General features: G+C 38.6%; 1 protein-coding gene and 4 long non-coding RNA genes across 5 annotated transcripts; all 5 read left to right on the forward strand.

Annotated features, from left to right (window-relative positions):
- The first annotated feature begins 12109 nt into the window (after positions 1–12109).
- On the forward strand, positions 12110–14586 carry LOC140014954 (uncharacterized). Its single transcript, XR_011821708.1, has 3 exons — positions 12110–12259; positions 13619–13677; positions 14407–14586. It is a non-coding gene; the product is annotated as an uncharacterized lncRNA (long non-coding RNA).
- A 1576-nt stretch (positions 14587–16162) lies between these two features.
- LOC140014956 (uncharacterized) lies at positions 16163–18639 on the forward strand. The gene is made up of 3 exons (XR_011821711.1): positions 16163–16312; positions 17672–17730; positions 18460–18639. It is a non-coding gene; the product is annotated as an uncharacterized lncRNA (long non-coding RNA).
- A 1576-nt stretch (positions 18640–20215) lies between these two features.
- LOC140014955 (uncharacterized) lies at positions 20216–22692 on the forward strand. The gene is made up of 3 exons (XR_011821710.1): positions 20216–20365; positions 21725–21783; positions 22513–22692. It is a non-coding gene; the product is annotated as an uncharacterized lncRNA (long non-coding RNA).
- Positions 22693–24257: 1565 nt separating this feature from the next.
- LOC140014961 (uncharacterized) lies at positions 24258–26745 on the forward strand. The gene is made up of 3 exons (XR_011821713.1): positions 24258–24418; positions 25778–25836; positions 26566–26745. It is a non-coding gene; the product is annotated as an uncharacterized lncRNA (long non-coding RNA).
- A 42637-nt stretch (positions 26746–69382) lies between these two features.
- Positions 69383–69934, forward strand: LOC140015164 (uncharacterized). Its single transcript, XM_072067066.1, has one exon. The coding sequence runs from the start codon at positions 69383–69385 to the stop codon at positions 69932–69934; it is 552 nt and encodes a 183-aa protein (XP_071923167.1).
- Positions 69935–72089: the final 2155 nt, after the last annotated feature.

Below are 72089 nucleotides of genomic sequence, written 5' to 3' on the forward strand. Positions count from 1 at the left end.
CTAAAGAAATTTGGGACAAACTGAAAGAAATTCAGGAAGGTAGCGAAAATGTTAGTGAGCAAAAGAAGTCTATTTTGATTACTAAGTATGAGTCGTTTAAGATGGAACCTCATGAAAATATTGACAAAATGCATTGTAGATTCAATGATCTCATTAAGGATTTAGAAGTGCTAGAAAAGGAATACTCCTTAGGAGAGAAAAACAGAAAAATCTTGAATGCTTTGTCAAAGGATTGGGAGAGTAAGGTGACTGCCATTGAAGAGGCTAAAGATTTGAATTCTATGCCTATTGTGTGAGAGCCCGAAATTTTCCTATTTTCTAGGCATTTATTTTAGTCTTTTGCGTATAATTTCCGTATCTTCTTTCTTATATGAATATTCTGGGAATTTTTATGAGTAAATATAGTTTTTAAATCATTTTTCTAGTATAAGTTAGTTCATGAGATTTTAAAAGTGTACAGTGGATGTGGGACCCACTAGTACGATAAGTGTGGTAAATGTGGTTCATTTGGAGAAGCTTTGTATACATGGATTATATTACATGGTGTTATGAGATAATTAGGGGTTAGCTAGTTAATTAAGTCTTGCAAGACAAAAGAAATGAGATAAGCTTGAAATGGGCATGTGACACCCTGTAATTTTCTCATTTTCTAGGTTTTATTCTATTTAACGGCATGTTTTTCTCCATTTTCTTTATTAGGAAAATTTTCTAGATAATTTTTATGAGTAAATATTGTTTTTAGATGATTTTTCTAGTACCGGTTAGTTTTTGAGAAATTAAGAGCGTATACCGGACGTGGGACCCGCTAGTGCAAAAAGTTCGGAAAAATTCGGCCCGTTAGGTTAGGTTTTGGATACTGGGTTTAATTTACCGGGTGTTATTAGATAATTAGAGGTTGTTGTATGGATGAGAGTGGAGAGACAAAAGGATAACCTAGCATTAAAGAGAGGGACAAATGTCACTTTGCTATTGGACTTGGAAGTTGACCATATGAACATCTTACCACCTTTACCAAATAAATACCAAAAATTGGCCAAAAATCCTCTTATTTGTTTCCTCTCTTGGCCAAGCTTCTTGGAGAGCAAAAGAAAGAAAAGCTATCAAATTTCTTCTACTCAATCTTGCTCAATCTCACAACTTAACCGATAAAACCTCAAATCACTCCATAAAAACCCTTAGCTAGGTGGTAGTGAAGTAATAGGTGAAGTGGTTTGAAAGATAGTGGTGTAAGTTGCTTCCTTTCTTGAGATTTCAACGTGAGTAGTCAAGAAATTCCATCTTTGGCTTTGATAATGATGAATTCATGACTTGTGAAGGTTAGTTAGGTGATTTTGTGGAGGTTTTCATGACTTTTGGTGGTGTTTGATGAATTTTTGATTTTATGCAGAATTTTTCTGTTTTTATATGTTTAATGTTGATTGGCCATGTATGATGGTCTAGTATGGGTTAGAATGAAGCTTTGGTATGATAATTGTAATGATTAGTGGAAAATTTCTGGTTTGAAGCAAAAATTCCAGATTAGGGTTTCTATGAAGCCTGTTCTGCCCGGTACTATTTGACTAGTTTAGAGGCTGAATTAGCCTTGGGTTAAAACATGAAAGTTGTAGAGGATGGTATTTTATAGTTTCCTACAAAATTTCATCTCAATTGGAATAACGTAACCTGTGAAAAGACCGAAATACCCCTTCTGCCCTGTTTCTGTCCGAAACTGAAAATCAGCTTTGGTAATTGGTTAATTTGATTGGGAATAAGACTGATTTAGATGTTGATGTCTTCTTAAAATTTATAGCTTGGTATCTTATCGTTCATATGGCTTTGTAATTACCTGATTTGGAGTTGTGTGTACTGAGCTAAGGGTGAATGAATCAGGACTGCCAGTTGAATTCCGCGGTGAGTTTCGAACTGGAAAATCTGGAGTTGTTTTGGTAAATTTGATCTAGTTAGGGTAAGAACTGGACTGAGTGGCCTTCTTCAACATTGTATCCCTTTTCCTTAGCTTCGAAACGGTGTAAATTACACCTCAATCCGACATGGATAGCTCCAGTTACGTTAATTCCGCTAAGCAACAGCAAACCTGCCTTTTGTTTCCCAACCTAAATTTCGTTTCCGCATATGTCCTAGTTTGATTTTGCATTTATACGTACCATATGATTTTACTCTAGTGATATGTGGATTCGGTTTATGACTAGTATTCGAGCCTTATTGTGGCGCTAATTAAAGGTGTTTGATAGCTTGTGATTTGTGGGTGATGAGGTTTGGTTGGAAAGTAAAGAAAGACAAGGGAAATGCTGTCAAAATTTTCGCAGAGCTTCTGCACAGTCTCGGGAAATTTGCTATATCTTGATGTAGGAATGTCAGAATTGAACTCCGTTTATTGCGTTTTAAACTAGATTCATAGGGCTATAAACCGTGTAAATTTCAGACTCTGTTTATGTCTGTACCATTTATGGTGATTTTTCAAAATTGACTGAAATATTGTACCTGTTCTGTCTTTCACTGGATAAAGCAGCAACTTGAGGCTTGAATTTGATTGACTTGCGTTCTGAATCTTATGAGGGTGTTTTCTGGAAAGTTATAGCCCTTTGAATTTATTTTCCAATGGTATAACTTTTACTAATTTTGGACTTACAAAACTTGAGATACGATTTTTCATATAGGGTTGTGCGAAACTGGAAAATCCTGTTTTCCTAGTATCGATCTTACTTTCATTTTCTACTTCAAATTTGAAGTTGGTCAGTCATTGTAGGTAGGGTTTTGAGGTTGTTCATGCCTTTAGGATTAATCGTTATCTTTTCACTCCAAAGTCACCTTTTCGCTTTACATTAATGGTTCATTTGGATAGGCACCTGACTTGTAATCGAGTTTTACTTGCGAATTCCACTTATTAGGTTTTCGAGTCCAGTCTTAAGTGTTTGCCTTGATTGTTCTAGGAGGTGCCGGCGAGTAAAGCCACACTTGGGAAGGAAACTTTTGAAATTATCCTTGTTTGATCAGGTGAGTGTACCACTCCCCTGAATTATTGCTAAACTGGTTTCCTGTACTTGCAAATTGCTAGTTGAATGTCTTTCCTGACTGTTTATCTTGTATGAGACGAGGGTGTACTTTATCACACTCGTTCTCTTGCCTGTACTGAACAAACTGGAATCCATTACTTGTACTTGTTATGTACTTGAACTTGTTACTTGCACTTGTTATGATGTCGTTTGGAAGAGTATCCAACGACCTTCCTGTTAAACATGAGCTCAACCTCATGGGGAGTTAATTTAATCGAGCCAGCGAGGGCTTGGTCGAGATAATTGACAATCCATGGGTGCATGTTCCTGGGGGAATCTTTGGGTATTGAGACTCTTGATTCCGATATACTCGAGTATTACCATTCCTGTTCCTGTTTGGCGTTCGGGCCCAGTAAGGTGTATGTTTGGTGAACGGGATTTTGGCGTTAAAGTGGTGATCTACTGGGCTGGTTCCTTTATTTGAACGTTGACGGAGGGTCAACAAGGCTGGATCAAGTATTGCAACGGGAATTTGGCTCCTGAGAGCCACCTGTATCCTTTAAATTGTGATGTTCGTTCATTTCTTTTACTTGATGCGGATATGTGTCCTATAAATGTTTTCTCATGATTTCTACTGTTATATTTTTGGTACCTCATTGAGCTTCTAGCTCACCCCGTTTCGTTATCCTTGTTTTCCTTACAGGAAATCACCATTTGAAGACTATGATATATGAAGCATGAGTTGAGCTAGTTTTAGTATTCTTTTGTATAGCTCCTCGATGGTTGGAAAACCTTTAATGTATTTTAACCAAACAATTTCCTTTTGAATTATAAATTTGCAACCATGTGTATCTAAAAGTGTTTAACCATGTTCCTAAGTTGATTTGGTTTGGAAATGTTCTTTTCTAGGGTTATCTAAAGTTGTTGTGCTTGTTTGGGTTTCGGACAGTGAATGTTATCTTCTCGAAGTTCTTTTGAGCGGTTGGTAGGGTTTACGCTCGTTCCGGATCCGTAGTCCCGGCGAGAGTTGGGCAGGCGGTCCGCCGAACCCTTTGATTCGCCTTAGGGGGAGGTGGGGCTGTCACAGGGCACATGTTGCATTGTGATTGGAGGTTGGCATTTGACTAGTCTTTCTTTACCTTTACTAAACTAATTTTGACCAAAAATCATCTTCCATTTCCTCCTTCTTGGCCGAACCACTAGAGAGAAAAGAAGAGAGAAAGCTTCTTCAATTTTCCTTCCTTTCTTGCTTGAATCTCACAAACCAACCGTTTAAATTCCAAATTTCTCCACAAAAGGGAGTTGCTAAGCTAGTTTAAGGTGTTGAGTGGAGCCATTTGTGAAGAACAAGCTCTAGTTGTCTTGCTTCTTGGAGTTACAAAGGTAAGTTGTCAAGGAAATTTTCTTTTGTCCTTAATGATGTGAAATTGGAGGTTTATAAAGGTTGAATATGTTAGTTTGTGGATTATTTCATGACTTATGGTTGAGATGTGCAAATTTTTCTAATTATTGAGGATTTTCTGTTTTAATATATAACTTATTGTTTAGTCATGGATTAATGGTTTGTTATAGTGTAAGATGGAGTTGGTATGTGTTGGAAATGAGTGTTTGTGAAAAATTGTTGGTTTAAAACTAAAATTCCAGATTAGGGTTCCAAACAGGCCTGTTCTGTCCGAATTTATTTGAGCATGATAGAGGCCGAATCAACCTTATACTAAAACATGAAAGTTGTAGGAAATGAAGTTTTATAGTTTCCTACAAAATTTCAGCCCAATCGGAGCAACGTAGCCTGTGAAAAGACAGAAATACCCTGCTGCCCTGTTTTTGTCCGAACCTGATAATCAGCTTCTGTAATTGGCTAGTTTGACCGGGAATACGACTGATTTGGTTGTCGATGTCTTCGTAAGCATTATAGCCTGGTATCTTAGCTTTCAGATGGATTTGGAATCACTTGAATTGGAGTCGTATGTGCTGAGATATGATTGAATGAATCAGGACTGCTCATTGAATTTCACAGTAAGCTGCGAACTGGAAAATCTGGGGTTGTTTTGGTAAATTTGACCTAGATACGTTGCAAACTGGACTGAGTGTCCTTCTTCAACATTGTAGCCCTTTCTCTTAGCTTCGAAACTGTGTAACTTTCACCCCAAACCGATAAGTGTAACTCCAGTTGTGACAGTTCCGCTAAGTAACATCAAAACTGTCTTTTGCTTTTCAATTTAAACTTCATTTCCGCACATGTCCCTAGCTTGACCATGCACTTATACGTTGTTCTGGGCCTTATTTTTTTGGTAGTGTGTGGGTTTGATTTGACTCGTGTTCGAGTCTTAATTGTGATATTCTTGTTGTATAGGTCGTGCCGGTGACCACCTACGTCTGAAGCGAACTTGTGAATTTGCTTACGTACCTTGGTGAGTGTACCATTATATGGTCTACTGCTTAAATGGTTGCTTATACTTGTTATGTGAACTTGAATGGCTTGAATGAGACGAGAGTGTACTTTATCGCTCTCGATCTCTTATCTGTATTACTGTTACTGTCAAAATGTGAAATTGTCTACATGTATGATTTGACATGGTTGAGGGTTTTGCCCGACAACTTAACTGTGCTATCTGAGCTCATACCCCATTGGTCTTTAATCGAATCGAGCCGGCAAAGGCTTGGGCAAATCGATAAGGGACCTTGGGTTCACTGCAGTCGACTGGAGTGTTAACTCCTCGACCTTATGCTATACTCGAGTATTACCCTCTCTGTTACTGTGAGGTGTTCGGGCCCGGTAAGGGGGCGATCGGTGGAAGGGATACGGAGTAAAGTGGGGATCTACGGGATGTTCTTCTCTTCAAAGGTTGACGGAGTGTCAACGGGTTGGAGATCAAGTGCGGCCAGTGGAAAGTGGCTCTTGAGAGCCAATTGTATCCTTTCATTGACTTGTTTTGTTTATGAGTTTTGGAATCACTATGTGATAAAATGTGTTTATTGGTGTGTCTTAATGGTACCTCACGAGCGTAAGCTCACCCTCGTTACTTTGTTTTCCTTACAGGGATATGAATAACTTTTGAGGGAACTATATTGTTTTGAAGCACGAGTTGAGCTAGTTTTCATATAGTTTGAATATATTCTTTTGTAAAGCTCCTCGATGGTTGGAAAAACCCTAAATGTACTTTGATCTAAATTTCTCCCTTTTGATTTGTAAATTACAAACGTATGTGTATAACACTGTTAAACCCTGTTCATGTATCCTATTTTGTTTAGGAATGTTTCTCCGAGGTATATGGTGAGATCTACATATGATTGGATTCTAGTTGGACGGTGACGTGGCAGTCACTATTCATTTGTGATTTTAATTTTCGTTTCCCATTTTATGATTTTAATCGCGTGAGCGCGCTAACATTTTCCGAAACATTTTAGATTATATACAACCGTCTTAGTAGTCTTGGCGAGAGTTGGGCAGGCAGTCTGCTAACCCCTTTGGTACGCCCTAGGGGAAGGTGGGGCTGTCACATATTGAATCTCTAATCTCTTATGAGTTGAAGCTTAAGACTAAGGTGCAAAAGGAAGAGGATGGAATGGTAAGAAGGATCATTGCTCCAAAAGCTTCTCAAGATGAAGATGACTCGACTTCCTTGGATGGAGAAGATGTGGAGGTTGATGACAATGATCTTGCTCTCATCACAAGAAGTTTCAAGAGAATCCTTAACAAAAGAAGATTTAGTAAAGGAGAACTTAGCAATTCAAATTTCAATCAATTCAGTTTTGCAAGAAACAAAGAAAGCAAAAGGCCAATGAAAAGAAAGCTGACAAATGCTATGAATGCGGCCAACTTGGACACTACATGAGTGAGTGTCCAATGAAGAAGAAGAAAGAAAGAAAAAAATCAAGATTCAACAACTTTCAATTCACATGGAATGAGTGCAACTCCAATGGTGAAATTGAAGAGAAGAAGAATCTGCTCAATTGGCTTTTATGGCCATTGAAGATAATGAGTTAACGGCTTCTAACTCTCAATTTGAAAGTGATGATGATCTTGAATCTTTCATTAAAAAGTTGCATGATAGTTTGAAAGAATCTTATGGTAGAAACAAGGAATTAAAACACAAAATTAGTTTTCTTTTTCAGGATAATACACGCCTTTTTCAAGAAAACAAGAAGTTGAAAACTGAAAATGATTTCTTGAAAAAGAATGAGATTGATTTACAAAATAAGCTTGATAGAAAAAAAAGACTTTGTGAAAGCTTTTGCCATGCCCTTTAGTGCAGTTTTTGTGGTCCAATTAACTTGATTTTGATGTAAATATGTTGTGTGGGTTGTGTGGAAAGTTTCCAGCAAAAATCATCCAATTTGGTTGGCCAAAAGTTGAGATTTCGAAAATGTAGCAAAACTGGAAACGTAACCAGAGCCTCTCTGGTAGTGATTTGGTTTCGACCATAACTCTTTATTCCGACATTGAAATCAAGTGCCGTTTGCGGTATTAGAAACTAGACGCTACCGGTTTTCCAACGGTATAAAATGCATACCCTGATTCCACCTGAGTGAGCCGTACCAACCTTGTAAAATTGTTTGTTCTGTTTCTCGTCTGTACTGGAAGCCCTGTTTTGAGCTGCGACTTGATGCTCAAATATGAGCTAGTTGTGGACAGAATTTTAAAATGATTCCTTCTAAGAAATTGTAGCCTTATGAATTTAGCTTTTGTAGACACCAAATTTTTGGTTTCGAACTTTATTTGTTTAATTAATTTAATTTTAGGTTTATTTGTTTCAATTTTAGGTTTTTTATTTTTATGTTGATTTTATTATTTATTTTGTCTTCGGGTCTCTTATTTTTGTTTGATTTAAGGTTAAAAGCATTTTTCTTTTACATACTAAATTTCAGGAAAAAGGAAAAAAAAAAAAGAAAATCAACAAGCAGAAAAATCCTTTGGCATTTTATTTTCTATTCCCGGTTTTGCTCATTTTATTTGATGTTATTTTCATTATAAAAAAAAAGGGGGGGAAAAGCCGCGCATGCAATATAATCACAGAAGGCAGGGAGAAATAACATTTTTCACCACCATTTTTTTTCCACGGAGGATTTTCCTGATGATCATCCGGCGGCTCAAAAGCTTTTAGAAATCCCAACTCTCATCCTCACCTTTGAGGTGAGGGTTGAGAGTGGGTATTTGATATAAATAGAACGGCTAGGGGAGAGCTAAGGGGGGCCAGGGTTGGAAAAGAGGACAGAGGTGGAGAGGTTCCGGGAGGTAGTCGGCGGCTAGGTTTAGCAAAAAGAAACGGAGAAATAGAGAGAGAGCTTTCGTGAAGAGGGGGACAGCTGAGAGGGTGCAACGGGGGCCGAGAGCTAAGAGAGGAGGTAGAGCAGGACGGCTGGGGGCAGCAAGAAACCAAACGAGAGCTGAGGGTTTAAGGGCTAGAAAAAAATCTGAAAGAAACGGCAGAAGAGAGCTTGGGGGGAGAGGAGGAAAGAGCCGAGGAAAAGAAAGAAAGAAGGCGGCTAGGTTTTGAAAAAAAAGGGCTAACGAAAAACAGAGAGCTTGCGGTGGAGGCTACGGAAAAAGGCTAGGAAAAGCAAGGAGTGGCGGCTGGGTAGAGGATAGCCGAGGGAGGAGGAGGCGACTGAGCTTGGAGAGGAAAGAAAGAAGCAGCTTTGGAGAAGAAAAAGGAAAAGCTCACAGGGGAAAATCTGGGCAAAATGGAAACAACCGAGAGAGGGAGCTGGGGTTGACGGGCTTGAGAAAGAGAGTGGCGGCCGGAAAAAGGCAGCAGAAGAGCCCTTAGACGATCTTCACCAGAAATCCGTCACTTTGAAATCTGCATCTGGACGCAATCTTGTGAACCAACTCCCTGTTCAGTAGACTCCGCAAGACGTCAAAGGTAATCTCTTTTGCCTTCTACTTCTCATACAAGCCTAGATCTTCTCTGAATATGCCAAAGATCTTACTACTTTTTGTTATGAACATGCTTTGCTGTTTCGATTCTTATGGCAGCCGAATGGGTTGATTTTTTGTTAAAAATCTGTTGTTTAATCTTGTCCTTAGGAAATAAAATCTAATGGTCAATGTTTTGGTGAAAACTTTTGCTCCAAGTTGTTTGTTTGATCTGATATGCCGCAGATTTGAAAAACCAGAAATTTGTAAGGTTTCATGAACAAATCTGGTTTTTTGCTAGCTTTTTCATCCCACTCAGGTTTTACTCTTGTTTGCATGCTTAGTATTGAATCCTGATGATGTGTTTAAGAGTCATTTTTTTTTAGAGTTTTCCCTTTCTTTTCTGGTGAATCCGTGAAGTATGGATTGCGAAAAAGCTGCAACAAGTTTGGAGCTTTTAGATTGTTGCAGCAATTCTTTCATTTTTCCTTCTGGTTCGCTGAAGCATTTTTTTTTTTCCCTGATGTCGACAAAACTGTCTTGTGTTGTCTTTGTTATGTATGATCTGCTCTAGAAAGCCTAGTTCATCAGGTTTAGCACTTTAGTCAACGTGTGTTTCTGATATGAGATGAATAAAACAATTCGTCTGTGGAAAGTAGCTACTGGAGCCATGTTTTTTTGTATCCTGTTTTCGGCTGTTTGATCCTAAGTGAGTCAGTTTGGGTTTTGGGGCATTAGTTTGAGGTTTCTGCATGCTCCATTGGAGTTTATAAATGTGTCGTGTGTGTGCTGAAATTGTAGAAAGGAAGTTGCGCAAAGTCTGTGTTTTCTTTTAGTTTCTTTCCTTATGCATCTTTGCTGCATTTTGTGCACCTTCAAATCTGTTGGGATATATCGTAAGGTAATGGCGTCAGTGGGTGGAAAATTATTACACTTGGTAGGTTGGATTTAAGTTGATTGTATGAGCATGCTTCATGAGTAAGTTGCAGCAAGACTGAAGTGAATTGGTCTGCATTTTGCTGAATTGTTATTTATTCCTTTGTGAGTTATTTGTCCCTCCTTGTTCCAGAAGTGCATGCTCACCAAAAACTAGGTAATTGGGTTGATGCCTTGGTATGATATTGTTCTCTTACCTCACGAACCATGAGCAGCTTTCGGTTGCTGAAATTGAATAGCATAGGGAAATAAATTGCAGAGACTTGTTTCCTTCATAGTTTGCACCAAATCTGCATGATGTCTTTCTAAGTTTTAGCTTGTTTGTATGCGGAAGTCATGTGTTTCGTTGCTTGGCTTGAAGTTATGATTTTTGGTTGAAAAGCTTTGAATCAAAGTTTGTCTGGAATCCTCATTTGAAATGAAATGGCAGCAGGTTTGAGTTGCAGAAACATAAGCTTCGTAGCTTTGCATGAGTTTGCATGGAAAACTTTCGACAATTGCACTTTAACCCCCCAAGTCTCCCCTTGTTCTATTATGACCCAACCAATTGAATGATTTCCTCAATTTGGTCCTTGGCAACTCTAATTTTACAACTTGTCATTGCTTGTTTGCTTCAATTAACTACCATGCTTTGTTTAAATTGCACTTGATTCATGATTTTAAGAGCTTTATGATCAAGAGAGTTTGTGTTTGCATATTTTCTTTAATTGTTTCAAATTAAATTGGTGCCTTGACCTTTTCTTTATTTTTGGAGGGTAAATAAGTCATTTCACTCCATTAGAGCTCCAACTCGAGGGAGGTACACTCTATCCTTTATTTTTTGACCTTATTTGACCCTACGTGCGTATATGTGCCTTATGTGTGCAATTGCATGACTTTAAGTGTCTCATTTCATTTTCACTTTATTTATCTCTCTAGTTCTTTAATTTCGCTTTAATTTTAGTTCAATTTTTGATCATTTGGGAAGGCGCTTGAATGCCACAATTGTAATAGTTAGATTTATTTTAACTATTTATTTCATTCCATTTCCCCTTTTAGATTGTAGTAGGCCTTCCCCTCTAAAAATGTAATAGTTAGGGCCTTAATTGCCTTATGCGTGTTGCATGCCTATGTGCTATGTGTTACCGCTTTCTTAGGGATTTGGCATTTAGATATGCATGCTTATGTGTTATGTGTTATGTGAATTACGTGCTCACATGTCTACTTGCTTTAATTATGCACATTACTTATATATGTGTGTATGATGGATACAAATGCACGATACCGTGGCTAGTCCAATGCTAGTCATGGTTGTCCCCTCGAGCTCTTGCAAGTCCATGCTTGTGAGAGAGCGTAGATATGGGCTAGTCCAATGCTAGACCCTTAGGAGCCCCTCGCGCGATTAGATCATGATTGCATGATGAAATCACTCCATCTCATGCATATTTTCACTTTTTAGGCCCTCTTATCATTTTGTATGATATTCCCCTTATACGTATAACCTGTAACATCCCGAATATTAGGAGGTTGTTTGTGAAGAAAATATTAAAGTGTATTTCTTTGGGTTGATTTAAAACCTTATTTTGGTTTAAAAGACTAGAAACCCTAATATTGTAGCCAAAAACCCTAGTTTACTTGTGACTAACCGGTTTTCCTAAATGTCTCATATTTTAATTGAAACCCTAATTTTAATTACTGGAATTGGAAAATTCCTCACGTTTTCTTAAAAATTTCTTTTTATTTGAAGATTATCATTTATTAAAGCCCTACTATCCAATTATTCCATGATAAGTGTAAATAAACCTAGAAAGAAAGGTTTTACGCTTCGGTTTCAAGTTTGGAGCAAAATTAGGGTTTTCGCGATTTTTTCGCCGAATGAATTTTCGGTACAGAGTAAGGATTAAATTTGGAGATTAAAAGTGACTTTTAAGTGAAAAATAATATGTGAGTAGTAGCAGTAAAATAAGGTTAGTGAATGGGAAGTAAAAACCCTAGTACGTGAGTTTTTAAGAAAAACGGCGCGAACCGGCGGGTCCCGCGCACTACCGTTTGAACGCACCACTGGACCACCACTTTCTTGCACCACAAGCTTATTGATATTTGAGCCAAAATATCTTCTTATATTACAGCTAAGGGGACCGAAATTTGTGGCTTATAAGCAAGGGGAAGAAAGAGAAAAATTAGTGGCTAAGAATTGTCCAAGTGTTAGCCAAATTGTGGTCTTAATTAACTCTAACCTTCTTACTCCTTATAAGACAAAAATCAGCTTCATTTCTCTTCATTTTCTGCTGCTAAGAGCCGAGAGAGAGAGAGAGTAAGAACAAGAGAGGAAAAACAAAACTCTTCTCCATTTCTTCTTCAATCCACCAACAAAGTGAGAAAACAAACAAAAGAAACCGATTAATCTTGTCTTTGAGTGGTTAGTTAGTGTTTGGTGGTGAAAGTTTGGAAAAGGAAAGCTTGGGGCTGCTTTTAGAGACTTCTAACCAAGGTAAGAGAACTCATCTCTCTAAGTTTTGCTTTTGATTTTGTTAAATTAAGTTAGTAGTTTGATTATAGTGGTGGAATCATGGATGATTAGCATGATTTAGAGGTTTTCCCCAATTTATTTGATGAACTAGGGGTTCTGATTTTCTGCTCAATGTGATGTATGATGTGTAAATGTTGCAATTAAGGTTATATAAGGTTGTTTAGTGGTGATTAGAACCAGAAATTTGAGGAAATTACACTTAGAGCTAAAAATTCCAGATTTCTGGAAAATTTTCCAAGCATTCTGTCCGAAATTTTATCTATATGTTAGAGGCCGATTTGGCCTTTGGTCAAAAAAGGAAAGTTGTAGAGAATGGCATTTTATAGGTGCCTACAAAATTTCAGCTCAATCGGAGCAACGCAGAACATGAAAAGTCCAAAATACCCTTGCTGTTTTAAGAATTTCCCAGCAGTCCGTTTCTTCAGTTCAGTCCAGTTTATCACGATTTTTGATCAGGATCCATTCTGATTTAGCTCTGGGCCAAAACATAAAAGTTGTAGTTCTCTGAAGTAGCTTTAAAATGCCTCAAAGAAAACCTGATTCGGACTTGTGTACACTGAGTTAGGTCCGCTACAGCATAATGCGTTTAAACAGCCGATGAATTGGTTTCTGGTTTAGTAATCTGAGATTTTGACTAAGTTACATTAGGAAATGGACTAAGTGACCTTCATAAATGTTGTAGCTTTGTGTCTTAGATTCGAAACGGCATAGGTTTTGCCTTAATCCGATAAGCGTAGCCTCGGACAAGTTATTTCCGCTTGTATACGTCAAATCTGTCTTGTGCCACATTGAATTTCTGCACTTGTACTTGATGCGGTTCTTGTTGTTATGATATTGTGAGCCTATGGAACGGCTCTTGACATAAATTGCTGATATGTATGTTGTTGGGCTGTTGTTGAAGAAAAATAATGAAGCCTAAATGGCTGGAAAATTAGGTAAACACAAAGGGCATGCTGCCCAAATTTACGCTCGAGGACTATATAAATACACTTGCGACTTGGGTCGAGTTGATATGAATAGTACTTGAACCATCTAGGGTACTTGAGTCTTCTTGTTCGAGGTATATAAGTAAGGACTTGGCCGAACTTGTACCCTTGAGAAATGAAATAATGATTGCTCAAAGTACGTTTTCCCTTGTACTTTCGACTCGCATGACCATTTCAAGTATAAATGTTACAAAGTTTTATCATTTAAAAAGTGAGCGAGTATCTCACGAGTATTCTCCAAGTGAATTTCAATTTCTTGATTCTTATTGAACGAAACGTCTAAGTTTCGAACTCTAGTCATGTTTCAAAGTTCTCAAATTGAGTTTTATCGCAGATTTGGACTCCGAACTCGGAGTATAACCTGAAAGTGACCAGTAGCACTATATCTTTTGGGTGAGTGCTTTCAAATACCGAATTGAACTTGATACTTGAACTTGATACGTGACCAATCTGATTACATGTTATATACGTGAATTGTAAGGGCAAGAGTGTACTTTATCGCACTTGCCCTTACGTGATATACTTGTTTATTGTTGCAATTGACTTGATATACTTGTTTATGGTGCGCGCACTTCCTGGAATTCCAGAAACCCTGTGGCGAGTTACTCTAGTCGAGCCGGCAAGGGCTTGGTCGATTGGGTAACGAACCCTGGGTCTCTTGTATTGTCGAGTGGAGTGATATCTCCTCGACTAATCGGTATACTCGAGTATTACCACCCGTGTTTATTGAGGATTTTGGGCCCAGCTGGGGGTTTGAACGGTGGACGGAGAGTCGTGTAAGTGGTGTTCTACTGGATTGGTTACTTACTTGAAAGTTGACGGAGTGTCAACTACTACGGGATCAAGCTTCTGGTAATGCCATGGGAATTTGGCTCCTGAGAGTCATCCGTATCCTTATACTTTGGAGTGATTATTGTTTATTGGATTATTGTTTCTTTTGAAAAATTTTTACATTCGCCCATTTTAAGATTTCTACTTGACGTGTTACTGTTCACATTTATGAACACTTTATGCTCGTTACTTTGCTATATCGAAAACTCGTACTTATAAATAATGGTCAATTTGCTATTTGGAACCTCACTGGGCTTTTAGCTCATTCCACTCCATTTGTTTTCCTTTCAGGGGTACGAGCGAGGTGTGAGATATGTAAAGTCTAGCATAGACTAGCTGTTTGATTTTGACTTGTACTCACGCTATTTCTCGAATGGAACATGTTGTATTTGGATTGTATTCGTTTTGATCTAGTTTGGTGTATTGAGACTTCGTACTTCGATTTCTATTAATGTAAATTATAAGCTTGAATTGGGAATGTTATTTATGGTTCATGAATGTGTGTACGTGACTCGATTGAGATAGTGAGTGAGTCCTGGCGAGAGCTGGGCAGGCGGTCCGCCGAACCCTTTGGTACGCCTTAGGGGGAGGTGGGGTCGTCACAGATGGTATCAGAGCTCCTATCGAGCTCGTGCCGGGAGAAGGTTCTTGGACTGTGGGGATTGACTTGTTAAGTGTGGAACAATTGTCTATTGTTGGGGACCTTAGATATGTATGCTGGGTAGGAATCTCTAATATGGGTAATTTACTCTTGGGACCGGCCGGCTCGAGTTGTGAATTACCTTATTGTGGATTCTTGTACCTGAACACCCAGGAGTGTTTTCATGGATGAATCGAGTAATAGTTTGGCTAGGGTTCCTATAGAGGATGATGAGGTTGTAGTATATGTCGAGAAAGTCTCGCCAAAGACCGATTTCTTTCTTCTTCCCTTGGTTATGCTTCCTTGATGTCATTTTAAGATATTGCCCCGATTATGTTCTACCCTCCCGTCCGTCTCATTCGATTTTTCAACCAACCGGTATATGGTTAGATTATTACTTGTGTTTAGTTACTTACCCTGATCTGTTGATCTGCCTGACAGGCTATCACTTGAGTTCCAGTGAATCTGTGAGATGGCACAATTGGATGATATATATAAGGAAAATACCCAATGTTATTCGAAGTGCATGTATGAATTTCGAGGACGAAATTCTTTTAAGGAGGGGAGATTGTAACATCCCGAATATTAGGAGGTTGTTTGTGAAGAAAATATTAAAGTGTATTTCTTTGGGTTGATTTAAAACCTTATTTTGGTTTAAAAGACTAGAAACCCTAATATTGTAGCCAAAAACCCTAGTTTACTTGTGACTAACCGGTTTTCCTAAATGTCTCATATTTTAATTGAAACCCTAATTTTAATTACTGGAATTGGAAAATTCCTCACGTTTTCTTAAAAATTTCTTTTTATTTGAAGATTATCATTTATTAAAGCCCTACTATCCAATTATTCCATGATAAGTGTAAATAAACCTAGAAAGAAAGGTTTTACGCTTCGGTTTCAAGTTTGGAGCAAAATTAGGGTTTTCGCGATTTTTTCGCCGAATGAATTTTCGGTACAGAGTAAGGATTAAATTTGGAGATTAAAAGTGACTTTTAAGTGAAAAATAATATGTGAGTAGTAGCAGTAAAATAAGGTTAGTGAATGGGAAGTAAAAACCCTAGTACGTGAGTTTTTAAGAAAAACGGCGCGAACCGGCGGGTCCCGCGCACTACCGTTTGAACGCACCACTGGACCACCACTTTCTTGCACCACAAGCTTATTGATATTTGAGCCAAAATATCTTCTTATATTACAGCTAAGGGGACCGAAATTTGTGGCTTATAAGCAAGGGGAAGAAAGAGAAAAATTAGTGGCTAAGAATTGTCCAAGTGTTAGCCAAATTGTGGTCTTAATTAACTCTAACCTTCTTACTCCTTATAAGACAAAAATCAGCTTCATTTCTCTTCATTTTCTGCTGCTAAGAGCCGAGAGAGAGAGAGAGTAAGAACAAGAGAGGAAAAACAAAACTCTTCTCCATTTCTTCTTCAATCCACCAACAAAGTGAGAAAACAAACAAAAGAAACCGATTAATCTTGTCTTTGAGTGGTTAGTTAGTGTTTGGTGGTGAAAGTTTGGAAAAGGAAAGCTTGGGGCTGCTTTTAGAGACTTCTAACCAAGGTAAGAGAACTCATCTCTCTAAGTTTTGCTTTTGATTTTGTTAAATTAAGTTAGTAGTTTGATTATAGTGGTGGAATCATGGATGATTAGCATGATTTAGAGGTTTTCCCCAATTTATTTGATGAACTAGGGGTTCTGATTTTCTGCTCAATGTGATGTATGATGTGTAAATGTTGCAATTAAGGTTATATAAGGTTGTTTAGTGGTGATTAGAACCAGAAATTTGAGGAAATTACACTTAGAGCTAAAAATTCCAGATTTCTGGAAAATTTTCCAAGCATTCTGTCCGAAATTTTATCTATATGTTAGAGGCCGATTTGGCCTTTGGTCAAAAAAGGAAAGTTGTAGAGAATGGCATTTTATAGGTGCCTACAAAATTTCAGCTCAATCGGAGCAACGCAGAACATGAAAAGTCCAAAATACCCTTGCTGTTTTAAGAATTTCCCAGCAGTCCGTTTCTTCAGTTCAGTCCAGTTTATCACGATTTTTGATCAGGATCCATTCTGATTTAGCTCTGGGCCAAAACATAAAAGTTGTAGTGCTCTGAAGTAGCTTTAAAATGCCTCAAAGAAAACCTGATTCGGACTTGTGTACACTGAGTTAGGTCCGCTACAGCATAATGCGTTTAAACAGCCGATGAATTGGTTTCTGGTTTAGTAATCTGAGATTTTGACTAAGTTACATTAGGAAATGGACTAAGTGACCTTCATAAATGTTGTAGCTTTGTGTCTTAGATTCGAAACGGCATAGGTTTTACCTTAATCCGATAAGCGTAGCCTCGGACAAGTTATTTCCGCTTGTATACGTCAAATCTGTCTTGTGCCACATTGAATTTCTGCACTTGTACTTGATGCGGTTCTTGTTGTTATGATATTGTGAGCCTATGGAACGGCTCTTGACATAAATTGCTGATATGTATGTTGTTGGGCTGTTGTTGAAGAAAAATAATGAAGCCTAAATGGCTGGAAAATTAGGTAAACACAAAGGGCATGCTGCCCAAATTTACGCTCGAGGACTATATAAATACACTTGCGACTTGGGTCGAGTTGATATGAATAGTACTTGAACCATCTAGGGTACTTGAGTCTTCTTGTTCGAGGTATATAAGTAAGGACTTGGCCGAACTTGTACCCTTGAGAAATGAAATAATGATTGCTCAAAGTACGTTTTCCCTTGTACTTTCGACTCGCATGACCATTTCAAGTATAAATGTTACAAAGTTTTATCATTTAAAAAGTGAGCGAGTATCTCACGAGTATTCTCCAAGTGAATTTCAATTTCTTGATTCTTATTGAACGAAACGTCTAAGTTTCGAACTCTAGTCATGTTTCAAAGTTCTCAAATTGAGTTTTATCGCAGATTTGGACTCCGAACTCGGAGTATAACCTGAAAGTGACCAGTAGCACTATATCTTTTGGGTGAGTGCTTTCAAATACCGAATTGAACTTGATACTTGAACTTGATACGTGACCAATCTGATTACATGTTATATACGTGAATTGTAAGGGCAAGAGTGTACTTTATCGCACTTGCCCTTACGTGATATACTTGTTTATTGTTGCAATTGACTTGATATACTTGTTTATGGTGCGCGCACTTCCTGGAATTCCAGAAACCCTGTGGCGAGTTACTCTAGTCGAGCCGGCAAGGGCTTGGTCGATTGGGTAACGAACCCTGGGTCTCTTGTATTGTCGAGTGGAGTGATATCTCCTCGACTAATCGGTATACTCGAGTATTACCACCCGTGTTTATTGAGGATTTTGGGCCCAGCTGGGGGTTTGAACGGTGGACGGAGAGTCGTGTAAGTGGTGTTCTACTGGATTGGTTACTTACTTGAAAGTTGACGGAGTGTCAACTACTACGGGATCAAGCTTCTGGTAATGCCATGGGAATTTGGCTCCTGAGAGTCATCCGTATCCTTATACTTTGGAGTGATTATTGTTTATTGGATTATTGTTTCTTTTGAAAAATTTTTACATTCGCCCATTTTAAGATTTCTACTTGACGTGTTACTGTTCACATTTATGAACACTTTATGCTCGTTACTTTGCTATATCGAAAACTCGTACTTATAAATAATGGTCAATTTGCTATTTGGAACCTCACTGGGCTTTTAGCTCATTCCACTCCATTTGTTTTCCTTTCAGGGGTACGAGCGAGGTGTGAGATATGTAAAGTCTAGCATAGACTAGCTGTTTGATTTTGACTTGTACTCACGCTATTTCTCGAATGGAACATGTTGTATTTGGATTGTATTCGTTTTGATCTAGTTTGGTGTATTGAGACTTCGTACTTCGATTTCTATTAATGTAAATTATAAGCTTGAATTGGGAATGTTATTTATGGTTCATGAATGTGTGTACGTGACTCGATTGAGATAGTGAGTGAGTCCTGGCGAGAGCTGGGCAGGCGGTCCGCCGAACCCTTTGGTACGCCTTAGGGGGAGGTGGGGTCGTCACAGATGGTATCAGAGCTCCTATCGAGCTCGTGCCGGGAGAAGGTTCTTGGACTGTGGGGATTGACTTGTTAAGTGTGGAACAATTGTCTATTGTTGGGGACCTTAGATATGTATGCTGGGTAGGAATCTCTAATATGGGTAATTTACTCTTGGGACCGGCCGGCTCGAGTTGTGAATTACCTTATTGTGGATTCTTGTACCTGAACACCCAGGAGTGTTTTCATGGATGAATCGAGTAATAGTTTGGCTAGGGTTCCTATAGAGGATGATGAGGTTGTAGTATATGTCGAGAAAGTCTCGCCAAAGACCGATTTCTTTCTTCTTCCCTTGGTTATGCTTCCTTGATGTCATTTTAAGATATTGCCCCGATTATGTTCTACCCTCCCGTCCGTCTCATTCGATTTTTCAACCAACCGGTATATGGTTAGATTATTACTTGTGTTTAGTTACTTACCCTGATCTGTTGATCTGCCTGACAGGCTATCACTTGAGTTCCAGTGAATCTGTGAGATGGCACAATTGGATGATATATATAAGGAAAATACCCAATGTTATTCGAAGTGCATGTATGAATTTCGAGGACGAAATTCTTTTAAGGAGGGGAGATTGTAACATCCCGAATATTAGGAGGTTGTTTGTGAAGAAAATATTAAAGTGTATTTCTTTGGGTTGATTTAAAACCTTATTTTGGTTTAAAAGACTAGAAACCCTAATATTGTAGCCAAAAACCCTAGTTTACTTGTGACTAACCGGTTTTCCTAAATGTCTCATATTTTAATTGAAACCCTAATTTTAATTACTGGAATTGGAAAATTCCTCACGTTTTCTTAAAAATTTCTTTTTATTTGAAGATTATCATTTATTAAAGCCCTACTATCCAATTATTCCATGATAAGTGTAAATAAACCTAGAAAGAAAGGTTTTACGCTTCGGTTTCAAGTTTGGAGCAAAATTAGGGTTTTCGCGATTTTTTCGCCGAATGAATTTTCGGTACAGAGTAAGGATTAAATTTGGAGATTAAAAGTGACTTTTAAGTGAAAAATAATATGTGAGTAGTAGCAGTAAAATAAGGTTAGTGAATGGGAAGTAAAAACCCTAGTACGTGAGTTTTTAAGAAAAACGGCGCGAACCGGCGGGTCCCGCGCACTACCGTTTGAACGCACCACTGGACCACCACTTTCTTGCACCACAAGCTTATTGATATTTGAGCCAAAATATCTTCTTATATTACAGCTAAGGGGACCGAAATTTGTGGCTTATAAGCAAGGGGAAGAAAGAGAAAAATTAGTGGCTAAGAATTGTCCAAGTGTTAGCCAAATTGTGGTCTTAATTAACTCTAACCTTCTTACTCCTTATAAGACAAAAATCAGCTTCATTTCTCTTCATTTTCTGCTGCTAAGAGCCGAGAGAGAGAGAGAGTAAGAACAAGAGAGGAAAAACAAAACTCTTCTCCATTTCTTCTTCAATCCACCAACAAAGTGAGAAAACAAACAAAAGAAACCGATTAATCTTGTCTTTGAGTGGTTAGTTAGTGTTTGGTGGTGAAAGTTTGGAAAAGGAAAGCTTGGGGCTGCTTTTAGAGACTTCTAACCAAGGTAAGAGAACTCATCTCTCTAAGTTTTGCTTTTGATTTTGTTAAATTAAGTTAGTAGTTTGATTATAGTGGTGGAATCATGGATGATTAGCATGATTTAGAGGTTTTCCCCAATTTATTTGATGAACTAGGGGTTCTGATTTTCTGCTCAATGTGATGTATGATGTGTAAATGTTGCAATTAAGGTTATATAAGGTTGTTTAGTGGTGATTAGAACCAGAAATTTGAGGAAATTACACTTAGAGCTAAAAATTCCAGATTTCTGGAAAATTTTCCAAGCATTCTGTCCGAAATTTTATCTATATGTTAGAGGCCGATTTGGCCTTTGGTCAAAAAAGGAAAGTTGTAGAGAATGGCATTTTATAGGTGCCTACAAAATTTCAGCTCAATCGGAGCAACGCAGAACATGAAAAGTCCAAAATACCCTTGCTGTTTTAAGAATTTCCCAGCAGTCCGTTTCTTCAGTTCAGTCCAGTTTATCACGATTTTTGATCAGGATCCATTCTGATTTAGCTCTGGGCCAAAACATAAAAGTTGTAGTTCTCTGAAGTAGCTTTAAAATGCCTCAAAGAAAACCTGATTCGGACTTGTGTACACTGAGTTAGGTCCGCTACAGCATAATGCGTTTAAACAGCCGATGAATTGGTTTCTGGTTTAGTAATCTGAGATTTTGACTAAGTTACATTAGGAAATGGACTAAGTGACCTTCATAAATGTTGTAGCTTTGTGTCTTAGATTCGAAACGGCATAGGTTTTGCCTTAATCCGATAAGCGTAGCCTCGGACAAGTTATTTCCGCTTGTATACGTCAAATCTGTCTTGTGCCACATTGAATTTCTGCACTTGTACTTGATGCGGTTCTTGTTGTTATGATATTGTGAGCCTATGGAACGGCTCTTGACATAAATTGCTGATATGTATGTTGTTGGGCTGTTGTTGAAGAAAAATAATGAAGCCTAAATGGCTGGAAAATTAGGTAAACACAAAGGGCATGCTGCCCAAATTTACGCTCGAGGACTATATAAATACACTTGCGACTTGGGTCGAGTTGATATGAATAGTACTTGAACCATCTAGGGTACTTGAGTCTTCTTGTTCGAGGTATATAAGTAAGGACTTGGCCGAACTTGTACCCTTGAGAAATGAAATAATGATTGCTCAAAGTACGTTTTCCCTTGTACTTTCGACTCGCATGACCATTTCAAGTATAAATGTTACAAAGTTTTATCATTTAAAAAGTGAGCGAGTATCTCACGAGTATTCTCCAAGTGAATTTCAATTTCTTGATTCTTATTGAACGAAACGTCTAAGTTTCGAACTCTAGTCATGTTTCAAAGTTCTCAAATTGAGTTTTATCGCAGATTTGGACTCCGAACTCGGAGTATAACCTGAAAGTGACCAGTAGCACTATATCTTTTGGGTGAGTGCTTTCAAATACCGAATTGAACTTGATACTTGAACTTGATACGTGACCAATCTGATTACATGTTATATACGTGAATTGTAAGGGCAAGAGTGTACTTTATCGCACTTGCCCTTACGTGATATACTTGTTTATTGTTGCAATTGACTTGATATACTTGTTTATGGTGCGCGCACTTCCTGGAATTCCAGAAACCCTGTGGCGAGTTACTCTAGTCGAGCCGGCAAGGGCTTGGTCGATTGGGTAACGAACCCTGGGTCTCTTGTATTGTCGAGTGGAGTGATATCTCCTCGACTAATCGGTATACTCGAGTATTACCACCCGTGTTTATTGAGGATTTTGGGCCCAGCTGGGGGTTTGAACGGTGGACGGAGAGTCGTGTAAGTGGTGTTCTACTGGATTGGTTACTTACTTGAAAGTTGACGGAGTGTCAACTACTACGGGATCAAGCTTCTGGTAATGCCATGGGAATTTGGCTCCTGAGAGTCATCCGTATCCTTATACTTTGGAGTGATTATTGTTTATTGGATTATTGTTTCTTTTGAAAAATTTTTACATTCGCCCATTTTAAGATTTCTACTTGACGTGTTACTGTTCACATTTATGAACACTTTATGCTCGTTACTTTGCTATATCGAAAACTCGTACTTATAAATAATGGTCAATTTGCTATTTGGAACCTCACTGGGCTTTTAGCTCATTCCACTCCATTTGTTTTCCTTTCAGGGGTACGAGCGAGGTGTGAGATATGTAAAGTCTAGCATAGACTAGCTGTTTGATTTTGACTTGTACTCACGCTATTTCTCGAATGGAACATGTTGTATTTGGATTGTATTCGTTTTGATCTAGTTTGGTGTATTGAGACTTCGTACTTCGATTTCTATTAATGTAAATTATAAGCTTGAATTGGGAATGTTATTTATGGTTCATGAATGTGTGTACGTGACTCGATTGAGATAGTGAGTGAGTCCTGGCGAGAGCTGGGCAGGCGGTCCGCCGAACCCTTTGGTACGCCTTAGGGGGAGGTGGGGTCGTCACAGATGGTATCAGAGCTCCTATCGAGCTCGTGCCGGGAGAAGGTTCTTGGACTGTGGGGATTGACTTGTTAAGTGTGGAACAATTGTCTATTGTTGGGGACCTTAGATATGTATGCTGGGTAGGAATCTCTAATATGGGTAATTTACTCTTGGGACCGGCCGGCTCGAGTTGTGAATTACCTTATTGTGGATTCTTGTACCTGAACACCCAGGAGTGTTTTCATGGATGAATCGAGTAATAGTTTGGCTAGGGTTCCTATAGAGGATGATGAGGTTGTAGTATATGTCGAGAAAGTCTCGCCAAAGACCGATTTCTTTCTTCTTCCCTTGGTTATGCTTCCTTGATGTCATTTTAAGATATTGCCCCGATTATGTTCTACCCTCCCGTCCGTCTCATTCGATTTTTCAACCAACCGGTATATGGTTAGATTATTACTTGTGTTTAGTTACTTACCCTGATCTGTTGATCTGCCTGACAGGCTATCACTTGAGTTCCAGTGAATCTGTGAGATGGCACAATTGGATGATATATATAAGGAAAATACCCAATGTTATTCGAAGTGCATGTATGAATTTCGAGGACGAAATTCTTTTAAGGAGGGGAGATTGTAACATCCCGAATATTAGGAGGTTGTTTGTGAAGAAAATATTAAAGTGTATTTCTTTGGGTTGATTTAAAACCTTATTTTGGTTTAAAAGACTAGAAACCCTAATATTGTAGCCAAAAACCCTAGTTTACTTGTGACTAACCGGTTTTCCTAAATGTCTCATATTTTAATTGAAACCCTAATTTTAATTACTGGAATTGGAAAATTCCTCACGTTTTCTTAAAAATTTCTTTTTATTTGAAGATTATCATTTATTAAAGCCCTACTATCCAATTATTCCATGATAAGTGTAAATAAACCTAGAAAGAAAGGTTTTACGCTTCGGTTTCAAGTTTGGAGCAAAATTAGGGTTTTCGCGATTTTTTCGCCGAATGAATTTTCGGTACAGAGTAAGGATTAAATTTGGAGATTAAAAGTGACTTTTAAGTGAAAAATAATATGTGAGTAGTAGCAGTAAAATAAGGTTAGTGAATGGGAAGTAAAAACCCTAGTACGTGAGTTTTTAAGAAAAACGGCGCGAACCGGCGGGTCCCGCGCACTACCGTTTGAACGCACCACTGGACCACCACTTTCTTGCACCACAAGCTTATTGATATTTGAGCCAAAATGTCTTCTTATATTACAGCTAAGGGGACCGAAATTTGTGGCTTATAAGCAAGGGGAAGAAAGAGAAAAATTAGTGGCTAAGAATTGTCCAAGTGTTAGCCAAATTGTGGTCTTAATTAACTCTAACCTTCTTACTCCTTATAAGACAAAAATCAGCTTCATTTCTCTTCATTTTCTGCTGCTAAGAGCCGAGAGAGAGAGAGAGTAAGAACAAGAGAGGAAAAACAAAACTCTTCTCCATTTCTTCTTCAATCCACCAACAAAGTGAGAAAACAAACAAAAGAAACCGATTAATCTTGTCTTTGAGTGGTTAGTTAGTGTTTGGTGGTGAAAGTTTGGAAAAGGAAAGCTTGGGGCTGCTTTTAGAGACTTCTAACCAAGGTAAGAGAACTCATCTCTCTAAGTTTTGCTTTTGATTTTGTTAAATTAAGTTAGTAGTTTGATTATAGTGGTGGAATCATGGATGATTAGCATGATTTAGAGGTTTTCCCCAATTTATTTGATGAACTAGGGGTTCTGATTTTCTGCTCAATGTGATGTATGATGTGTAAATGTTGCAATTAAGGTTATATAAGGTTGTTTAGTGGTGATTAGAACCAGAAATTTGAGGAAATTACACTTAGAGCTAAAAATTCCAGATTTCTGGAAAATTTTCCAAGCATTCTGTCCGAAATTTTATCTATATGTTAGAGGCCGATTTGGCCTTTGGTCAAAAAAGGAAAGTTGTAGAGAATGGCATTTTATAGGTGCCTACAAAATTTCAGCTCAATCGGAGCAACGCAGAACATGAAAAGTCCAAAATACCCTTGCTGTTTTAAGAATTTCCCAGCAGTCCGTTTCTTCAGTTCAGTCCAGTTTATCACGATTTTTGATCAGGATCCATTCTGATTTAGCTCTGGGCCAAAACATAAAAGTTGTAGTGCTCTGAAGTAGCTTTAAAATGCCTCAAAGAAAACCTGATTCGGACTTGTGTACACTGAGTTAGGTCCGCTACAGCATAATGCGTTTAAACAGCCGATGAATTGGTTTCTGGTTTAGTAATCTGAGATTTTGACTAAGTTACATTAGGAAATGGACTAAGTGACCTTCATAAATGTTGTAGCTTTGTGTCTTAGATTCGAAACGGCATAGGTTTTGCCTTAATCCGATAAGCGTAGCCTCGGACAAGTTATTTCCGCTTGTATACGTCAAATCTGTCTTGTGCCACATTGAATTTCTGCACTTGTACTTGATGCGGTTCTTGTTGTTATGATATTGTGAGCCTATGGAACGGCTCTTGACATAAATTGCTGATATGTATGTTGTTGGGCTGTTGTTGAAGAAAAATAATGAAGCCTAAATGGCTGGAAAATTAGGTAAACACAAAGGGCATGCTGCCCAAATTTACGCTCGAGGACTATATAAATACACTTGCGACTTGGGTCGAGTTGATATGAATAGTACTTGAACCATCTAGGGTACTTGAGTCTTCTTGTTCGAGGTATATAAGTAAGGACTTGGCCGAACTTGTACCCTTGAGAAATGAAATAATGATTGCTCAAAGTACGTTTTCCCTTGTACTTTCGACTCGCATGACCATTTCAAGTATAAATGTTACAAAGTTTTATCATTTAAAAAGTGAGCGAGTATCTCACGAGTATTCTCCAAGTGAATTTCAATTTCTTGATTCTTATTGAACGAAACGTCTAAGTTTCGAACTCTAGTCATGTTTCAAAGTTCTCAAATTGAGTTTTATCGCAGATTTGGACTCCGAACTCGGAGTATAACCTGAAAGTGACCAGTAGCACTATATCTTTTGGGTGAGTGCTTTCAAATACCGAATTGAACTTGATACTTGAACTTGATACGTGACCAATCTGATTACATGTTATATACGTGAATTGTAAGGGCAAGAGTGTACTTTATCGCACTTGCCCTTACGTGATATACTTGTTTATTGTTGCAATTGACTTGATATACTTGTTTATGGTGCGCGCACTTCCTGGAATTCCAGAAACCCTGTGGCGAGTTACTCTAGTCGAGCCGGCAAGGGCTTGGTCGATTGGGTAACGAACCCTGGGTCTCTTGTATTGTCGAGTGGAGTGATATCTCCTCGACTAATCGGTATACTCGAGTATTACCACCCGTGTTTATTGAGGATTTTGGGCCCAGCTGGGGGTTTGAACGGTGGACGGAGAGTCGTGTAAGTGGTGTTCTACTGGATTGGTTACTTACTTGAAAGTTGACGGAGTGTCAACTACTACGGGATCAAGCTTCTGGTAATGCCATGGGAATTTGGCTCCTGAGAGTCATCCGTATCCTTATACTTTGGAGTGATTATTGTTTATTGGATTATTGTTTCTTTTGAAAAATTTTTACATTCGCCCATTTTAAGATTTCTACTTGACGTGTTACTGTTCACATTTATGAACACTTTATGCTCGTTACTTTGCTATATCGAAAACTCGTACTTATAAATAATGGTCAATTTGCTATTTGGAACCTCACTGGGCTTTTAGCTCATTCCACTCCATTTGTTTTCCTTTCAGGGGTACGAGCGAGGTGTGAGATATGTAAAGTCTAGCATAGACTAGCTGTTTGATTTTGACTTGTACTCACGCTATTTCTCGAATGGAACATGTTGTATTTGGATTGTATTCGTTTTGATCTAGTTTGGTGTATTGAGACTTCGTACTTCGATTTCTATTAATGTAAATTATAAGCTTGAATTGGGAATGTTATTTATGGTTCATGAATGTGTGTACGTGACTCGATTGAGATAGTGAGTGAGTCCTGGCGAGAGCTGGGCAGGCGGTCCGCCGAACCCTTTGGTACGCCTTAGGGGGAGGTGGGGTCGTCACATAACCCTTATCCCTAATTTCCCTATACATATATATACCCCTATGCACGATACATGACATTAGAATTGCATTTCATTCTAGAAATAGGATTAGGGTAGTGCATTTGCATGATTAGATTAGGGAAATTGCCCCTTGGATATGGGATATGGACGAGTTTGGCTTTTCTAGCCTTAGCACGCTCGTAGTCCCTCTATTAAAAGGGAAAATTGAGTCACAAACATTAGTCCCCCGTACCCGACATGATGCATTCCTTTAAGACATGTATATTTCTATAATTATTTTATCCTTTTCTTTTCTTGGAGTCTCATATTTTTTGCATTCTTCGTGACCTCTCCAAAGAGTCATTATTGGGCATCACAATTAATGTGATTGGCACCATTCAAGCTTTGAAGAGAAATTTTGCCCCTCGATGTCCCCCTAGGTCTAGGGTTTGCATTCATATAGTACATCCGAATGTGATAAATCTTTTGGTTAAAAATAAGAAAATCTTTGACTAAATCGCGCAACTAGCCTTGGCTAGGTTGAGAGGGTGCCTTGGACCTCGTCATTGCCTTCCCTCTCATCAAATGTGACTCCCGAACACTTTCTCTAATTTTTGTAGACTTAGGAGTCGTTTAAAAGGGTTTTCTATAATTTTACTCAAAAATTTATTTTTTAGGTGACTTGGTACACCTTAACTCAATACCAAGTGGCGACTCCAATTTTTATTCAAAACCCTTTTAAACTATTATTTTGGGTCGAACCGTCGCATTTCACAATCCCACGGCCTTTTATTTTCATTTTCCCACACGTTCACATACATATCCCACACACTACTTTCACATACTCAAAAAGTGGGGCGCGACAGCTTTCAACGCCACTGACCATGCTCAATTCCAAGTTGAATTGAGTGAGATGTGGCTTGATTTCAGAGCTGTCTTTGTGAAAGAAAACCCTAATTCTGGACTGATTTGTAGCTAATCTTGATTTGGGACTTGTTGTTTCGAAATTCTTGGTGTTAATCACCTACCAAACACATCTTGGATGTTTGTTAGACATTGTCTACACAAATGGACCGTGTTTGAGAAGATTTCATTGGCCAAATGTTTAGAAAAGGAAAATTTACGTACGAGGTAGATTTGCCTTGGAAATTCTTGGAACTTTAGTGGCTTTGTTAACTGACCTTCCGTACGAATTTTTGCATGAAATTTGACAGAGGAATAGCCCTTATATGTTAGGGTGATACTACCAAATTTGGTGCCATTCCAAATCTTTCTCGATACCCAACATATGTCCCAAAGTTTGCTTTTCAAATATGGAAAACTTTTCCTTTTCTCTTGGCCAAATGGTCAAATCTCATTTGGGGAGTTATATTTCAAAAATTGTGATGTCCATTACCTTTAAATTGCTTAGTGGATGTATTTGGACTCTTGGTTTAAAAAATGGAGTGATTTAGAACTGATTTCATTGCACAAAACTTTTGCATGTAAAAGAAAAGTGAGAAAGCAGATTAGCCTTGAAATATTTCTTAAACTTTGGTTGTTTCAATGACTGCCTTCCCGTGCGAATTTTTGCATGAAACTTGGTAGAAATGTTTTTCACACATGGAGGATTTAGTATACCAATTTTGGTGTATTTCTAATGTGAGGACTTGCAAATTCCTTACATATTTCTTGAAAATTTCCTTTTATTTGAAAATTATTTGGGAATTATTATTCTATACCATATTGCTACTTAATCACCCTAGAAAAAGTGCCAATGATCATTGGAAATTAGGATTTTCCTTTTCGATTTCAATTCGAAGTGAAATAGGGTTCTTCGTGTATCCGTCGTGTAATTATCCGGTACGGAGCGATGATCAAATTTGGTGCTTAAGAGTGACTTTTGGGTGAGAAATAATATGTGATTAGAATAAATGATAAAAAGTTAGTGAATAAGAAGTAAAAACCCTAGTACGTGTGATTTAAGAAAAAACGTGTGCGAACCGACGTGAACCGTGCACTACCGATTGAACAAACCGCTTGACCACCACTTTTTTACCGTACAAGCTCATTAATATTTGAGCAAAATATCCTCTCATTTTCCAGCTAGCTTTGACCGAATTTTAGGGCTAAAAATGCAAGAAAGAAAAAGAAAATTTTGGTTGGTATTAGTGATGACAAGTGTCACTCAACCATGGCTACTTAAACAAGCCAAAAGTCCAACCTTCTTATCCTTCATTTTGCTCCATTTCCCTCCATTTTTCTGCTGCTTGGCCGAGACAAGAGAGGAGAGAAAGAGAGCAAGAAACAAACTTCCTTCTTCTTGAGTTGAGCCATCCAAGTGAGGAATTAAAATTCTAAACCGATTAAAGTGTGAGTTGTGAGCTTGAGAAGCTAGGGGAAACAAGAATTCCAAGAGGAGGTGAAGTATTACTCTTGCAAGCTTCATTTGTTGAGGTATAAGGCTAAACCATGGCTTTGGTTCTTTTATTTTGGTTTAAGTTGTTGTATAATTCATGTTGTGGTTGGATTAGTAGTGATACAAGTTGTTATGATGATTTAAAGGTGTTATATGTGAGTTAGGGTTTGAGGTATTTGCTGCCTATACTTGCTATATGGATGATACATGTTGTATCTAAGCTTATATAAGTGGTTGTAGTGATGATTGGAGCAAGAAATCAAGAAAGGTTGCATTGAATCCCAAAATTCCAGATTTCTGGAAAATTTCAGCCTTGTTCTGTCCGGTTTTATTGCATCATGTTAGAGGCCGAATTAGGCTTAGTATAAAACATGAAAGTTGTATAGAATGATATTTTATATGTGCCTACAAAATTTCAACTCAACCGGAGCAACGTAGCCTGTGAAAAGACTAAAATACCCTCGCCACCCTAGGATGTTTCCAGTGATCCGTTTTAGACAGTTCATCCGTTTGGCTGTGTTTATTCACTATGATCCGTGCAGATTTAGCCATTTTCCAAAACATGAAAGTTTTAGTACTCTGTCTTAGCTTTCCAAGGCCTCCAAGAACACCTTAAACGGACTTTGGTAGCCTGAGATATGGCCATTTAAATGTAGTACGGTTACTTAGCTGATTAGTTAGAACCTGGTTCTGTGAACTGGGAATTTGATTAGGTTACACTGGAAATTTGACCAAGTGATCTTCATGAAAGTTGTAGGAATTTGTCTTAGCTTCTAAATGGTATAAGTTGCACACCAATTCGATAAGCGTAGCCTCAGATGTGTTCTTTCCGCAAAAACCCATCAAATCTGTCTTTTGTAAACTTCATTTCCGTATTTTTTATTAGTTGATTTATGTCCTTGTATTGTCTTGAGCCTATGGAACGGCTATTGAAATGCATTTGTGTTGTGTATAAACTTGGGCTTGAATGAGAAAAATAATGAAGCCATAAATGGCTGGAAAAACAGGTAAATACAAAGGGCGTGCTGCCCAAATTTTTGCTCGAGGGCTAAGTTTCTATTTGAATTTGTATATTTTCGTTTGGCAAATACTATGACCGTTTTACCATTCCAAAATATGATAGCTCTTTGATTTGAAACGCCAAATGTTTACTTACTCCGTACCCAAAATATAGAGGTATGATTTAGGGTTTTCTCGGCCACAAGTGAACCACGTTTAAGTGAGGTTTTAAGTGTGAATGTAAGGTAGTATTGTCCTCCTTTTCACATGATTTTATCATGACGTTTAGTCTATACTAGCTGCTTGGGTATGAGGTGATTTTGAACTATCTAAACGATTCCGAAAACAATATTTTTAGCCTATCTCGTTGGAGTCCGAGTTGTCTTTGGTCCAAGTGTTTTCCGCCGGACATTTTATAACCCGCTTGAGTTAGTTTTGTGTTAGGTTTATGAAACCCTAGTTATTTTCGTCCTCCGATCCAAATATCCCATTTTCACTATAAAGGCGTCTTTATACGTTTTACTTATCATTTGCCGGTTTTTCTTTGATTTAACTTACTTGTTTGTGCTAGATAGACTGTAATATTCTTTCTCATTTACTCTTAGGTTTTCTCGGTGACTGAGGTAATATCCAGAAGGATATTTGCACGTTGTTTTACATAAATAGGTGAGTGTTCCTTGTTTGTTATGTTTCTTGATTATATGGCTTGTATATATGACTGATAACATGTTAAACGCTTTCAATGATTGGCCAAAACGAGTTTTCTAGGCGAGTGTGTACTTTATCGCACTCAGCCTAAATGATTGTGAAATTTTCAATGATTGAACGATTGAAATGTTACTTGTGCATGAATGTAAGCCTTATGGCTGAACTGGCCACTGCCCCTTGTTACCGATCGACTCGAGCCAGAAGCGGACTCGGTCGGGTGATATGGTGACCTGGGTGAACGTTTGGTATACTCGAGTATTACCTTGAAGTCTGGTGGAGCCCGGCCAATGTCTAGGAAGGGGGTGAATGAAATGAATGAACGAACGAGTGTTTTACTTACAAAAATGCATTTTCAAGTGAATGGAGGAATAAGGGGAATGTCAGGAGAATGAACGAACGAACGAACGAACGAACGAACAAATGGCTCCTTGTGAGCCTGTATCCTTTTAATGTATGTGTTATTATCGCTTTCCACTGTAAATGTTACTTGAATTATTGAAATTCTATATTTAATGTTTTGGATGGATTGCTGCTTATGTGTTTGGAACCTCACTGAGCTTTTAGCTCATCCATTTAGTTTTGTTTTCCTTAACAGCGGAAGGCGAGCAAGGACGAGAGCTCTGTATAGACTAGCTTGGTCTAGTTCTTTGGTTTTGTAATGGTTCTCGCCCTAGTGCTTGGCACAGGCTGGTTGTATGGTGAATTGAGAACCTTTGTATATTCGACGATTGTACTTCCTTCTGAGATAACAATGTATATAATTTTGTTTTAAGTTTTGGATCCTTGTTTTGCTCTTTCTTGTGCTTTTATTTCTGATTTGCTTGAGTGAACGACTGAGTCTCGGCGAGAGCTGGGCAGACGGTCCGCCGAACCCTTTGGTTCGCCTTAGGGGGAGGTGGGGCTGTCACATCTAATGCCAAATGATATTTCAAAGATAGTCTTTAAATCTGGAAAATGACTGAACAGTTTGCGAAATGTGACCAACTTTGGACTGATGTCTCTAGATACTCAAAACTCCAATTTTTGTTCTATTTATTGTGTTTGAAACCTTGATTTGAATTCTTATTGTGTTGTGAATTTCAGGGTCTAGTTCACTTTCTATGAATTATACCGACTTTCCAAAGTTTGCCAAAAAACATGACCAAAAACTGCTTTGCTTGATCAAATCAGCAACTTGAAGCCAAAATTTGAGTGTCTTCCATTTTTAATCATGGAAAAGTGTCTTCTATAAACTTTACTTTGGAAGTAGTTTCCAACGGTACCAACTTTTCCAATTTTGCACTTACAGAGAGTGAGATACGATTTTTCAAAGATTGCTCGACAAATCTGAAATTTCCCAACTTAAAGAAAATTGAGGGTTTCGAACTCTCCATTTTCTTAAAATTGATAGACCATTTTACACTTGATTTCAAAGATGAAAATCAGATTTCTCTTGTGTTTTAAAACCCCACCTTTGAGCCTCGATTTGCGAGTAATTAAGGCTCATTTTCATGAGATTTTCTTAGAGTTGAATCTTCTTCGATAAATGGGGTTTATAAGTAGTAGTTCGTTATTAGTTGCTCAGGCACACAAGAGGACCTTCAAGAGGATCCATCCCACGGTGGACGCCTGAACCTTCAAATGACAATTTCTCCTTTGTTTACTTGGTGAGTGTCAAGTGTAGGTAAACTTGATATGTGCTTAATTGCTATTAGTAATTGGAGATTTTGAAAATACTGAATCGAGTGTGTACCTTACCACACTCTGTCTCATTTGAATGAATCATGAATGACTTGATTGAATTGAAATGACTGAACCATGAATGACTTGATTGAAATGAAATGAATGATTGAATGTATTGAATGATTGAATGAAATGATAAATTATGCTGTAGCTGCATAATTCGATTGGAGCGATGACTCATCGACCACTGAACGATTGTAAGTACCACACCGATTTGGTGGGAGGTACCTCTCGAATCGTCTCAGCATCCTAAGCCATGCTAAGTCGATTGGAGCGATGCTTCATCGACCACTGAACGATTGTAAGTACCACACCGATTCGAGTGGGAGGTACCTCTCGAGTCATCTCAGTACCCTAAACCTCTGAACGATAGAAAGTACCACACCGATTCGGGTGGGAGGTACCTCTCGAATCGTCTCAGAACCATTAAGCATTGTAAGTCGATTGGAGCGGTGTCTCATCGACCTCTGAATGATAGCAAGTACCACACCGATTTGGTGGGAGGTACCTTTCGAATCGTCTCAGACCTATAAGCTGAGCGATAGTAAGTACCACACCGATTTGGGTGGGAGGTGCCTCTCGAGTCGTCTCAGAAACATAAATGGAATACGTAATGTGCTATGAATTTAATTATCTACCTGGGTGACGCGGTGTCGTCACGAGAAGGTATTGAATTGAACTTGGGGAAAAGTAAACAAAGATTTAGCTCCTGAGAGCTCTTACATCATACTCAAGGAGGTTTATTATAAATTGTGAATTTCTTGAATGTTATAGTTTTCGCTATTGTGTAAGTGCTATTGCTATTGAATTACTTGTCTTGCACGTTTTCTTGGCCTCACGAGCGTTCGCTCACCCCGTTAGATTTGTTTTTCCTTAATAGGAGCTGAAATGGGAGGAATTCTGGAGAAACTTACTTGATGCTTCACTTGATTAGAATTGTGAATGTATTTGTTTAGAAATTGATTTTGGAAGCTGTATATTTTGGGAATGTAAAGTAATTGAGTAGATAATGTTGTAAGACTTGAACGTTTATTGAGGAATTGACCTTCCTTTATCTCTTCAATTTTTAGTATCGATTGGTTATTATTGAGTGAAAATTGAATTAGTACCGAGTCCCGGCGAGAGTTGGGCAGGCGTTCTGCCGATACCCTTGGGTTTGCCCTTGGGAGAAGTGGGGGCGTCACCGTTGGTATCAGAGTTTAGGCTTTAGATCTTTGTAGTGTATCTTAGGCCTAAAAGCTTAGGATGCCGGACCATGGGATGTGATTGTGTATTAAGTGCAACGTAATTTTTGGTGCTTGAGGTTGTAGTACCATTTTGCTCACAAAACACTCTAAGACTTTACTCTTCAAGTTAGGTTGGAGGTCGGTCAAGATTAGAAAATCTATATAGCTATCTAGTGAGTTTAAGGGTTAGAAACCTTGCTTTCCCCACTCTTTTGCTTGTCGAACATTTCGAAAGAAAAGTCGAACCATTTGAACAATTTTGGGCTCCACGTTGAACTTGAAAATGAGATATCTTTTTATTCCGTTTGGTTTGACTTATCACCCTAGCTTGTACAAGAATTTTCACCTTGAATCTAGCGAGGAGGCTAAGAATTTAGGAGGTAGCTCAGGCTTTTGGGTGCAGTTTGGAGTTTATAATCATTTGAATGATGTGGCTTGGTATCATGGATTCTTCTAGTTTTGTCCCTAACTAGGCTTATGGTTTTTCTTTTGATCCTGCCTAGTATAGTAGGGGTGGTACTCGCCGTGAGGCCTTTTGTATTTTGCCTGCAAGTACTATATTTGTGGCACTTAGTTGCTTATGACCTGTATTTGATACTATTAACTCGTTGTATGCACATCGACATGTGACATGACTTCTAGCTTATGCAAATAGCTATACTTTGATTTAAAGTGTTCTTGCAATGTGTACCTGTTTTTCGATTCACATGCTTATACTTTCTACTTCTATTATGCGTTTAGAAGCTTGCTAAATGAATCGGCGAGGACGTGGACGGGGGCGTGGGCATGGGTTTCGGCAACCCCGCACACCCGAGAGAGGTGAGGGGTCCGCGACTGGACCAAACCAAAACCCTAGAAATGAAGAGGGTGACCAAGTGGCTACGGCCATTAACCGCATGACCGATATTCTCGAGCGCTTAGCTGAGCACCAGGGACCTGAACCAGTCGACCAACCTAGGAACTAAGAGAGGGGTGAGGATAGAGCCCTCGAGCGGTTCTTGAAGTTTGCTCCCCCTAAGTTCCGTGGAAGGTCTGATCCCGAAGTAGCGAAAAATTGGTTTGAAAGGATGGTTGATATTTTTGCTGCTTTAGATTATACCGAGGAAAGGCAAGTGAATTTTGCCTTTTTCCAATTTGAAGGGGCGGCACGCTCGTGGTGGAATGTTGTTAGTGCAAAATGGGAAAGAGAACAAATCCCCTGAACTTGGGTAAACTTTGAGATGGAGTTTAATGTCAAGTTCCTCCCACCAATTATACAAAAAAAGAGGGAGGATGACTTTATTAAATTAAAACAAGGGTTATTAAGTGTGGCCGAATATGAGGAGCGGTTCACCAAACTTTCCAAATTTGCCCCTGAGCTTGTACTCACCGAACGGAAAAGGATAAGGAGGTTTATTCAGGGGTTAAATGTAGAAATTCAAGAATCCCTAGCAGTTGCCCAGATTACCACTTTTACGGATGCCTTGGATAAGGCACAGAGGGTAGAAAATGCTAAGTCTCAATCTAAGACTTTTCATGCTAGAAAGAGGGGTAACCCAAGTGATATCCTAAACCGTCCGAGAAGTCTACCCAACCCCTTAATATGAAAAAAGAGGTTGGAGGAATGAAGATGCATGAAAAACCCGGAGAAACTCCATCAAGCAAAGCCCCGCCAAAAGGAAATCGGAGTAGACGAGGTCAACAAAAAGGGAAATCTCAAACTGGTCAAGCCGTGACTCCTCACGTAACTTGTGGATACTATGGCCAGATTAACCACACTGAGGCCGAGTGTTGGAGAAAACAAGGAAAATGTCTGAGTTGCGGTAGTACCGAGCATAAGTTTTCGAATTGCCCTAAAACTTCTAAGGGAAAAGGAAATTCTCAACAACCTGCTAAATCCACTGCAAAATTAGTCGAGTGCCAGAAGGAGTGATTAATGCTAATGATTGTAAGAGGGACCCAAGTAGTAGAAACTCTATGAGTAGGGGTAAATCTAACTCCACTCGACAAATAGGGATTGTAGTTTTACCCTAACATAGACTGGCACTTTTAGAGGTTGTAATCTTTGTATGGGGGATGACATCCTTTTGATGTATATTGCGACTTAACACGTTTTGATCTTGTTGATTCCCCTTTTCTTTTGAAATGATTTGATGAACTTATTATAATTTAGTATAACTATTATGATCTTTTATGGTATATGAAAATTTACCTTACTTTTAATTGATTTTACAGCTTATATGTACCTGTAATCTGTTGCTTCATGTCTCAAGACCTGTAATAAGATCGTGAATGGCACCTGAGAATAGTTAAGTTCCATGAGTGTGAGTTTTGAATGGGAGAAGTAAAAGTGATGAAAATTGGTCACGTGAGGAAAGGACCGGTAAACATTTTGTCGAAAAGTGAAGGGGTTAAAAACGCAAGCAAGTCCCTCTAATGAAGGTTTTATAGAGAGATTATGGACTAGAGGAAGCAACCTGGGAAGTAACCATTTGAGAAAAGTATGCAGACCAGTTCACCAATCAAGGTATAATTTCGAGGACGAAATTTTCTTAAGGGGGAGAGGATGTGAGGATTTACCTATTTTAAACTCCTATTACCAGCTTATTTAAATATTTTATTGCCCGTTTTTTCCGAATATTTTATTTCAATCTTTTTAGACCTAATTACATGGAACTATAACTTACTTATATTTTTAAAATGACTCGTTTCAAAATTTAATTTTTAAAAGCTCGTTAAGTGAGAATAGTGAATACGCGTTTGGAGTCAATAATCGATTCGAGAATACAATAAACTTGGAAAATTGGAGACTTGTACATTAGTCTTGAAATAGGTATTTTTATGTTTAAGTGTTCAAGTATCAGTTAGTGATACTATTGTTATAAGAATTTCTTGAAATTTTCACTTTATCGCGCACAAATCGGAAGTACGCGTTTTCGCGCGCGCGATTAATTGAGGGACTTAAGACCTTTATTTTGGAGCTATTAAGAATGAATAATAAAAGTATGAATGGAAGTGCATTAGAGATTTAGTACACAAGTGAAACAAACTCGAGAGGAATCGAGCACGAAACGCGAGCGTGCGCGCGCGGAGGGAGAGTTGACTTTTGGAGTATTTTGAGCCACACACTTAAGCTTCTCAAGGAAGCTTCATTTTTCAGCAAACCCACTCTCTCTCTTAGCTCTTGTTGGCCGGCCATCCAAGGAGGAAAATAACCAAAAATTTCCTCTTCATTTCACCACTCAATTCTCACCCAAATCACCTCAAAATTTACACACACCTTGCAAATCACTTGGAGAACAACTGAAGCTAGGAAAGGGGCTTCATTTGCACGGTTTTCTTGAGCTTGAAAGGACCAAAATTTTCTGCTTTAGTCATCTAAGAAGGTAATCAGTGATCAACCTCTTGAATCTTAGTTTATGGAAGTTGTATTGCAGTTGTGAGCTCATAGATTCATATAGGTAGCTTTATATGGTTGGAAATCTTGTGAGTAGGCTCTACGAAATCCCACAATGGCTTGATGAACTAATTCGATGAGATTTGATGTTATTTATGTTGGATTAGTGCTTAATCTAGTGAAAATAAGTTGTTTTGTGGATGAAAACTCAAAGGAAGTGAAATGGGGAAAAAAGACCAGTTCTGCCCCTACTTTTGCTGTGCCCTTTAGTGCAATTTTTGTGGTCCAATTGACTTGATTTTGATGTAAATATGTTTTGTGGGTTGTGTGGAAAGTTTCCACCAAAAATCATCCAATTTGGTTGGCCAAAAGTTGAGATTTCGAAAATCTAGCAAAACTGGAAACGTAACCAGAGCCTCTCTGGCAGTGATTTGGTTTTGGCCATAACTCTTTATTCCGACATCGAAATCAAGTACCGTTTACGGTATTAGAAACTAGATACTACCAGTTTTCCAACGGTATAAAATACATGCCCTGATTCCACCTGAGTGAGCCGTACCAACCTTGTAAAATTGTCTGTTCTGTTTCTCGTCTATACTGGAAGCCCTGTTTTGAGTTGCGACTTGATGCTCAAATATGAGCTAGTTGTGGACAGAATTTTAAAATGATTCCTTCTAAGAAATTGTAGGCTTATGAATGTAGTTTTCAACTCCATTGACCATGGTAAATTCCAAGTTGAATTGAGTGAGATGTGGCAGGATTTCAGAGCTGTCTTTGTGAAAGATAACCCTCATTCTGGACTGATTTATAGTTAATCTTGATTTGGGACTTGTTGTTTCGAAATTCTTGGTGTTAATCACCTACCAAACACATCTTGGATGTTTCTTAGACATTTTATACACAAATGAATAGTGTTTGAGAAGATTTCATTCGCCAAATGTTTAGAAAAGGAAAATTTACGTACGAGGCAGATTTGCCTTGGAAATTCTTGGAACTTTAGTGGCTTTGTTAACTGACCTTTCGTACGAATTTTTGCATGAAAGTTGACAGAGGAATAGCCCTTATGTGGTAGGGCAATACTACCAAATGTGGTGCCATTCCAAGTCCTTCTCGATGCCCAAAAAATGTCCCAAAGTTTGCTTTTCAAATCTGGAAAACTTTTCCTTTTCTCTTGGCCGAATGGTCAAATCTGATTTGGGGAGTTATATTTCAAAAATTGTGATGTCCATTACCTTTAAATTGCTTAATGGATGTTTATGGACTCTTGGTTTTGAAAATGGAGTGATTTAGAACTGATTTCATTGCACAAAACGTTTGCAAGCAAAAGAATAGTGAGAAGGCAGATTAGCCTTGAAATATTTCTTGAACTTTGGTTGTTTTAATGACTGCCTTCCCGTGGGAATTTTTGCATTAAACTTAGTAGAAATGTTGTTCACACAAGGAGGATTTACTGTACCAATTTTGGTGTATTTCTAATGCCAAATCGATGGCCAAATGATATTTCAAAGATAGTCTTTAAATCTGGAAAATGACTGTGTGAGGACCCGTACTTTTCTTAATTGCACGTTTTCTGCATTTTCTTTATTAGAAAATTTTTCTAGATCAATTTTATGAGTAAATATAGTTTTAAATGATTTTTCTAGTATCGGTTAGTTTTTGAGAAATTAAGAGCGTATATCGGACGTGGGACCCGCTAGTGCGAAAAATTCAGAAAATTTCGGCCAGTTAGATTAAGTTTTGGATACTGGGTTTAATTTTCCGGGTGTTATGAGATATTTAGAGGTACCAAGTGGATAGGTGTGAGAAAGACAAAAAAAGTTAGGCATGACATTAATGAGAGGGACAAGTGTCATGAAACCATTGGATGGGGACTTTGACTAACTTTTCTTAACTTTACTAAACATCCATTTTGACCAAATGTTTCTTCATTTTTCACCTTGTTGGCTGAAATTTTGAGGAGAGAAAAGAGAGGAAATCCTTCATCTTGTACTTCAATCCCTTGCTCCAATCTTGATTTCCAACCATTAAAAGTGAAGATTACTCCATCAAAGTTACTTATTAAGGAGGATTAAAGCTTGTAGTGGGGGGATTTGTGAAAGAAAAACCCTAAGTTATCATCTTTCTTGAGGTGTCAAGGTTTCATTGGTGATTGAGAAGTGGACGTTATTTTGCGTGTATAGGTGAGTGTTCCCTGTTTGATATGTTTCATGATTATATAGCTGGTATGAATGACTGATAACATGTTATATGCTTTCAATGATTGTTAAAACGAGCTTTCTAGGCAAGTGTGTACTTTATCGCACTCGGCCTAAATGATTGTGAAATTTTCAATGATTGAATGATTGAAATGTTATTTGTGCATGAATGTAAGCCTTTTGGCTGAACTGGCCACTGCCCCTTGTCACCGGTCGTCTCGAGTCAGAAGCGGACTCGGTCGGGCGATTAGGGATCTGGGTGAACGTTTGGTATACTCGAGTATTACCTTGTAGGTTGGTGGAGGTTGGTGGAGCCTGGTGAATGAACGAATGAATGAATGAGGGTTTTACTTATATACAAATGCATTTTCAAATGATTGAAGGTATAAGGGAACGAAAGGAGAATGAATGAACGAATGAATGAACGAATGGCTCCTTGTGAGCACGTATCCTTTTAATGAAGGTGTTTATCGCTTTCTTTTGTATTTTAATTATTGGTAACATGTAATGAATGCATTGAACTTCTTGTTGCCTATGTGTTCGGAACCTCACTGAGCTTATAGCTCACTCCTTTAGTTTGTTTTCCTTAACAGGGGAAGGTGAGCAAGGACGAGAGCCGGTATAGACTAGCTGGGTCTAGCCCTTGGTTTTCTTTTGTCATGGTTCTCGCCCTAGTGCTTGGCACGGGCTGGTTGTATGGTGATTTGAGAACCTCTGTATATTTGGTGGTTGTACTTCTTCTTGAGATATTATTGTATATACGTTTTGTTTTAAGTTGGATCGTGGTTAGATATTCTTATGGTTGCTTGAAGTGATCGACAAAGTCCCGGCGAGAGCTGGGCAGGCAGTCCGCCAAACCCTTTGGTTCGCCTTAGGGGAAAGTGGGGCTGTCACAGACTGAATAGTTTGTGAAATGTGACCAACTTTGGATTTATGTCTCTCGATACTCAAAACTCTGACTTTTGTTCTATTTATTGTGTTTGAAACCTTGATTTGAAATCTTATTGTGTTGTGAATTTCAGAGGCTACTTCACTTTCTGTGAATTATACCGAATTTCCAAAATTTGCCGAAAAACGTGACCAAAAACTGCTTTGCTTGATCAAATCAGCAACTTGAAGCCAAAATTTGAGTGTCTTCCATTTTGAATCATGGAAAAGTGTCTTCTATAAACTTTTAGTACTTTGGAATTAGATTTCAATGGTACTAATTTTTCCAATTTTGGACTTACAGAGTGTGAGATACAATTTTTCAAAGATCGCTCGACAAATATGAAATTTCCGAACTTAAAGAAAATTGAGGGTTTCGAACTCTACATTTTTCTTCGATTTTGATAGACCGTTTTACACTTGATTTCAAAGATGAAAATTAGATTTCTTTTGTGTTTTAAAACCCCACCTTTGAGCCTCGATTTGCGAGTAATTAAGGCTCATTTTCATGAGATTTTCTTAGATTGTACTCTAGTACAATCTTCTTCGATAAATGGGGTTTCTAAGTAGTAGTTCATTATTACTTGCTCAGGCACACAAGAGGACCTTCAAGAGGATCCCACGGTGGATGCCTGAATCTTCAAGTGACAATTTCTCCTTTGTTTACTTGGTGAGTGTCAATTGTAGGTAAACTTGATATGTGCTTAATTGCTATTAGTAATTGGAGATTTTGAAAATACTGAATCGAGTGTGTGCCTTACCACACTCGGTCTCATTTGAATGAATCATGAATGACTTGATTGAATTGAAATGACTGAATCATGAATGACTTGATTGAAATGAAATGAATGATTGAATGAAATGATAAATTATGGTATGGCTACATAAGTCGATTGGAGTGATGCCTCATCCACCACTGAACAATTGTAAGTACCACACCGATTTGGTGGGAGGTGCCTCTCGAATCGTCTCAATATCCTAAACCATGCTAAGTCGAATAGAGCGATGCCTCATCAACCACTGAACGATTGTAAGTACCACACGATTCAGGTGGGAGGTATCTCTCGAGTCGTCTCAGGACCCTAAACCTCTGAACGATAGCAAGTACCACACCGATTCGGGTGGGAGGTACCTCTCGAATCGTCTCAAAACCATTAAGCATTGTAAGTCGATTGGAGCGATGTCTCATCGACCTCTGAACGATAGCAAGTACCACACCGATTTGGTGGGAGGTACCTCTCGAATCGTCTCAGACCTATAAGCTGAGCGATAGTAAGTACCGCACCGATTTGGGTGGGAGGTGCCTCTCGAGTCGTCTCAAAAACATAAATGGAATATGTAAAGTGCTATGAATTTAATTATCTACCCAGGTGACGGGGTGTCGTCACGAGAAGGTATTGAATTGAACTTGGGGCAAAGTAAACAAAGATTTAGCTCCTGAGATCTCCTACATCCTACTCAAGGGGGTTTGTTATAAATTGTGAATTTCTTGAATGTTATAGTTTTCACTATTGTTTAAGTGTTATTGCTATTGAATTACTTGTCTTGCACGTTTTCTTGGCCTCACGAGCGTCTGCTCACCCCGTTAGATTTGTTTTTCCTTAACAGGAGCTGAAATGGGAGGAATTCTGGAGAAACTTACTTGATGCTTCACTTGATTAGAATTGTGAATGTATTTGTTTAGTAATTGATTTTGGAAGCTGTATATTTTGGGAATGTAATGTAATTGAGTAGATAATGATGTAAGACTTGAACGTTTATTGAGGAATTGACCTTCCTTTATCTCTTCGATTTTTAGTATCGATTGGTTATTATTGAGTGGAAATTGAATTAGTACCGAGTCATTGCGAGAGCTGGGCAGGCGTTCCGCCGATACCCTTGGGTTCACCCTTGGGAAAAGTGGGGGCGTCACAGATTTGTAGTTTTGGTGGTGTGAAGTTCATTGTAAACTTTTCATTTGTGAGAGAATACTTCAATTGTGTATCTCTGTGGGGATTGTCCGGAGGGATAGTAAAACTTCCTAATTTGACCAAGTGAAGCTTGGGGCAAGGAGGAAGTGAGCCTTCCTTTGTACACAAGATTGATTGTATTTCATCAATTTGAAAAAGCTTGTTTGAATTGATCTTCAAGCTCAAAATTTGGTAGTCAATTGGTTTGCAATTCCTTTCTTCCTATTTACTTATTGTTATCTTGTGATTTTTAAATTGTTTATATCTTCTATTTCTCTCAAGTGATTTTGGTCATTCATTGATTGATTCATTGTGTGATCACTTAGAAAATAGGGTAAATTTCATATTGTGCAAAAAGTGCCCACAACTTCTTTAATTTTATAATTAACCTAATTCACCCCCCTCTTAGGTTGTCTTCCATCCTTACACGGAGTCTTTTTAAATTAGGGGTGCACGAAACACCCGAATATTCCAAAACATGAAATTAATCATTAGATAAGATCGAGAAAGAATTTTTGAAGAAATAGTCCTAGAGGGTAAAGTACGGTCAAATGTAAATTGAGCCCGGATACCTCATTTCTTCACCTGCAAAACCTCATTAAAATTATCAGTTTGCACCTTGGTAGTTGTCACCACGACAAGCTCAAGATTCAGTGCAGCAAGTGAAGACATAGCACTACCCCATTACGGCTCCTGAGCATCACCCCTAGGAGATTGATTACCCACACGACCCTGCACCTCACGTAGCTCATCGTCTACTGATATATCACCTACACCAGCAATGCTTTTGCACTCATGTACAATCGCCGGCAGATTCGAAGACCGTGCAATCAATGCAAGTTGCGCCTGTTCAAGTTTTCCCTCCATTGACGAATTAAGTGCATTAGATGTTGTCCTCTCCACAGCAGGCATTGCTGCACTAGCAAAGCTTCCGTCCTCATGTCCTAAAGTTAGCATACCTGACAACTGCACAATCAAACCACATTGCATCTGGTTTGCGTCTGATCAAGTATCCCCTCCATTGACTAGCAACGTGCATCAGCTATCATCCTCACCACAGCAGGCGTTCCTTCACTGCGACTTGGCTGAATGGATACTTGATTCTGATGGCCTGCCATATCTAAAACCGCATCAATTGGAACTTCCACCTGCCCCCGCTCTCGTGCAACGGTCTAATTTCTCGGGTCCTCCGAAACCTTCTGCCTTTTTTTCGGCAGATGAAACCAGTTGTATCATCTGTTTGGGTTTGAATTCCATCCTGTGAGACTGCTCCAACACATTCTTCGCTTCCACCTTCGCATACCGCAATGCTGGATTCAAAACATGACAGGCCACCTCGTCATGCCCCTAATGAAAGCAATGCGAGCAGCATTTGGGTAAGTTTTCTGGCACAAACTCTTGCTAAAAGCCTTCATGATCTCCATTCCCAATCCAAACTCTCAAGGGCCGCGGCTTCAATAAGTCCACCTCTACCCAAACTATCGCAACACTGGGCCTCGAAATAGCCAAATTTGCAGCATCAACGAACAACGGAACACCCAGCGGTCCAATAATCAAATGCTTTAGAAAATAGTTTTACTTCTAATAAAGTAATGATTCAATTACTTTCAAAAAGAGATTTATTATCCAAGATGAGAAATAAAAGAAAATGTTAGAAATACTTTAAGATGGGTTCATATTGGAGCCATGCAAATGATTATTAGATCCATTTTTGGAGAAGGATTAAATACTCCAATTGATTTGGCATTTCTAGATAATAGAATCAGAGGAAGAAACGAAGCTATTTTAGGAATCCTAAAGGAAACCTAAAATATCAAAATTTGATATCTAATATATATACTAAAATTTCTTATAATTTACAGGACAGAGATTTTGTGTAGACACCAAATTTTTATTTTCATTTTTATCATTTATTATTTATTTATTAATTGAATTAGATTCTTCATTTTCATTTTGTAAGATGTTAAAAGTGGCTTTAATTCTCTTAAATTTGATTTGAAAATTGTTAACTTATTTTTAATTGATTTTTGAAGAAAAATGAAAATGACAAAAAAAAGTAAAGGAAATGTGTGGATAGGTGGAAGTGTGCATGTTGAACAAGTGTACAAAATAATCATTGGACAAGTGTCCTTTTTGCATTTTGGACAACACAACACCTAAGGGATTAGGTGTCTAGACACTTGGTGGGCTTAGGGAATTTTGGAAAAAGAAAGAAAAGAAAGAAGCTTCGGGGAATCAAAAAGAGGGAAGCAAAAAGAAAGCAAAGGAGGCCAGGGGAGTTTTGGGGGGGCTAAAACAGGGGAACAATTAGAAAGGGGAAGCTCTCGGTTGAGGACTAAGGAGGAAAAAGGAGAAAAAAAACAAAAAGGCCGAGAGAGATTGCGGCTCAAAAACAGAGCAAAAGAAAAATGAAAAGAGGGGTCTGGCGACGGAGCAAAAGAAAATTAAAAACAGAGAGATTGGGGGCAGGCGGCGGCTGGGATCTGGAAAAAGGAGGAAAAAACACAGCGAAGGAAAAGAAAGGCAGCAGGAGGCGGCGGCTAGGAAAAAAGGGAAACAGAGGCGGACGGATGAGAAGAAAAACAGGGAGCTGGGGTCTGGCCCGTCTGGGAGCAAGAGAAAAGAAACGAACGAGAAAACAGAGAGAAAGAACCATCGGAAAGGCTTGAGAACAGAGGGACAACAAGACAAGGAGAAAAACAGAAAAGCCGAGAAATTGAGAGGGCCGAGAGAGGAAGAGACCGAGGGGGGTTTCGTCTGAGAGCCAAAGAAAAAGCTAAGAAAGGAGAAAAGGGCGGCGGAGAGGAAAAAGGAAGAACGGAGCAAAAGAAAGAAAAATGAGAAGCTAAGGAGGAAACAGAGAGGGGGAATTCGGCAAAACTAAGAGGGGAGAAACAGAGGAAGCTATGGAAAATCTGGGAAAGTTGTAGGAATTTTCTGCGGAGAACACAAACGAAAGCCATGAGCAAGGAACGGAAGCCATTGCCGAACGGAAATCAATAGGAGCTGTCATCGCCGGAATCCTCAACTGCCATCCCCGAGACCATCGTTCCAGGAACTACCACGGTAGCACCGCCACCGCCTCACCGATTCCGTCGTCACTGCCTGCAGATTTCCACCGAACAAGAGCAATGTAAGTGTTTCTTTTTTAAATTTCCGTTCTCGTCAAGCTTCCGAAATGGGTTCGCCGTAGCATTTTTAGTGCAATTTTCCTGTTAATTAGCCCAAATTTCTGAGTACATATGCTTGTATGCTGATTGGACTGGAATTCGATTGGGGTGGCTGATGAAATTTTTGGGTGCTGCTTCGCGTCAATTGAGCGAGAAATTAGTAAAATTGCTAACGCCCTCAACCTGTTCGACGAATTGCCTGACTGGAAATTCTTATTGAAAAAATTGGTTTGCATCTTTTTTTCCCGTGTGAAAGAACCGGCTAAGTCAGTAGGTTCATTTCCTCACGTCTGAGAAACTTTGATGTATTGGTGTCTTGCATCTTTCCTGTTTTTTTCCGTTTCCTTATGCTTCCCATCTTCTGGGTTTTGTTGTCTGTTACCGAATTTGGCATGTTTCTATTTGCGAAGAAGAACGAAACAGCAACTGATAATTTGCCCGTTTGGAGAAGATGATTGTTGTATAGTTTGTAATTTCAGCCCCGTGATGTTCCATTTTTTATAATTTGTCCCCCAAAGTTTTAGGACTTCATAAATTGTGACCCCCAAAACCTTCCTAAGTCTTTCAATTAGGTCCCTACTTTTGTTGTGTTTGAACCTCCCAAGTTCCCCCTTATTCTGATATGGCCCAAAATCTGGGAAAATTGAGCTAATTTCATCCTTTTAAGGTTAATCCTCTGTTTGCATATTTTATGTGACTTTTTGGATAGATTAATTCTTGATTTTAGGTCATAATTGTGGCTTAATAATTTTAGTTGATTTGTTTATATTGTTGGGTTTAGTGGTATGGTTTAGAGTTTGGGTAATAATACTTTGTTGGTTTTGGCTAATGGGTTGTTAGGTTATTTCATTGGGTTTTGGTTTGGGCTAGAGGGTCAAGGCCCATCTGTTTGGTTGGCTATTTTTTTTTGGGCCAAAATAATATACTAGCCCACTTATTTTCCTTGGACTTCGGTTGGGCTGGGAAGGATTTTTGGCCCAAGAAATGAATAGAACGGCCCAATGGCCTGTTAAGTCAAGAAGCCTGATGACGAAATTTCATTCCAGTCCCCTAACTTTCGGATATTTTCACTGTGACTCTACAAACTTTCAATTTCATTCAATTGGGTCCTTACTTTAATTGCAAATGAGTCCTTGAACTTTATTTATTTTTTTAATTTTGGCCCCAAAATTTTGTCAATCTTTGCAATCAAGTCCTTTCTTCTCTTGACTTCTTAAATGTGGGTTGTTGACATGATTTAATTGATTCAATTTCATATTTGTTTTTATCTTTTGTGATTATTTGTTAACTAAAGTGATGCCTTGACCCTTTCTTTGTTTTTTGGAGGGTAAATAAGTAAGTTCATTTCATTAGGGTGCCAACTCAAGAGAGGTACACCCTATCTCTTATTACTTTACTTGACCCTATGTGCCCCTATGTGAACTTATGTGTGAAATTGTATGCTTTTTGAATATTCTCATTCTATTTATTCATTTAGTTCCTTTATTTGTTTTAATTTTGTATATTTATTTTAATTTGCATTTATTTGGGAAGGCACTTGAATGCCAAAGTTGTAATAGCTAGGTTATTTTATTTTATTCCGTTTCCCCTCTTAGATTGTAGTAGGCCCTCCCCAAGTGTAATAGTTAGGGGTTCATTTGCTTCGTTTTGATTTGCGTGTGGTTTACATGCCTATGTGCTATCTGTTACCGCTTTCATAGGGCTTTTGCATCTAGACAAGCATGCTTATGTGTTACGTGCTATGTGAAACTATGTGTTTTGCATGTCTATTTGCTTTAGTGTTATATCTGATTATGTGGATGAATGCACGTCACCGTGGCTAGTCCAATGCTAGTCATGGCCTTCCCCTCGAGTTCTTATGTGAGAACCCAGAAAAAAAATAAAATTAAAAAAATATTATTTTATTCCTGTGCACCCGATTTCTTTTATTTTCTTTATTATATTACTTTTATCAACATTTTATCAGTAAATATAGTTTTTAAATCATTTTTCTAGTATAAGGTAGTTCGTGAGAAATTAGGAATGTATTTTGGACGTGGGACCCGCTAGTGCATTAAGTGAGAGAAATTCGGCCAATTAGGTTAAAGTTTTGCGTAAAGGGATTTTATTACTAGGTATTAGAAGATAGTTGGAGGTTACCTAGATGGATTAACCATGAGGGGACAATAAATGACTTCTAGCAACAACAAGGTGCCAAGTGTCCAATTGTGGTTGGATTAGACTTGCCTAACTTTTGGCCTAACTTTCGCTAACTTTACTAAAAGGCTAATGTTGACCAAATCATCTTCATTTCAGCCTTGCCTTGGCCGAACCTCTCTAGCAAACAAAGGAGAAAAACTTCAACCTTCCATCTTCTAATCTTTGCTCAAATCTTGAAAACTAGCCGACTGTTTCTTGAATTCGTCCACAAAATGAACTTCCCAAGGGTGTTTGAAGAGCTTGGTGGTGTTGTTTTGGAAGGAAACCTCCTAAGCTACAATTTTTCTTGAAGAACTAAGGTATCTTGCTTGGAACTCATCTTTTGTTTCTAATTTTGGCCAATTGGTGCCTTATAGTAGCTATATACGTGATTTTTCGGAAGATTTGGTGGATTGGAGTGAAGCTAGCTAATTTTCTGATTTTTGTGGGAATTTTCTGTTTTCCTATGATTGAGATGATTGAACTGGAATTGATGGTTCTAAATGGCATTATATAGCTCTCTTGTGCGTTAATTGTGGTTAATTGCGGAAAATTTCAGATCTAGGGTTACTAATTGGGGGTTTTCTATGGTTGATAGTTGAGCTTCTAATTGGCTATAATTGAGGGGTATTATGACCCCAATGAAGTATATTGAATGGCTTATGAATTGTTTGGGTGTTTGTGGTTGTGTTGGATAGCTTTTAATGGTTGTCTTGTAGGTTGGAAAAGCTGAAATTTTAGGGGAAATGCTGTCCAAGTGTCTAGGGTATTGGATTCTTATGAGTTGGGTTGAGATTTGATAGAAATGAATAATCTTAGGGTTTATTTCTACTTTTAACCCTAAATGTTATGTATTTATCATTTCCAAGCTATAATTGGGTCTTGCCTTAATAGTTCCTAGAAAAAGGTATTCGACTTGTGTTTGAGTTTTCATTGCACTTTCTTGATTGTTATAGGGCGTGCCGGTGATCCGAGGCTCACGTCGGGCGAAAACTTGTGAAATTTCTTTGTTGAACTTGGTGAGTGTACTACTCACATGTTTGTTATTCCGTGGCTTTCTTGTACTTGAATTCTGTGATTTGGACTAGTTGAGATGATTGTTTGAGCTAGGTGAGACGAGGGTGTACTTTACCACTCTCGTACTCTCTGGCCTTCGTGACTGGTTATTATATTAGGCTTACTTGACTGTACTTGTATCACTTGAATACTCTTGACTGTACTTGATTTGGTGTCGATTGGATACCAATCTTTACTGTTCACTCTGAGCTCTACCTCATTGGAAGTCAATGGACTCGAGCCAGTAAGGACTTGGTCGGGGACATTTGACAAGCCATGGGGACTGTATTTGGGAATCTTTGGGTATGAGACCCTTGATTCCTGTATACTCGAGTAATACCAACTCTGTACTGTTTGGTGTTCGGGCCCGATAAGGGGAAAGTGAGGTGGACGGATAATTGGAGTAAAGAGGAGTCAACGGTCATGATTACCTGGTATACATTGACGGAGAGTCAATGAGATGAGATCAAGCATGGCAAAAGAGGAAAAGGGCTCTTGAGAGCCATCCGTATCCTTTTATTCCTTATACTTGGGTGTGGTTGCTTTTGCTTGCTGGACGTACGTATTTGGATTGAATATTCTTGTGTTTATGTGATCCTGGTAAATTTACGTGACGGTACCTCATTGGGCGAAAGCTCACTCCGTGAATTTTGTTTTCCTTACAGGGATTTACCTTTTGGACTTTTGATTTTGAAGAATGAGTTGAGTAGAGCTAGTTGGGAGATTTTGTATAGCTCCTCAATAGTTGGAAACTTAATTGTACTGGGATTTAAATGCTTCCTTTTGGCTTGTAACTACACGAATGTGGTTTGTAACAGTGTGTGTGTACTCATGTTCAATGTATTATATTTGGCTTGTATATATTCCTTTCAGGGATGGTAAAAAGTTACTTGTATTCGATTGGGTCCTGGCGGATTGTGACGTGGTAGTCACTATTCACTTTACGTTTTAACTTTTGTTTTTCCGTTTCTTGATTGTTGGCTTGGTTGAGCGCGCTAGTAGATTCCCGAACGACTTGAGTTACTGTTTTACCGTTTTAGTAGTCCTGGTGAGAGCTGGGCAGGCAGTCCGCTAACCCCTTTGGTACGCCTTAGGGGAAGGTGGGGCTGTCACATCTTACAAGTCCAATGCTTGTAAATGAGCATTAGTAAAGGGCTAGTCCAATGCTAGACCCAATAGGGCCCCCTCTCGCTAGCACGTACTTGCATGCCATCATTACATCTTCATTCATTCTTTCCTTTTAGTTTTTGCATTTTTGCATGACCTTTCACTCCCTTTCCCTTACACGTTTAGGATTACATTTTCATTTAGATTAGCTCATTTGCTTGTATAGGTTAGGTAGTCACCCCTTGGATATGGGATATGGACGAGTTTGGCTTTCTAGCCTTAACACGCTCGTATTCCCTCTATTAAAGGGAAAATTGAGTCACGGACATTAGCCCCCCGTACCCGTCTTGCTTGCATTCCTCTAGGGTTCATGCATTTCATTTATCCACTATCACATGCACTTTTACTTCATATTCTATCCCTTTTTTCACATTTTCACTTCACACAACTTTATTTTGCACGTTTTCACTCTGCCACTTACACTTTATATACTATCACGTGCACACACGCACTTCATACTATCACTTTACTTACCTTACTTTACACATCCATTTGCACACTTTCACTTACACACTATTGTTTTTTTATTACTTTTTCACTTCACGCAAACTCATATTTTCACATTGCATACATTCATTCCACTCATTTTTCGTCATTAGCATTATTCGTGACCTCTCCAAAGAGTCATTATTGGGCATCACTATTAATGTGATTGGCACCATTCAAGCTTGGAAGAGAAATCTTGCCCCCCGATACCCTCCTAGGTCTAGGGTTTGCATTCATATAGCACATCCAAATGTGATAAATCTTTTGGTTAAAATAAGAAAATCCATGACTAAATCGCGCAACTAGCCTTGGCTAGGTTGAGAGGGTGCCTTGGACTTCGTCCTTGCCTTCCCTCTCTTCAAATGTGACTCCCGAACCTTTTTCTTTGATTTACGTAGATTTGGAGTCGTTTAAAAAGGGTTTTTCCATTTTTTCTTTAAAAATTCATTTTTAGGTGACTTGGTACACCTTAACTCTATACCAAGTGGCGACTCCATTTTTCATTCAAAAAACCCTTTTTAAACTATATTTTGGGTCAAATCGTCACATTTTCATGTCCCATTTAGACCCATATTTTTTTATTTTCTTTGTAAATCAAAATTCATTTTTCAAATCAAAATTCACTTTTTCAAACCATTTATTTATTTTTCTTGTAAAAAATGGGGCGCGACATTTTGATCTAACACATTTCTTTAATTCAAGATTTTAGAAGAAAATATTTTTTCAAAGATGGAAATAGGTCTTATTTTATTACTTATATGATTTCATATGCTCTTTCTAATACTTACTACACAGAGTATTTTGTAGACAAAGATTACATTGACTTAAAAAATTATTTAATGAAGTAGGGGCCATTCAACCACCAGAAAGAACACAAGCTACTATTTCTGAAGAATTTGAATTAGATATCTCTCCTAAACCTTTAATTGAAGGAAATAAATATATGCCATGATTATTTTATTCTAAAAATAGAGTAGGAACTAGTATGAGATTTCCTAATTCATTAACAAAGTTTGGATTTGTGACAGCCCCACCTCACCCTAAGGCGAACCAAAGGGTTCAGCGGACCGCCTGCCCAACTCTCGCCAGGACTACGGAGTCGAATCACACAAATCCGATATTACGCGAGAGAACCCAAAAGAAATGAGCGATTGAAGACCGCCAAGCTTAAACATGGAGAAAACGCTTTCATATATACATGTCACTAGGTTTACAATTCAAATGGAACCAGTGAAATGAAATACATTTAGGGTTTGCTCATTCTCGAGGAGCTATACAAAAGAACAAAAGATTTTCTAACTAGCTCAACTCGCTTCTCAAAATCATGATTTCCAAAAGAGGTTCCTGTAAGGAAAACAAAGATAACGAGGAGGGGGTGAGCTTACGCCCAATGAGGTACCAAACATGTAGCAGAAAAATCAGGTATTTCACGTTATACAAACCAGATACACATGCTCGCTATAAAGTAAGACAGGTAAACACAAGAACTCAAATAGGAAGGATACAGGTGGCTCTGAGGAGCCAGCTTTCCAGCGCAGTACTTGATCCAAGCCGGTTGACTCTCCGTCAACGTATATAGAACCAACACGTCCGTAGACCCCACTTTACACCAAATTCCGTCCACCAAACACCCCTTTACCGGGCCCGCTCACCTTAACAGAAACAGAAATGGTAATACTCGAGTATACCGGAATCAAGGGTCTCAATACCCAAAGATCCCAAAACAGACTACCGTGGTTCGTTATCTAATCGTCCAGGCCCTTGCCAGCCTGACTCGAATAACTTAGCCACATGATTTGAGCTCATAGGTCACAGAAAGGTCGTTGGTTACAAGTTTCCAAACGATGTCCGAACAGATACAGATACAGATACAGATATCAGATACATATACAGATTCAGATTGACACCAAAATTGGCATATGAATAGACAAGAGAACGAGTGTGATAAAGTACACCCTCGTCTCAAACAAATTAAACAAATTGCAGAGCAGAAATCAAGTTAAACAGCAATGGAGGGGAGTGGTACACTCACCGGTTCAAGTACAGATACCTCAAAAGTTTTCACTTCGGATTGGCTTTAATCGCCAAGAAACCCTAAAATAATCAAAGTAAACCAATTGAAGGTTTCACATCTAGATTCGAGTAAACAAAATACACATGTGAGGCTCGACTACTAGTCGTATGCTTCGCCAAATAATTACTAATGCAAGGGTACAAAACATGATTTTTGGGAATAAAAAGGTGACATGAAGACCTAGGTTCAACAACCCAAAAGCCCTTCATTTCTATCACAAGCCAATTCAAACTTAAAGGAACCAATTGGCCTAGAAAAATTGGACAGCACTTCCCCTAAATTTCTTACTTTTCCAGCCATCACGGCTTCATTATTTTCCTCAATCAACTCCCAAAGTCATACTCAATATACATTCATCACCACAGCCGTTCAATAGGCTGAAGGTTATCCAAGTACAAAAGTTAGCTAGGAAAATGACCGGAAATAAAAGTCAAGCCCTAGAATATTCCAATAAGCACAAGAAGACTCGATTACAAGTCATAAACCGATGCCAACACGATCACAATAGGGTTCCATAAGCATATATAAGCATTAGAGGAAACCAGAAATTTCGGAAATGTAACTAGCTTTGGCCCTAAAAAAATAGTTTTTTGTCCTCATTTTGCGGTAATGGCACAAATTTCACTACGCCTATCGGATGAGGGTGCAAGACCCACCATCTCGAAGCTAAAAGACAGGGCTACAACATCACAGAAGGTAACTCAACCCAGTTTTGAGTGAAAATAGGTCAAAACTGCAAGATACTACATCAACAACGTAAAACAAATTCACCAAAATGCATTCTAGCGGAAACATCATAACTCAGGCTCTACAAGTCCAAATCCAGAAATTCCAAAACCAGATGAAATCTAAGAAACAGGGATAAATTTCATCAGAAGGCCTCAACAACCAATTCGGAAGCAATTCCAGGCAAAACAACCAATTACAGGCGCAGTTCTCAATTTCGGGTAAAACCAGAACAGCAATAGTAATTTCGACTTATCTCATTCTACACTACTCCAATTGACCTGAAATTTTGTAAGCACCTCTAAAATGTCATTACCTACAACTTCCATGTTTTGATCTAAGGCCAATTCGGCATCTATCTAGGACCTAAAAATTCGGACAGAATGCTTCCTTAAGAACCCTAGGTTTTTCAATTTTCTTCCAAAACAGAAATTGGTTGCAATTAATCACTTTTCCCACCTCTTTAAGTCATTACAGACCATTTCCAATCATCATAGATAGCCACACAATCATGCTTATATTAAAACAGAAAAATCCCCAAAAAATATAAAAGTTCATCAATTCAACCACAACTCAAAATATAATCCATAAAATGGCATCTCATACTACCACTAAGCATGATTTAAGCATCAATCAAGGAAGGAAAGTGGTTCTTCACAACTTACCTTAGAAACAAGAGAGAGAGAGTTATTGGTCCTCTTAGCTTTCCAAATAACTCCACAAAACAACTCACTATCACTCCCTTAAGTGTTTCTATGGAACAAAAACAAGTTTAGATGGTTGAATTCTTGGATTTGAGCAAGAGAGAATCAAGAAGTTGAAGAGGTTTTCTTTCTTTCTTTCCTAGAGAGAAATTCGGCCAAGCTTGAAGAAAAATGGAAGATATTTGGTCAATTTTTGGTTTTATTTAGTAATTGGTAAAAGGTTGAATAGTAAGTCAAAACAAGATTTAATCATATGGTGACACATGTCCCTCTCATTAATTCATGCCTAACTTGTTTTTGTCTTTCTCACACCTATCACTTGGTACCTCTAAATATCTCATAACACCCGGTAAATTAAACCCAGTATCCAAAACTTAACCTAACTGGCCGAATTTTTCCGAACTTTTCGCATTAGCGGGTCCCACGTCCGTTATACGTTCTAAATTTTTCAAAAACTATCCGATACTAGAAAAATCACTTTAAAACTATATTTGCTCATAAACTTTATCTGGGGAATTTTTCTAATAAAGAAAATGTAGGAAAGGCGGGCGATTAAATAAAATAAACACTAGAAAATTAGAAAATTTCTGGGTTCTCACACTCATTCTTTTCGGGGTGTCACAGGATTGCCATTATTTGACTCCAAATTATTTGCTTGTATCACAAACATAATTTTCAACACACCTTTTTATCTTTTCAATTATCTTTTTATCTCACATACATCATATCACAAAAAGTACTACAGTAATTATTCCAAATAACATTTCAAATAATATCCTATCCAAATACACTCAGAGATATTTATAAGTAGAGAAACTAATTATAAGATAAAAGGAGAATATTTTAATGGAAAAAATTAACTTCTTGTGTTAATTTGATAAGTACTGCTGCTAATGGAAATTATATTTCGCATAAGTTAATAGCAAAGTTACCAAATCATAGATTACATGAATCTTACCAGTATATAAATTTTAATGGAAAAGTTCATGAATTAAACATTGCTGTTGAAACATTGATTAAATTAAGCGATCAATTGATAAGTTTAATATTACCTATTGAAAGAACAATGGATACATTAGAATTCATGCTAGGTACTGGATTCTTAGAAACTGTTAGACCTTATGAGATTATGAGTTTTGGAATACAAATCACTTACAATGATAAATTAATATATATTCCAAGATGACTAGTCCTTGTAGTATTTACATACCAACTGGATTAACTTATCCTGATTATAAAGCAAAATAATTTGCTGCTTATATAAATTGTGGATTTGGATCATGCTTGTGTAAATCTTCATGTTTGCCTCCATACTATAAAGAAAAATTACCTCCTAAAATTGGATTAGATATTTCTAATAATAAAATATATTTATCTGAAGGAATTAGTAAATCAAAGATATTATTGGGCCAATTTCTCATTACTTGTCCATCATTCTATTTTTATGACACTAGCATTAATATTTTACTTGGAAATCATTTGTTACAATTATTCCAAAAGGTACTTTTCGATACAATTAATTCTCATATACGATATAAAATTCCATGTAACCATTGGATAATAATAAATAGACTTAAAATAGCATATACTAGAAACACTCCAATCTCGTTTAAACCTTGCACAGTATAGTGGGGAAAGATAGGTTACAAAGAAAAGTTGATTTTCCCTAAAGGACAACCAATGTTAAAAATAGAAATGTTATTAGACAAAAAAGAGAGACAGATAAAAATGATAAAAGTAGAAGAAGAAGCAAAATTTTAAAAAATTTCAAATAATCTAAATTCATGAGATTCAAATATCAGGATCAACTTTGATGAGAAGACACCAAGGGCTCAAATTGTTGGTTCAAGTGGCTCGAGTGAAGTCTTAAATGCACCAATGGCGAATCTTGGGCCAATGACTCGAGCAAGGGTAAGGAAGTTGCGAGAGTCGCTTTAAGCATTCCTACAAATAGTTCAATCTCACGTAGGGCTGATTCAAGAAGCTTAAAACACGTTGGTGAATCTGATCCAAGCCAGTGTGGAGGCCACAGACCCATAGGTGAAGCACGGACAGCTTGCCGCTAGTTAGTTGTTCGAGTTGGTTCCTAGGAGTAGTTAGTTGATTGGTAGTTAGGACACTAAGGTCGGATTAGCTCATGTTGACCACTTAATCGACCAGTTTAGTTCATTAGGGTTGAGTTAGTAACCCAGGGTTTAGCGTGGGTAAGTAAGGTTGTTCTAGTCAAGTTAGGATTTGGAATCGTAATGCCTATAAGGAGGCCTGGCCGAATATCAATAACACACAAGATCATTAATCAGAAATCGTGGAGAGAGTTCTCTTGGCTTTGAAGCAACCTTTGAATATCTTAGATTGGTTCTAAGTGTTCATCTTGGCTTATCAAGCAAGAATCACTCTTGTTTCTGGCGCTATTCTACCAAACGCCAAAAGTTCCTTTAATCACTTTTTGAAGGTTAAGAAATTACTCTTGGTTCTCATCAAAGGGGTTCTAAAGGGGTTTACAGTTCCACAAATCCAAGCATTGGAAATCGATTGTCTAGATCCCGTTTGTTGGACTACAAGTTCCTCCAATCGCGGTTGGGTTCGTATCATCTGGTAATCAGAGCTAGTTGACAATTTTCAAGTTATATCCTTCTTGTTCTTCGTGTTTCTTTGTGTCATTCATGATTCTAAAAAAGAAAAAACAAAAATTTCATTACTGTTTATTCCGAAATCACTGTTCACTCATAAATTTTTTAGTTTTAGTTGCCAATTTTTCTCTTATTATTGTTTTGTTTGTGTCTAAAGTCAAAAAAATTTTAGTTGTGTTTTTATCCGTGACTGACCTTGAAATTCTTGAGCCTTCTTGAATTCTTGGGGTAAATTTTGAAGAAGCTTGAATTTTTTATCACGAATCTTGAATTCTTGCATTCTTGAAGATTTGCACTTACGTGATCAGCAAAATCTTGGAAAAAAAATTCATTCTTGAACTTCCAAGAAAATAACTTCAAGGATGGCTAGGGTTTGAGTTTCCAAATTCGATTGCAACTCCCAAAACCCAAAATAGTCTTGAATCGAATTGGAAGTGGTCTCCTAAATTGCCTAAAAGCTTCCAACATCGCTGGAGCGGTTGAACACCTGATTAGAGTTTAATTGATTAGGTGGAGAAACCAGTAAAGTTAGTAGGATTAGCACCTAGATTATGGTTAGTATTGGGTAAGTCTTGGGATGATATTGGGAAAGGAATTTCGGTTTTCTTGTAGGACAAATAGGAGGTGGTTTATGTGTGTTTATTTGGTATGAGTTTGGCTAGGAAGTTTGTACGAGAACCATAGAAACGGACCATGCATTTGTGACGTTCGAAACCGGCAAACCTGGAAACAGGGCAATCCACAAATCCGAACTTGGGTTCTGTTTTTCTTTTTTCTGTGTGCTTTTTCAGAAGTTTCTCAAAACATGCAAATTGTATCTTCTTAATTCCTTAAGGTGCCTACAAAATTTCCGGTCAAACGGATCAGTGTAGCCCGAGTTATAGCCGAAACACTCACTCCTGTTTTGAACACTGGATTGTAACACTGGATTGTGTTACTTTTTTTAATTTTGCTTCTGACCTTGCTTTTTCCGTCATGATAACGTGCGAAATGGGTGTTAATACCTTCGTAATAAATGTATATCTTGGTCTTAGCTTCAAAACAGTATAAAGTGCATCCGAATCCGAGTTCCGTAGCTTCAGTTATGACTAAAACAAGATCGGTTGTCAAAACTGCCTTCGGATTTGGACAGTTCTGACAGGAACTTTGAACCTCTTTTTCCCTATGCTCCATACTGATTCATCTTTTGGTCAAAACACGAAAGTTATAACCTTATAAATAAGCTTTCTAACACCTCTGGAATTTCTTGATTCCGATTTCTGAGTCGTGAGTTATGGTCTTTCAAACAGGGCCTGTTTGGTAACCCGAAATGAAATGGCTGGAACGATTTTGCACATTTTTGTCCTAGTTCCATTGAGATCTGGCTTGAGGTGCCTTTATGAAAGTTGTAGCCCTTCTTCTTATCTTTGTAACGGTACCTCATGCACTTCGATCTGATAACCAAAGCCTGAAATTTGATCAAAACAGTTCTGGGTGCCAAATCTGCCGTTTCCGTTGCCGGCCATTTACGTTTTCGTTTGCCGTTTCCGCACTTGCATGTGCCAATTTTGCCGTTTTGCTTGTTTTAGGCATGTTAGTAGCCGTTTGTGATATAATGTGATGCAATCATATATTTCAGACGGTGGTGAGCTAGGCGGAGCCGGTGCGGCCTACTACTAGCTATCCTTCGCGACGCAATTTTCGTACTTTTGCTATCTTGGTTCTTTGAGTAAGTATTCGGGCCGTTTTGTATATATGACTTGCTTATGTGTCTAAGGTGAATGAAATGGTACCTAGGCGAGGGTGTATTTCATCGCACTCAACCTAAACCCTAATTTACATGCATATTTTTACATGACATGTTTAAATGAATTATTTTGGGTTTGAACCCCTTCAGCTTGTAGCTCGGGGTGACGTTTGTGAGTTGGGATCGATCTTCCGACCTAGATGGACTATTCGAGCCAGCCGGGGCTTGGTCGAAGCCAGTCCAACCTAGTCTGAGGTCACCAAGTTTTTATGATGAGAATATAAAGACCAAGGCCCATTCAAGCACACGGGGAATTGGAAGATTCAAGTGAAGATCAGTTGATTGCACGAATACTTGAGTTTAGTAGGATTATTTGATTTCCTCGTTGATTTTGGTTATTTCTCGCTTTAGAAAGTCTAGGTAATTAAGCTAGTTTAATTGCGGCCCATTTGTTAGTAAGTGAGGCCCAAAATCTTCCTTAAGTATGTAGGGTAGTTTGGTCAATTTTTGGATTAGGGTTAATGCTTGTAAGGGCTATAAATAGCCCCACTTCCTCTTTGTTTTGGGATCAGTTTTTGGCTATTAAATACGATTAGTGAGTTTTCACTTTCTCTTTGGCAAGAGAGCTTCCTTTGAATACTTGAGAATCTTCTCAAGTTATTCACCCGAACTTATCAATCGAGTATCTCCTTGATTGTGGCGTTCTACTACCCTCAATTTGGTTTGTTAATTCGAGTAGTTACGGGTTGAGATAATATCAAAATTGTTCGTGACTTCTAGGGATTAGTTGGGTCAAATTTCCGCTGCCTAAGCCATGGTGTTTTGGTTGTCTAGATCGGGGTTTCACATCATTTTAGGTTCAAGTTGTGAACCAAGTTTGTAGGTTCAAGTTGTGAACCAAGTTTGTGAACCGAGCTTGCGAAGCAAGTTAAATTTTGTTTCGTTCGCTCGAGCAAGTTTGTGAGGTGACTGGCTAGTGAGGGTGATAAGGTGTTAGGTGGGAGTACAAGTGGAGTTCTACGAACCTTATTTGTGGTCGACGGAGTGTCGGCAGGAGGTCACGCATGGCAAACGACTTGGCTTTGGAGTCAACCTGTATCCTTCATTTGTATTGTTACTTTTGCACTTGACTTGACATTTTGTGAAATAGTTATTTATCTAAATGTTCAATTTATGATTTTACCCCTGTTTACTTACTAAGTACATTGCTTACCCCGTTTCCTTTGTTTTCCTTAGCAGGAGACGACACGGGGAACTCCTTGGCACATTCACTAGTATAGTTAGGTTTGCTTGTAATAGTTGGACAATTAAGATGGTTGTTTTTGTTTTGGTGGTTTGTATAAGGACCCTCCTTAGGGTCTACTTTCTACTGGTTGTTATCATAATGTAATATAGTGGTTTGACTAGCTGCTTTTGGGGATGTAAATAGAACTCTTTTGGAGTTGGCTATATTCTGAATAGTACGCTTTTGGTTTATCTAGTTTTTATTATTTTGAAATTTCGAATCCTGGCGCGAGCTACGCAGGCGTCCCGCCGATACCCTGGGGTTCGCCCTTGGGAGAAGCGGGGGCTTCACAAAGTAAATTTACAAAATACAGAACTAGAACTCCAAAGGCTAGTTTATCTTTCTCGTGAAAATTTGGTGGCATGCCCCTTGTGTTTACCCATTTTCCAGCCATTTATGGCTTCAATATTTTTCTCAAACAAACTCAAAGTTATATACAAAATAATCTCATTTCAATAAGCTCAAGGTCATACAGGTGCAAAATCAAGCTAATGACATGTGCGGAAATGAAGTTTAACAAAAGACAGATTTGACGTGTTTTTGTGTAACGGACACAACTGAGGCTACGCATATCGGATTGAGGTGTAACTTATACTATTTCGAAGCTAAGGCAGAGAGCTACCACTTTGGTGAAGACCACCTAGTCTAATTTCTAGTGTAACGCAGTCAAATTCCCAATTCACAGAACCAAATTCCAACTAATTGGCTAATTAACTGTACTGCTTTCAAATGGCCATATCTCAAGCTACCAAAGTCCATTTAAGACGTTCTTGGAGGCGTTGAAAAGCTAAGACAAATTAATAAAACTTTCATGTTTTGGTAAATGGCTAAATCAGCACAGATCATCGTGAATAGACATGGTCAATTGGATGAACTGTCTAAAACGGATCACTGGATGCATCCTAGGGCAGTGAGGGTATTTTGGTCTTTTCACAGGCTACGTTTCTCCGATTGAGCAGAAATTTTGTAGGTAACCACAAAATGTCATTCTCTAAAACTTTCATGTTTTGTTCTAAGCCTAGTTCAGCCTCTAAAATGATGAAATAGAACCGGACAGAACTGAAGCTAAGATTTCCAGAAATCTGGAATTTTTGTTATTTCAAGCTATAATTCATATTTTCACCTTGAAACTACCACTACTACTACCTTTACAAGATCATATACCACATATATGAATCATACAATACCAACCCATAAGAAACCCTAACTCAAAGGTCATCCATCCAATCATCAAAACTCTTTGAAACAAGCATCACAAGCACTATACTAACATTAATACCCAACTTAATCATGATTAATGGAAAAGAAATGGTTGATCAGCCATTATAGCTCAAGGCAAGACCTTGATAGGATGATCCTTCACCTCTCCTTGATATTCTTGGTTCCTTAGGCTTCCCAAGCTTCCAACTAGTGATTGATCGGTTTAGTTTTTCTTGTTGGCAATAAAAAGGTTGGATTCAAGGTTGAAGATGGAAAACTCTCTTCACTCCCTTGCTTCTCTTGCTCTTGGCTGACCAGGGAAAAAAATGAGAAAGAATGAGTTCAATTAAGGGATAAGAAGGCAAGACAAAAGGTTGGGCAAGAAATCATAGATGGGTGACACTTGTCACCACCAAAGCCATCCAAGTTTCTCTTTCTTTTCCTTGCATTTTGGGCCACATGTTTCGGTTATGAGGCTGAGGATGAGGGGGGGATATTTTACAAAAACATCAAGGGTATGTGGTGGTAAGGAAGTGGTGGTCAAGTGGTGGGTTCAATCGGTAGTGATCGATATCCGTCGGTTCGAGCCGATTTTCTTAAATCGCGTATACTAGGGTTTTTAACTTCTAATCACTAACTTATTATTATCACTTCTAATCATATAATATTTCCTCATCCAAAAGTCACTCTTACCTACCAAATTTGATCCTCACTCCGTACCGAAAAGTCACATTACGAAAAAACGTGAAAACCCTAATTCGCTCTAACTTGAAAACCGACAACGAAAACCCTTACTTCTATATTCATTTACACTTATTGTGGGGTGATTGGGTAGTAGGGCCATAATAAATGAATAATTTCCAAATAAAAGGGCATTTTTAAGAAAAACGTGAGGGGTTTTACAATTCCATAAATTGAATTTAGGGTTTCAGTTAAAATAGGAGAAATTTAAGAAAACGATCAGTCACAAGTGAAACTAGGGTTTTGATTAGACTTTTAGGGTTTCCAGTCTTTTAAATTAAAACAAGGTTTTAAATCAAACCCAAAGAAATAACTTTAGTTTCTTCTTTAAAACAAAATAATGTTTTAAAATAAAAATAAACTAAAGAAACCGTAATATCCTCTTTGAGACTAAACAAAAGATGATCCTAAAAGTTGGGGTATCACAATCTCCCCTCCTTCAAATAATTTCGTCCTCGAAATTGCAATCAACGAGCTAAGGGTTGGAATACTCGAATACCTCATTAACGAGTTCATCAGTAGTGGTAAAGATTACCTCAAGAATTAGTCACTCTATGTATCGCAAATCCAAGATCCAACCGTATAATCCTTATCTCACAGTCTCAATGGTCTTTAAATATTTTGTAAAACGAGTAGAAGGAAACCTCAATACGATGGAAAATAGGGAAGGTACCTTCGGTGATTGCCAATGGGTCTATCACCTCTTGGCTTCCTATTGCATAGGTCCTGGCCGACACTTTCGGTCGATTACCCATTGCATTGGTCGGCTTAGACGTGTTCCCTTCTGCCCTTGGCAAATTTCCTTCTTTTGACAGGTGAGGGCACTGAGCAATCAGATGCTCAGCACTACCACATCGGTAGCATTTCCGTACTTGTCCTTTCTTCCAACAATTATCTTCTATGTGATTAGCAGCCCCAGAAAATCCGCACGCCATTCTAGGTCCTGATGTCGGACCTCCTCGTGAGGTACCCCTTTGGGTCTCTTTCCCTACCTGATTTTTCTCAACATTTCCTTGATTTGGCATCCTAGTGGATCGTGGTCCACCTATTCCTCGACCCTTCTTAGGTGATGACTCGCTCCCTGAGCTCTGTCCCTCAATATAACTACTTGTATCTGGGTGCCTTCTTTTCTTATCATGAAAGGCCTTTACTTGACTCTTAGTACTTTCAATTCTTTGTGCCTTTTCGATCGCTTGACTATAAGTCTCTAATTGAGCAGCTGCCAGTGCCTCTCGAATTTCCACGTTTAAACCCTGGACAAACCTTCGAATTCTCCTTTGGTCTGTCAGTACTAACTCTGGAGCAAAACGAGAGAGTTTGGTAAATTGCGTCTCGTACTCCGCCACACTCATAGTTCCTTGACGTAGGCGTATGAACTCATCCTCTCGCCTTTCTTGAACAAGTGGCGGTAAGTACTTCTCATTAAACTCACAGGTGAAATTAACCCATGTCCATGGGGTCTGCTCTCTATCCCACTTGGCTCGAATTACATTCCACCAGGCACGAGCCGCTCCCTCAAATTGAAAAACGGCAAAAGCTATCTGTCGTTCCTCCGAGTATCCTAACGCAGCAAAAATGTCTAGCATTCGCTCCAACCAATTCTCCGCTATATCCGGGCTAGGCCCACCCAAAAATTTTGGTGGTAGAAACTTCTGGAACCGTTCTAAGGCACTGTCCTCTCCTTCATGATTTCCAGGTTGCTGTACTTGGCCTTGACCCTGTTGGTTGACCATTCGGTCTAATAAATCAGCCATTCGCTGTATGGCTGTAGCTACCTGGGTTTCGGCTTGTGTACTCGTATTTTCATTGGTTACCCCATCGGTTCTTTGTCCTCGTCCTCTACCCCCACCACGAGTCTCCATTTGATGGTTTTATAGTTGCTATAATTGGGACAAAATATGGTACAAGATCAAAGTGTTGAAAAGTTATAAAATGCATGAAATAATCAAAAGATCAAAATGTGTACATATATATACAAGTCACGCAGAAAATATACACAATATAATGCACCATATACACCAAGGGACATTTCAAGTTAGACAAAGTCAAGTGCAGTAAGTACTATATATGGAGGTATTAACATACCACAAGTGAATGACATGTAGGGACAATGCAAGGGCAAAATGAAAGAAAACGCGATTTGTCGTCCCACACTCAGTGAAAATCACCCCCGTCCGGTTTCTTACTCCACTTCCCAAGGTGCCCGTTGATCTCTTGTACTCACTCTAGCCAGACAAAGCCTGTTCAGGTTCCCAAAATGTAAGTCTCAAGTACTTAGCAGCGCCTCAACTCTGGAGTACTCAGGCACGAGAATCCAAAATAAGATAATTCACATCTCGAGCTGGCCAGTCCCAAGAGTAAACTATCTACATTCAAAATTCCTACCTGACGTACCTATCTATGGTCCTCAGATACCATGAGAACGATTTGAGGCCTATAACATTTATGATCCATAACTTATGCTCGAACGAGCACTTAGTCCTTCATACTTATTCACCACTTGACCCAAGCTCACTCCGCGCAGAGACCACGCGAAGCAGGCTCTGATACCACCTGTGACGGCCCCATCTCCCACTGGGGCGTACCCCAGGGTTCGGCGGGTCGCCTGCCCAGCTCACGCCAGGACTCAATACTCTAAAACTAGAAAATAAAGTTCACGCCAAAAGTTAAGTTCTATGTACTCTATTATAGCTTCAAAGGTTGCATAAACTAGTACATCAAGTCATACATACCACGAGTATCTGAAAGTATACCCTATAAAACCTAATAACTACAACCACCGCGATAACTATATACATCTTACTAGTCAACTTATAACAAGGATAAATTCAACTATTCTCTAATCAAAAGACTAAACACCTTCCCGAGTGATCCCCGCGTGGCCCCTTGCTAAGAAAAATAAATGGAATGGGGTAAGCTATATGCTTAGTGAATAATCAGGGGTATAAATGTAAACTTACATCCAAATAACAAGTAATCAGGTTATTTCACATCAATAACAAAAAGGTAACAACACAATGGTAGGATACAGGTGGCTCCAAAGCCAGTTCAATTCTCCGAGCTTGAACGCCTGTTGACACTCCGTCAACCAAAGTACTCATAGACCGTAGACTCCACTTAACTTTCCCCGTTCACCTTATCAACCCCCGTTGGCCAGTCAACAGCACATAGCAGCTCGAGCGAAACAAAATAACTTAGCTTTCGTCAAAGCTTTAACAAGGAACTAAATCCCAAGTTTAGCATGGAACTATCTTCGACCAAGCCCCAGCTGGCTCGAATAGTTCGTCTAACCCTTGGAACCGGGCTGGAACCAAGCCCTGAGATATCCGATCTCTCAATAGATGGTATCTCTCAACAAAGTACATAACAAAGTACTTACCCCAAACAGCACACAGCAAATGGGGTTTAATTCAAGTCATGTAATCACCCCCATCAGCACACAGCAAAAAGGCGATACTCAAGTCATGTAATCACCCCCATCAGCACACAGCAAAAGGGTGTTACTCAACATAAGGCATGTATTCTCAAATATGAAATCAAAAAAAAGGATGGGTTTAGGTCGAGTGAGATAAAGTACACCCTCGTCTGAGTACCCATTTAACATATACAAAGCACTTTAACAATTTCACATCAAGAACAACCCAATTACTCATTTGATAAAGCTTGGCACGAAAAATGATACAATTCACTGAGCTTGACCGTCACCGTCAAAAACCTAACAATCTGTATTGACAGATTATATACACACATAAGTGAAACGGCCACACAATAGCAGTTTATAACTTAAACGATCGAATACGGTCGAAAACGGTCAAAAATGACGTTAAGGCCAAAAGAATGTCGAAATTGGCCGAAACGGCCGGAATGGTAACAAAATACCAAAAGTAGACCTAAACGGTCCAAAACGGCAAAAACGGTTGAGAAATGCACGTGCGCGTCCGTAAAAATGAAAATGGTACAAAACGGGTTACACGATTTTGCCCATAACTGGAGCTGTGGTTATCGGATCAAAATGTACTAGATGGTGTCTTGAACCTTAGACAAAAGGTTACAACTTCCATGAAGATACCTCAACCCATTTTTCAGTGCATCCAAGTTAAATTTGCAAAATACAGGACTAGAACTCCAAAGGCTAGTTTATCTTTCTCGTGAAAATTTGGCGGCATGCCCCTTGTGTTTACCCATTTTCCAGGCATTTATGGCTTCAGTATTTTCCTCAAACAAACTCAAATTTATATACAAAATAATCTCATTTCAATAGCCGTTCAATAGACTCAAGGTCATACAGGTACAAAATCAAGCTAACGACATGTGCGGAAATGAAGTTTAACAAAAGACAGATTTGACGTGTTTTTGCGTAACGGACACAACCGAGGCTACGTGTATCGGATTGAGGTACAATTTATACTGTTTTGAAGCTAAGGCAGAGAGCTACAACTTTGGTGAAGACCACCTAGTCTAATTTCTAGTTTAACCCAGTCAAATTCCCAATTCACAGAACCAAATTCCAACTAATCGGCTAATTAACCGTACTGCCTTCAAATGGCCATCTCTCAAGCTACCAAAGTTCATTCAAGACGTTCTTGGAGATGTTGAAAAGCTAAGACAAATTAATAAAACTTTCATGTTTTGGAAAATAGCTAAATCAGCACGTATCATAGTGAATAGACACGGTCAATTGGATGAACTGTCTAAAACGGATCACTGGATGCATCCTAGGGCAGTGAGGGTATTTTGGTCTTTTCATAGGATAAATTTGCTCCGATTGTGTTGAAATTTTGTAGGCAACCATAAAATGTCATTATCTACAACTTTCATGTTTTGTACTAAGCCTAGTTCGGCCTCTAACATGATAAAATAGAACCGGACAGAACTGAAGCTAAGATTTCCAGAAATCTGGAATTTTTGTTATTTCAAGCTATAATTCATATTTTCACCTTGAAACTACCACTACTACTACCTTTACAAGATCATATACCACATATATGCATCATACAACACCAACCCACAAGAAACCCTAACTCAAAGGTCATCCATCCAATCATCAAAACTCTTTGAAACAAGCATCACAAGCACTATACTAACATTAATACCCAACTTAATCATGATTAATGGAAAAGAAATGGTTGATTAGCCATTATACCTCAAGGCAAGACCTTGCTAGGATGATCCTTCACCTCTCCTTGATATTCTTGGTTCCTTAGGCTTCCCAAGCTTCCAACTAGTGATTGATCGGTTTAGTTTTTCTTGTTGGCAATAAAAAGGTTGGATTCAAGGTTGAAGATGGAAAACTCTCTTCACTCTCTTGCTCCTCTTGCTCTCGGCTAACCAGGGAAAAAAATGAGAAAGAATGAGCTCAATTAAGGGATAAGAAGGCAAGACAAAAGGTTGGGCAAGAAACCATAGATGGGTGACACTTGTCACCACCAAAGCCATCCAAGTTTCTCTTTCTTTTCCTTGCATTTTGGGCCACGTGTTTCGGTTATGAGGCTGAGGATGAGGGGGTGATATTTTGCAAAAACATCAAGGGTATGTGGTGGTAAGGAAGTGGTGGTCAAGTGGTGGGTTCAATCGGTAGTGATCGATACCGTCGGTTCGAGCCGATTTTCTTAAATCGCGTATACTAGGGTTTTTAACTTCTAATCACTAACTTATTATTATCACTTCTAATCATATAATATTTCCTCATCCAAAACTCACTCTTACCTACCAAATTTGATCCTCACTCCGTACCGAATAGTCACATTACGAAAAATCGTGAAAACCCTAATTCGCTCTAACTTGGAAACGGACAACGAAAACCCTTACTTCTATATTCATTTACACTTATTGTGGGGTGATTGGGTAGTAGGGCCATAATAAATGAATAATTTCCAAATAAAAGGGCATTTTTAAGAAAAACGTGAGGTGTTTTACAATTCCATAAATTGAATTTAGGGTTTCGGTTAAAATAGGAGAAATTTAAGAAAACGGTCAGTCACAAGTGAAACTAGGGTTTTGATTAGACTTTTAGGGTTTCCAGTCTTTTAAAATAAAACAAGGTTTTAAATCAAACCTAAAGAAATAACTTTAGTTTCTTCTTTAAAACAAAATAATGTTTTATAATAAAAATAAACTAAAGAAACTGTAATATCCTCTTTGAGACTAAACAAAAGATGATCATAAAAGTTGGGGTTTCACAAGGGCACTGAGGAGAAGTCTTTCGAGGAGGATCCGGAGGAGGACCCTGAGGAGGAGGTTCCGCCTGATAGTCCTGCTGAGGATTAGACTAGGATTGATAAATCTTTTGACTTGTATAGTTAAGATTAACTGGGGTGGTGCTAGTTCAAAGGCCATTGTATTTTGCTTGACTGTGTCGCCTACTTTTGAGGCACCTAAATCTACTTTTGACGTGCATGACTAATTACACTTTTGCAGCACTTGTGTGCTATATTTTTGTAAATGCCCCGCAACTTGCTAATTGTACGAACCTTAAAGTGTTAATATATGTTGATTATTGCTATTTCCAATGTTTTCATGTTGGCTCTTATTTTAAGTATTTTCTCGCGTAATTATTTTATTTTTGCCATTAGGCATAACTAGGATTATGGACGGACGAAGGAGTGGTAGAGGTCATGGGCGTGGGGCTAGGCAAACCCAATCTCAAGGGGATGATCAGGGATCGGCGACTGGGCCGACCCAGGGACAAGAAAATGTAGAGGGTAACCAAGTGGCTACTGCCATTAATCAGATGACTGATATCCTAGAACGATTAGCAGAGCGACAGGGTCCAGGGCCATTTAACCAACTCGAGGCCCAGAATAGAGGGGACAATAGAGCCTTGGAGAGGTTTTTGAAGTTTACTCTGCCTAAGTTTATTGGAGGACTTGATCCCGAGTTAGCGGAGAACTGGCTGGAGAGGATGACCAATATTTTTGCCGCCTTAGATTATACAGAAGAGAGGCAAATGAACTTTGCTGCCTTTCAGTTTGAGGGCATTGCACGTGCTTGGTGGGACGTGATAAGGGGAAAGTGGGAGAGAACGCAGACCCCTTGGACTTGAAAAAACTTCACGAGGGAGTTTAATGAGAAGTTTCTTCCGCCTCTAATCCAAAAGAAGCGGGAGGACGAATTCATAAAGTTCAGGTAAGGAACCTCTAGCGTGATTGAGTATGATGGAAAATTCACTAAGCTTTCTAAATATGCTCCAGAGTTGGTGGTTAATGAGCGAAAAAGGATTAGATGTTTTGCGCAAGGGCTTAATGTGGAGATTCAGGAGGGGTTGGCAGCAGCGCAAATCTCTACGTTCACTGAAGCCTTAGAGAAAGCGCAGAGAGTTGAAAGTGCAAGTTTGCAAGTTAGGGACTTTCATACTAAGAAAAAGAACATTCCCAGTTACACCTCTGGACAAGCTAGTAAAAGTATCACACCTTCCAAGATGGGAAGAGAACGGGAGGAGTAAGGATCGCTGGAGCTCCAAGAGGGGCTTTATCAAGAGGAGGTCGTAGTGGACAAGGTCAAGCGAAAGGAATACCTTCTAGTGGTCCGGCCATAACTCCTCAAGTTAGTTGTGGCTACTGTGGCAAGTCACATCACTCGGAGAATGATTGTTGGAGGAAATCGGGAAAATACCTGTGTTGCGGTAGTGCCGAGCACCAACTCGCAAGTTGTCCGATTGCGCCAAAAGTAGGAGGTAGTACTTAACGGCCAGAGAAATAGGCATCTAAGCAGACTAGTGCTGGTGGAAGTCAACCTAAAGTGCCAGCTAGGGTTTATGTACTGGATCATCAACAAGTTCCCGATTCTACTGTGGTGGTCGAAAGTACGATCCCTATTTTCCACCGTTTAACTAAGGTTTTAATTGATCCTGGTACGACCCACTCTTTTGTGAATTCTAACTTTATGAGTGGGATAGACGTGAAGCCAATTAAGTTACTTTATGATTTTGAGGTTAGAACACCTACTGGGGATCAAAGTTTAATCGTTAACTTGGTGTATAAGGGTTGTGAGATCTGGGTTGGGGAACAGAAATTACTAGCCGATTTGATGGGTTTAGCGATTAAGGGGTATGATGTTATCTTAGGAATGGACTGGTTAGCTCGCTACAATGCACAGTTGAATTGTAAGACAAAGATGGTAGAGTTGTGCATTCCAGGAGAGGCAACTTTAAAATTAGATGTAAGGGGTAAATTAGCCTCATCTGCTCTTATTTCAGGAATTCGAGCTAGAAAGATGTTGAGTAAGGGAGCTCAAGGATTTTTGGCCTTTCTTATAAATACTCCTAGTGATAAGGTGAGATTGGAAGATATGCCCGTAGTAAAGGAGTATCCAGATGTTTTCCCGGAAGAGTTAGAGTCTTTACCTCCAGAAAGGGAAATAGCTTTTAAGATTGATGTGACTCCGGAAGTGGCGTCTATCTTAAGAAGCCATATAGAATGGCTCCAGCTGAATTGAAGGAGTTAAAATTGCAATTGCAGGATTTGTTAGAGCGAGATTTTATAAAGGAGAGTGATTCATCGTGGGGAGCCCCGGTATTGTTCGTTTAAAAGAAAGATAGGAGTTTAAGACTGTGTATAGACTACCGAGACTTGAATGATATAATCATTAAGAATAAGTACCCTTTGCCCTACATTGATGAGCTGTTTGACCATTGCAAGGGGCGGTAGTATTCTCGAAGTTGGACCTCAGGCAGTGTTATTATCAATTGAGGATTTTGGAAAAAAATATACCCAAAACTGCCTTTAACTCGAGGTACGGGCATTTCGAGTTTACTGTAATGCCGTTTGGATTGACTAATGCATCTGCCGTTTGGATTGACTAATGCACAGAATTTTTAAGCCTTATCTAAATCAGTTTGTGGTGGTGTTCATCGATGATATACTGGTGTATTCTAAGACCTTGGAGGATCATGAGAAACATTTGAGAATTGTTTTACAAACGTTAAGGGAACATCAGTTGTATGTTAAATTTAGCAAATGTGAGTTTTGATTGAAAGAAGTGACATTCTTAGGTCACATAATTTCCAAGGACGGAATTAAGGTGGACCCAGCCAAAGTTGAAGCAGTTGCTAAGTAGAGACATTACCTCTATGGGGTAACGTTTGAGGTTTTCACCGACCACAAAAGTCTTAAGTATTTGTTTTTCCAAAAAGAGTTGAACTTGAGACAACGCAGATGGGCGAAATTTTTGGAAGACTATGATTGTACGATCAATTATCACCCTGGGAAAGCTAATATAGTGGCAGATGCTTTAAGTCGTCAAGTGTAGGTAGCAGGATTGATGATTAAAGAATTGCACTTGTTGGAAGAGATTAGTTGTTGGAATCCTCGACTTGAACCGAGAAAAGTGATTATGGGAAACATTGTCGTGAAATCCACTTTGTTGGAACTTATCAAGAAAGCTCAGGAGAAGGACTTTGAAGTGCAAAAGTGGTTGGAGAAAGTGAATAAGGGAGAAAAGTCGGATATTTTAATTTGGGTGTGAATGGCATACTAAGATTTCGAAATCGTATAGTAGTGCCAAAGGACGAAGGGCTTAAGAAGGAAATTTTGGAAGAAACACATCGATCTAAGTACACGGTACATCCTAGAGGGAATAAAATGTACCAGGATTTGAAGAGTTTGTCCTGGTGGGAGAACATGAAAAAGGAAATTGCCTAATTTGTCCAGACTTGTTTGATTTGTCAGCAAGTTAAAGCTGAGCATCAGAAACCATCTGGCCTTTTACAACCTTTAGAAATACCCAAGTGAAAATAGGAAAATATCACCATGGATTTTGTATCTGGATTATCTAGGACACAAAGAGGTCACGACGCCATTTGGGTAATAGTGGATGGATTGACCGAATCAGTTCACTTTCTGTCGATTAGTATGAAGTACCCGTTGGAGAAGTTAGCTAAACTATATTTGGATGAAATTATAAGGCTACATGGGATTCCAGTAAGTATTGTGTCCGACCGAGACCTACGGTTTGTTTCGCGGTTTTGGCAGAAGATGCAGGAAATGCTAAGGACTAAATTAAATTTTAGCATTACTTACCATCCCCAGACCGATGGACAGTCTGAGAGGACAATTCAAACTCTTGAGGATATGTTGAGAACCTGTATTTTGGATTTTGGAGAGAGTTGGAGTAAGTATCTGACATTAGTGGAATTTACTTATAATAATAGTTTCCATTCATCCATTCAAATGGCTCCATATGAAGCGCTTTATGGTCGAAAGTGTAGATCTCCAATTTGTTGGGATGAAGTAGGTGAACGAAAGATTTTATACCCAACTGCATTGCCTTGGATTGAGGAGGCACGAGAAAAAGTGAAGTTGATACGTCAGAGGATTCAAACCGCACAGAGTCGTCAGAAGAGCTATGCAGATAACCGAAGGAAGGATTTAGAATTTGCGGTTAGAGACCAAATTTTTCTTAAGATTACTCCTCTGAAAGCAAGTTTGATGGCAGGAAAAGGAAAGAAACTATAACCGAGATTTGTAGGACCATATAAGATTCTTTAACGTGTAGGAAATATGGCTTCTAAGTTGGAATTGCCACCAAGTTTATCTCGGATCCATAACGTTTTTCACGTATCGATGCTCAAGAAATATTATCCAGATCCGTC

The sequence above is a fragment of the Coffea arabica genome, chromosome 10e (assembly GCF_036785885.1).
Source record: "Coffea arabica cultivar ET-39 chromosome 10e, Coffea Arabica ET-39 HiFi, whole genome shotgun sequence".
Lineage (NCBI taxonomy): Eukaryota > Viridiplantae > Streptophyta > Magnoliopsida > Gentianales > Rubiaceae > Coffea > Coffea arabica.

Bases quoted from the DNA above. Each gene is read 5' to 3' on its own strand.
- LOC140015164 (XM_072067066.1), top strand. From the start codon at position 69,383: ATGAGTGGGATAGACGTGAAGCCAATTAAGTTACTTTATGATTTTGAG.